General features: G+C 34.5%; 7 protein-coding genes across 15 annotated transcripts in view; 1 reads left to right on the plus strand and 6 right to left on the minus strand.

Annotated features, from left to right (window-relative positions):
- The window catches only part of LOC104890634 (hypothetical protein), a 2,966-nt gene extending 1,493 nt beyond the window's left edge, over window positions 1-1,473 (minus strand). The window contains exons 1-3 of the mRNA XM_010676190.4: window positions 1,343-1,473; window positions 1,188-1,227; window positions 693-937 (exon numbers count right to left, since the gene is read on the minus strand). Of these exons, the coding sequence (XP_010674492.1) occupies window positions 693-937; window positions 1,188-1,227; window positions 1,343-1,363 (306 nt within the window). The 5' untranslated portion in view covers window positions 1,364-1,473. The remainder of the gene's footprint in view (window positions 1-692; window positions 938-1,187; window positions 1,228-1,342) is intronic.
- A 9,648-nt stretch (window positions 1,474-11,121) lies between these two features.
- LOC104890632 (polycomb group protein EMBRYONIC FLOWER 2) lies at window positions 11,122-22,918 on the minus strand. Of its 3 annotated transcripts, none has more exons than XM_010676187.3 (15): window positions 22,756-22,918; window positions 22,089-22,244; window positions 21,493-21,548; window positions 20,512-20,576; window positions 20,385-20,437; window positions 16,412-16,465; window positions 16,276-16,335; window positions 15,756-15,802; window positions 15,532-15,644; window positions 14,031-14,289; window positions 12,938-12,986; window positions 12,193-12,276; window positions 11,940-12,019; window positions 11,707-11,796; window positions 11,122-11,605 (listed from the first exon to the last, which is right to left on the minus strand). In XM_010676187.3, exons 2-15 carry the CDS (start codon window positions 22,212-22,214, stop codon window positions 11,464-11,466), a joined length of 1,278 nt encoding a protein of 425 aa, XP_010674489.1. In that variant the 5' UTR covers window positions 22,215-22,244; window positions 22,756-22,918; the 3' UTR covers window positions 11,122-11,463. The 3 variants fall into 3 exon arrangements, with proteins under 3 accessions (XP_010674489.1, XP_010674490.1, XP_048499287.1); XM_010676188.3 differs by having other exon boundaries at window positions 22,748-22,918; XM_048643330.1 differs by lacking the exon at window positions 22,089-22,244 and having other exon boundaries at window positions 22,748-22,917.
- Window positions 22,919-24,264: 1,346 nt separating this feature from the next.
- On the minus strand, window positions 24,265-24,647 carry LOC104890724 (60S ribosomal protein L27a-3-like; the record flags this gene model as incomplete). The annotated part of the gene is made up of 1 exon (XM_048642339.2): window positions 24,265-24,647. A coding segment is annotated over exon 1 (369 nt), but the record flags the coding sequence as incomplete, so codon positions are not given.
- A 2,352-nt stretch (window positions 24,648-26,999) lies between these two features.
- LOC104890631 (hypothetical protein) lies at window positions 27,000-30,622 on the minus strand. Of its 2 annotated transcripts, XM_057394387.1 has the most exons (5): window positions 29,584-30,621; window positions 28,746-28,830; window positions 27,754-27,865; window positions 27,452-27,646; window positions 27,000-27,340 (listed from the first exon to the last, which is right to left on the minus strand). In XM_057394387.1, the coding sequence occupies exons 1-4, from the start codon at window positions 30,303-30,305 to the stop codon at window positions 27,549-27,551; spliced, it is 1,017 nt and encodes a 338-aa protein (XP_057250370.1). In that variant the 5' UTR covers window positions 30,306-30,621; the 3' UTR covers window positions 27,000-27,340; window positions 27,452-27,548. The 2 variants fall into 2 exon arrangements, with proteins under 2 accessions (XP_057250370.1, XP_057250371.1); XM_057394388.1 differs by lacking the exon at window positions 27,000-27,340 and having other exon boundaries at window positions 28,742-28,830; window positions 29,584-30,622.
- Window positions 30,623-32,174: 1,552 nt separating this feature from the next.
- On the minus strand, window positions 32,175-38,428 carry LOC104890630 (probable L-cysteine desulfhydrase, chloroplastic). Of its 2 annotated transcripts, XR_008969115.1 has the most exons (3): window positions 36,831-38,428; window positions 35,697-35,865; window positions 32,175-32,615 (listed from the first exon to the last, which is right to left on the minus strand). XR_008969115.1 is itself a non-coding variant. In XM_057394389.1 (2 exons), exon 1 carries the CDS (start codon window positions 38,249-38,251, stop codon window positions 36,836-36,838), a length of 1,416 nt encoding a protein of 471 aa, XP_057250372.1. In that variant the 5' UTR covers window positions 38,252-38,427; the 3' UTR covers window positions 32,175-32,615; window positions 36,831-36,835. The 2 variants fall into 2 exon arrangements, 1 of the variants encoding a protein (XP_057250372.1); XM_057394389.1 differs by lacking the exon at window positions 35,697-35,865 and having other exon boundaries at window positions 36,831-38,427.
- A 4,536-nt stretch (window positions 38,429-42,964) lies between these two features.
- LOC104890629 (hypothetical protein) lies at window positions 42,965-45,651 on the minus strand. Of its 4 annotated transcripts, none has more exons than XM_010676182.4 (3): window positions 45,380-45,651; window positions 43,719-43,962; window positions 42,965-43,405 (listed from the first exon to the last, which is right to left on the minus strand). In XM_010676182.4, exons 2-3 carry the CDS (start codon window positions 43,870-43,872, stop codon window positions 43,269-43,271), a joined length of 291 nt encoding a protein of 96 aa, XP_010674484.1. In that variant the 5' UTR covers window positions 43,873-43,962; window positions 45,380-45,651; the 3' UTR covers window positions 42,965-43,268. The 4 variants fall into 4 exon arrangements, with proteins under 4 accessions (XP_010674484.1, XP_010674485.1, XP_010674483.1 ...); XM_010676183.4 differs by lacking the exon at window positions 45,380-45,651 and adding an exon at window positions 44,852-45,073; XM_010676181.4 differs by lacking the exon at window positions 45,380-45,651 and adding an exon at window positions 44,820-45,072.
- A 5,673-nt stretch (window positions 45,652-51,324) lies between these two features.
- LOC104890627 (aspartic proteinase) lies at window positions 51,325-57,309 on the plus strand. Of its 2 annotated transcripts, none has more exons than XM_010676180.4 (13): window positions 51,325-51,485; window positions 52,533-52,898; window positions 52,978-53,038; window positions 53,117-53,324; window positions 53,434-53,602; window positions 53,723-53,762; window positions 54,311-54,375; window positions 54,497-54,610; window positions 54,748-54,800; window positions 56,090-56,237; window positions 56,351-56,470; window positions 56,815-56,903; window positions 57,000-57,309. In XM_010676180.4, exons 2-13 carry the CDS (start codon window positions 52,539-52,541, stop codon window positions 57,082-57,084), a joined length of 1,512 nt encoding a protein of 503 aa, XP_010674482.1. In that variant the 5' UTR covers window positions 51,325-51,485; window positions 52,533-52,538; the 3' UTR covers window positions 57,085-57,309. The 2 variants fall into 2 exon arrangements, with proteins under 2 accessions (XP_010674482.1, XP_019104514.1); XM_019248969.3 differs by having other exon boundaries at window positions 51,345-51,485; window positions 52,598-52,898.
- Window positions 57,310-62,886: the final 5,577 nt, after the last annotated feature.

Consider the following 62,886-nt stretch of genomic DNA (forward strand, 5'->3'; position numbering starts at 1 on the left):
TATACTTGATTCAAACAAGTAAATCACTAAACTTTAGGTATGCAAAGCTATCACTAAAGACCACCAACAAATGACATCCTCAAACTGAAATCTCAATTTCACTTCACTGTATGATCTCAGCTCATTCTGACTTTCAAGTAAGCAAACTATTGCTGAAAAACTGTAGCTAGATTTCGAGATGTGCTTCATCATGATAATAACCATACGACAGCCACTGAGGACAAAAGCCAATCTCATGATAAGAGACGACAATATGATCCTTGGGTGGAGTTGAGCACCTTTTTTTCCAGGTATACTTTGAGCTGGGCTGTGCTTCCCTATCTCAGGGTCATCAACCCGGCACATCAACAGTCCATATAAGCCAATATAGCTAGTAAGTCTCAAAAACTAGTCTGGAATAGGGTTTAAGGATCTATTCTTCCCACCTCAACAAACTTATTTTAGGAAAAATAAGTTAAGAGTCACAAAGGTTTACTCAAGTTCAATTCACTACTACTCCACAATAGTTCTAACAAGTTCAGATAAGTTAAGTTTAGGGCTAATGAGTTCAGATAAGTCAATGTTAAGAAAACTGCAAACTAAATCTTCAAATTGTATTTTTTTTCAGCTGTGTAGTGGCTAAATAGCAAAAACTAAGTTTATTATAGCAGTCAATTACAGACAGTTAAAAGGAACCTAGTAAAACTGAATACCTCAACAGCTGCAAGAATAGATGAAAAATCATCCTTCCTAGCTTTCTCAATGGATTTTCGAATGACGAATCGATTAATCTTTGTTAAATCTTCACACTTTCCCTCTTTCTCAATCTCAGTGTCTTCAACATACAATCTCCTCTCTTCATCATCAACCCCAAGAGTAAAACAGAAATCTTCATTTGTGTCTAATACAGGAGAATTATAAGTGTAGCTTGAAAACCATTTCTTGATGTCAGGAAGCTCTGATATCAACCAATTTTAGGCAAATCAAAGAAAAAAGTCAGCATTTTTTAGTTGATTACTACTCTCACAACAAGAAAAAAAAAGCCCAGAAATTATAACACCCAGATTTTTTCTTCATTTTCTGATAAAAGAATCAAACCCAGAAACTGATTTTTTGCTGAAAACTAATTCAGATAGTTGAGGTCGATTATACCCAAATGATATTTATGCTAGATGAACAATATTTGGGAGAAATATTTTTTAACTAACCAGAAAGTTGTGAGCTTGAGGAGTATGGATAGCCTGAGACCTGGAATAAAGATGCAAGCTTTCATATTTGTATGAAGAATTAAAGCAGAATATTTCGAGGAATTACTTATAAAAGCACAATAAAATGAAGATTTGATAAAGGTTTTGCATAGTACCTGAGATTTGGGATTGTTCATAACATATGAAATTTGCAATTACAATTTTTCTGCGGGATATTCTCTCTCTACAATTTCGATTTTCCAAGTTGTTTTCGTGTTCTGCCATTTCTTTTGTTTCTAACACTGCTTTCTATTCAAGAAGAGGAAATATGAAATTTTCGAATAAGCCCGGTATGATGAGCTAATTGGCGCCATTTCTCGAGTTTTGACCACTCCAAAACACTTTTTTTTTTTTTTAAAAAAAAAAAAACTAGTTTTTTCTAGTTTCATTAATTTTCGAGTTTCTCGGATTAGTTATAATAAACAAATATGTTATTATTTTTATTTTATAATTTATTTTGCTACTTTTTGTATTTTTGACCATTAAGAAATTGAAAAATTCACGTGACGATGGGATAAGTAAAATTTTTTGAAAGCTTTGAGTTTGAAAACAATACCTTAAAAGAGTTGTGGTAAGAGAATATGACATCCATATTCTCTTGTAAGTTATGTAATAAGGTCCGGTTTTCTTCGGCGCGTGCGTACACACAACTTAGCTCATATACTTTTATTTTTGAAGAATACCCAGCTTATGTTCTTAACTATAAAATTTAGGATAATGTTATTAAATACATGTCTTAAAATGGAAATAGTTTATGAATTTATGACAAAATTTCATATCATTTGAATTAATAAATGCTTGATTCAAATTTTTATTTCTATTTTAAGCTTCTTATACATAACCCTAAGAGCTATGTATATCATTTTTAAACGCCTTTATTCTCTCTATATTTGCTAATGCTTAACATTTAATTATTTGCAATTATTCTTGATTGCTCGCGGTCCATCAACTAGTGGTAACAAATGATACTTCTATTGTATTTCTATTGTTTTTGGAGAGTGATTTCCTAGGAGATCATATACTAAGGCTATGTTCAGTTCACCTTATTTTTGCTTATTTCAGATCTAATCAGTTCAGATCAGATCAGATCAGAAAAAATAAGTTCAGATCAGATCAGTTCAGATCATGCTTATATTTAAAAATCATTATATCTTTCATTACATATTAGTAAAAATTATAATAATTGAATATTAATAAAGTACTCATTGAGACGAATCAAACAAGACCCCACATGACTATATTTTTTCTTATATATTGAGAAAAATCTAAAAGATAAGATCTTGTAATCAGAAAAAATAAGTTCAGATCAGATCAGATCAGAAAAAATAAGTTCAGATCAGATCAGATAAGTTCAGATCAGAAAATTTCAGGTGAACTAAACATAGCCTAACTAATAGTAGTACTATAGTCAAGGCCTTGGAACTTTATTTTCTTGTAAACAATTATGATTAATTGGTTCTAGGAAATTAACATTTTAAGACATGTATTTAATGCTTATATGTAGCCCTTAGGGCTACATATAACATTACCCTAAAAATAATGCTTTAATATATTCCTAATCAATGAAAAATCAATAATAAGAGGGTTGTCAACCCTTAGGGTCACTCAATCAATGTCCTGCCCAATAACTCTTCAAATAATCATATTTGTCCTCTATTTCGAATTTTTGCATTTTTCGATTATTATCTAATTTTATACTTTTTTTCCGTCCCAAAAAGTACTCATATTTCCATTGATCATCACGAAAATACAAAAAGGAACATTTAGTAATGATGTCTCGATTGTTGCGATGAGTAAATGAAAATTTATTTGAAATTGTTGAATCATTCAACATTTCAACCGGTTTATTGATACTTGAAATAAAGAAAATCGAATTTTAAATTAACTATGGGTATAAATGTCACTTTATGGTTAAGGTAATTAAAGAGTAATTTGTATTGGTATGTATAAACTGAAAACGCTGGGAATTAAAGAGTAATTTGCATTGGTATGTATTATGTATAAACTGAAAACGCTGGGAATTAAAGATCAAATAAGGGAATGGAATGGAGGCGTGATCTTCTTACATTTAAAAACAAAATAAGTGATAATATCCTCTCAATGCAACTTTTAATGTCATTACTTATTACTCAAGTAAATTTTAATTTCCTTCAAAAAAAAAAAAGTAAATTTTAATTAAAATCCAAATCCACTAAAATTAACCTAAGTGATTAAGATGCCTTTCATAAATGACGAGAATTAACATAGCCTTTTCATCGATGGCACAATCGTCTAAAAACATCCGAAAGTAGGCAAAATCAGCTGCTTATAGCTTTCCACAAAAAAGAGTAGTAAACTAGAAATAGTAATACCCATAAATAAATCCTAGAGAATAACATTATTAATCAACCAGAATCATCATTTTTAACATGTGAGTTTCCATTGATGGTGGTCAATTGCAAGAGCTTACAACCAACTTGGTAGCAAGCAACAGCATCCCTGATGGCGATCTTAACCATTTCCTCGGACAACACCGTCGGAATCCTCAAATCAACTGTAATTTCTGTTCTAGTTCCAGTTGAAGTACCATCATATCGGACTCCAATTTCACGAGCTAAATCAGCCAGAGTTGAATCAATCAGACCTGGTTTCTTCAGAACCATAGCAGCCAATTCGCCTGCTTTAACAGCAAGTGAGCCCGTGCAAGTAATTCCCTCTGCTGTTCCAACACAGCAAATATTGGAATCCTTCAAAGTTTTGCAGAAATTTGCTAGTAAAGGATGCATCGAAATATTATCCAAGTGAACAATGAGGCAGCGGTTACTAGCGTAAAGAACTAATAACGACCCAATTTGTTGCGAATTTCCTGTTTTAGATAATTTCCTTACAATATCAAGCACTACAACTTCGACCTTATTAGTTACGGTGTGGGAATGGAAGTCGGAAATGTGGTTATCGATAAGAGTTGGAGAACTGACGGTGTATACAATGACAGTAACACCATGAATATTGATGTTAGGATAAGTTCCCATATTTTTAAGGTACTTAGCAGGGATGGCATCCATTTCGGCTGTGGCTTTGGGTGTGCAGTCCTAGTATACTTATAGGAGGAAAAAACTTTATCTACCCTAATTCAGTGGATCAACAACTCACTATTAATAGAAATAAATAAATAGTGGAATCCAACTCATCAGTTCTAACCTATAGGAATTGGAGACCGTGTAAAAAAGAAACAAACACTATAATATGGGACGAAAGGAGTAGTTTTTTAATCCAACTCATAGGAGCTGGGGTCCAGGCCCGTCTCGAACTATATAGAGGCCCTGTGCGATCTCGTATTTGAAGAATTCAATAATGTAATAGCTCATCCATACTTCACGTAATCATATTATGAAAAAAAAAGTAGTCCAAATAAGTAGATAAACTTTTTCTTTTTACTACTTAAACTTTCTCTACTTTGGGGCCCTCACAATTAAGAGGTCTGTTCCATGGAACATGTTGAACATGCTAAAAGCCGCCCCTGCTGGGGTCCTTTCGGTTTCAAAATCCAAAGTGTTCGTTGCCAAATAAATTCTCAACCAAAGATGTAGAGTATTTGGAGTATTAATGAACTCAACGTTAATTCTTGTGGCTTTGGGAACTGTCAACTATTACTAACCCTTCGTTTTGTGTGTGTGGCGACCTTTCCTTTTCTTGAGCAAGTTATAGGACATAGGAATCCCAATCTTTTCTCCCACTTTTTGTAAGGTTTTTTTTTGACAGCGAAACAGAATTTTATTTATAAAGGATGGTCAAATGACACTTATAATTAATTTAAATTCAACACAAATATATAATATCTTAGAAGTTAAAATTTGACACATTGCAAATTTGACTAAAAATAGGCTTAATAAGAAACATCATCTGAAGCAATACAATCTGTGAATTTGCTCTGATTCGGCTTAATTTCCGCTATTGGATAGTCGTTTCAGTGAAAATAAGAGATTGTTATTTCCTCTTTCGTTAGACGAACAAAAACAGAAATTGAACACCCTAAAATAAATACCATCTTAAGGATGGAATATACTTATTGGAAGCAATTAAAGGAATTTTTTGGGCTTACCATTTGTACGACCACCAATAGAAGTCCTTACAAAGATTCACAATTGACGTCGAGAAGAAAAAAGATGAAAGAGAAAGAAAGTTAAAGAATAAAGGAAAAAACCTTCAAAAAAAAAAAACCTAGCGATGTAGGCTAGGAAAAATTCTCCCAAGGAGAAACCCAAGAGAGAAAAAAAAAACTCTCCCAAGGAGAAACCCTAATCCACTTTTTTCTAAGGTTAGGTGTCTCACTCAGTTTTATTAGTTTATGAAATAAATAAATAAATAAGGCAAAGAAAAATTAACATCAATTAATAAGATTAAATGGTTCCTTCACATAAAATAAGATTAGATGACATATGTAATGGCACAAATAAGTGGGACGAAATATTTATGGCTATGTTTGTGATAAGTAGTCAATAATTAATTATTAGAATATTAAATAAATAGATTACTTTCATCCAAAATCAATATTTTTCAAAAGTTATATAATTATATTGTTATGCAGATATTTCAATTCAAACACTCTCCAATGGTATAAAATAATATTCTGAATCATATAGCAAAAATTATAGTCAATTTAGAAAGTATAATAATTTAGATTGCAAAGCGTTTTTTGTGCAACACGCCACACGGAACCAAAACCGTGTGGCCACCTCCTTTCCCACCCACTTGGTTTACACACACGGGTCATACACTCAGATCCTCCTTCCACCCCAATTCTCTCTCCTCCCACCCCAATTCTTCTTCGATCCTCCTTCCTCCCACCTCCCTCCTCCTTCCTCCATCCTCCTTCCTCAGATCTGCCATTAAAGCTGCAATGGCGGGTAGACGAAAATGGATTTCGACACAAAAATAACCCCGCCATCCCCGACCACTACTCACTGCGCACTAATTTTCTCTCTCCTCAAACTAAACCCCTATTCCCTCCTTATCTCTCTCTCCTCTCATACATCCTCTCTCCTCCATTTTCATTTGTTTCATTGTTTGTTTCTCTCTAACTTTTGTTATGAGGAAGCAACAAAGGAAAATTATTCACAATTGTGTTTGTCGTTGGAAGATATATGTTGTAGAAAATCATTTTCAGTTGAAAATTATTCTGTCTAACCAAACAAAGCTTAACGAGAGTTTTTTTATCATGTTACGAGCATCAAACTCTCTTCATAGATAACACTAACTGAAATAGAATATGAGGTAAAGGGTTGATAGGCAACAAAGTCCCTGTATGTGTGCTCATTAAAAACAAAGATATACTAAAAGTGATAGGTAGGAGAATGTGATTTAGTTTCCACACAGTACATTGCTCTATTTTTTTTTGAAGGAACAGTACATTTAGAGATGGCAATATCCAGTGGATATCCAGTAACCCGCTCCACCCTGTTTAAATAAAAGGGTGAAAACCCGAAATAAACGGATGAAGAGCGGGTGACGGGTGAATCGGGTGACGGATTCGGGTAGGATCCGGGTGACAATTTCTCACCCACCACCCGATCCACCACCCGATTAATCACCCGACCCATTATCCATCCGTTTATTTTTTATTATAATAAATTTTAAATTAAAATTAAATACTAAATATAAAAACAAAAAACCCTAAACCTAAATTCTAAACCTTTGTCATCCGTTTCTCATTCTTTCCCACAATTGAGAATACCCAGCCTCCCAAGTCCCCCAATAAGGCAACAACCCAAACACTCCAGACTCGCCGGATTCACTCGCCGGAATAGGAGTTAGTATTCCTAATTTCGTTCACTGCAAGATATATATCGACAATTCGACATTGATTTATGCTGTGCAAATATGTTCGCGTTTTTATTGATTGTGGTTAGTTGCTAATTGCTATTCTTTTTAGGATTGTTTATTGTTCATGTACTGTAAATCTGTAATTGCTATTCTTTGTAGGATTGTTTATTGTTCATGTACTGCATTGGTGTAAATGAATATATGATATATATCTATGTTTGAATGGCACTAACTTTCGAGTTCGTAGACTGATATATTTCCTTCTTTGCTTAGCTAATATGAGACCAGATTTGTTTAACAATGTTCGTGATGTTGCTGCCATGATGCTGCTGCCATGATGCTGCTATGTTGCTGCCATGATTCTGCTATAATGCTGCGATTTTGTTGTTCAAATTAAAAACATGTATTTATGATTTAGACTTTGTTAAAGTATTGTTGTCGTTTTGTTGAGATTTTATTATTAACTTCCTAGAATTATATAAATGGATTTTGTTGAAGTATTGTTGTCGTTTTGTCGAGATTTCACCCGTTAATCACCCGATCCATCCGTTTCACCCGGTTACAAATGGATGGATGGATTCGGGTGGAGATGGATGCGGGTGATGGATGGATCGGGTGGAGTGGATGGATGCGGGTGATGGATGCGGGTGACGCTCCACCCGCCCCGAACCCGATCCATTTACATCTCTAAGTACATTGCTCGAAGTTGGTAAAATAGAGAAAGTGCTTTTTTGGAGACACAGGTTTCTTGATTTTTATGATCGTTTGATGTATTGGAATCGATATCGGTCCATTAAGGAGGAGGATAAATGGTTGAATTGTTGTGATTTGTTAATGGAACTACTGAATGTTGTGATTTTTGTGATTGTTTCGATCTTTTGGGTTGATTTTATGCATAATTGAATATTGATACTAGAACATGGATTATTGGGTTGTTAATTTTCAATTCAATTTCAGTTCCGCTAACTATTTACAAAAAGTAACCCCTAATTTCCAAAGTAACCCATTATATTACAAAAAAGTAACCTATACTTTCAGTAAAAGTAACCCCCTTACAGTTACAAAAAGTAACCTATACTTTCAGTAAAAGTAATCCATAGTTGTAGCAAAAGTAACCCCCTTACAATTACAAAAAGTAACCTATACTTTCTGTAAAAGTAACTCCTAGTTATAGTAAAAGTAACCCCTAGTTATAGCAAAAGTAACTTATACTTTCAGTAAAAGTAACCCCTATTTATAGTAAAAGTAACCCCTATTTATAAAAAAAAGTAACTCCCTTATAGTTACAAAAAGTAACCTATACTTTCAGTAAAAGTAACCTCTTAACATTATAAAAAGTAATCCCTAGTGTCTATGGGGTTACTTTTTATGAACTAAGAGGTTACTTGTATATTTATTATGGTTACTTTTTATAAATATTTCAAGCTATTATATAATAATTGGGGTTATTTTTGTGAACATATGATGTCACTCGAACAAATAAATAAGGTTACTCATACATTTAATTAAGGTTACTTTTATTAACTAATGAGGTTACTTTTATAATATGATGGGTCATCTGAAAATATATATGAGGGTTACTTGTAGAATAAATGAGTTACTCGTATGATAAAATAAGGGTACAAATATTAATAGTTACTTATTATGAACTAATGGGTTCCTCGTATCATAAAATATGGAAAAAAAGGGGAAATATGAGGAGAGAGAAAATAGGAAAAAAATAGGGGATATCAGAGGAGAGAGAAAATAAGGCAAAAAAATAGGAAAAATGAGAGACATTAAAGAGAAAAAAAAAAGAAAAAAGAAAGAGTTTTAAAAAAATGAAAGGGGGGGGGCGTGAGAGAAGGGGAGGGGAATTAATGGTAAAGTTCTAGAGGAAATAAGAGGAGAGAGAAAATAGGAAAAAAAATAGGAAAATAAGAGGAGAGAGAAAATGAGGCAAAAAAAAGGACAAAATGAGAGACACATCAAAGAGAAAAAAAAAAGAAAAGAAAAGAAAGAGTTTTTTAAAAAAAATGAGAGAAAAAGGGAAAGGGGGGCGTGCTTGACACATGAGAGAAGGGGAAGGGTTAGTTAGAGGAAGGGGGGTGGCCACACCATTAGTTGAAGGTGTGGCCCGCCTCATGTAAAAGTTTGTTGTGTGTGGCCGGTCACATACACTGTTAGTTAAAATAAGGTTAATTTTTGTATTTTCAGGAAGCTCATTATACAAGGGGTTTTAAGGTTAATTACATATCTCTATTATATAAGGGAATGGGGAAAAATACTGTCCACATAAAATGACCTTCCTACCCTTACTCACACAATAAATCATGTAACTATTAATAAAGAAAAAATTTAAAAGAAAAAAATCAACCATATTCAATAAGTCAATACTCCCTTCGTTTCAAATTATAAGGCATATAAACCACTTTTACGCATATTAAGAATTTAGTTAGATTTGCATAGGTAATAAGAATTGACATTAAATATTGTATTGATAATAGAAAATAACCTATAATCTTATCTTGATAGTATAAAATTGCATTTAATCTTGCAATGGTAATGTATAGTGCCTTATATTTTGAAACAAAATTTTTTAACTAAAATGCCTTATAATTTGAAACAGAGGGAGTAGTTATCTATTTGAAATAATTGCCAATCAATACAAGTTTCAAAAAAATATTCCATTTAACATTGATTCCAAATCTTTGAATAATGAGGAAAGTTGTTATATGAAGAAAAAAGCCCAGACAACTACAATTCAAAAATATTACTCTATACAATATAAACACCATTATTTACTTAAAATTCGAATTTCAATAAAATTAAATTTTTACATAACATACATTCATACATCATACCTATAACAAGTTTGCTCAACTCTGTGCAAATTGCGTATCTAACAACTATTAGACAATTTTAAGTCAAAATACAATCGAAATTGACAATTTATTCCTCTGTACGTATTCCATTTAATCCCTCTTAACATTGTCATTTATAAAATCGCTGTTTTTCTATTACTTACATCCTAAAGATCATGAAAAAATAAATATATTGTAACCCAATGAAATTTTCGTAGTAATAACATTTAGATTTAAAAACTAAAGCACAAAACTTTAAATTCACGCATGCATTACATGCATAAATTGCTAGTTATTACTATAGTAGAGGCTATTTATAATTATTGGGGTTACTTAACTCCCCTATTAAAGTTATTGATCTTAAATGTTGCTTATCAATATAATAGGGGTTACCATTGATATTTAACCACTTTTTTTGTGTAAAAAAGGCATCCGATACCAATTTGATGAGTAGTTTAATATACATATAATTGTTCGATGCATATCCGAACATAATCCCAACTCCCGAGCAAGTAATAAAAGCCTTATATATGAGGGCATTGATCCCAAAAAAAAGTTCTCAAAAGAATTGTTATCCAAACCTCTTCTCAATGACAATATTTTAACGTCAGTATCATTTGAAAAAGATTTAGATACCATTGATTTTCTAACAAAAAAATTGACAGAAATAATCCCAACTATGACCGGTCAGCTCAAAATAATCCGAACTTCGGGTTATTCTGGAATAATCCAAACTATTTAGGATACCTTCCCAAAATAATCCAAACTTTTATTTTAATCTCTTTTTTTTACCACCTTTTTGTGTACAAAATACATGTGGTACCAGTTTCATGAGTAGTTTAATGGATAATGTTATTTGTAGCCCTAAGGGCTACATATAAGCATTAAATACATTTCTTTATATGGAAACGGTTTAAGAATTCAAGACATATTTTCACATCAACTGAGGTATTAAATATTTGATTCAATATTTTATTTCCATTTTAAGGGCTATGTATATCATTTTCCTTGACCTCCTAGGGGGAAACGAAGGAACAAGTTGATCGGCGGCCCCTTGCTCATATATGAAGGCATTGATCCTAGATTGGAAAATTCATAACTAGAGCAATTTCTCTTTAGTATTCGTTAGGAGCGTAGGTAAATCAACATTATTCCAACACTTGGATTTTTGTGATTTCCAATACACTATTTTGACCAGTTATTGTGTTGGAGATACAAGATATTTACATTGTCTCCAAAGTTCCACAAAATTTACACAGAGGAAACTAATAGATTGGATAAATACGAATATCTCAATTGACAGAGCATAAAGAATACACATACCCTGTAAGATAATCAATAGAGTCAATGATCACCACTCCGGCTATGCTGACACTCTCGACTCTTGAGTATTAGTCTAAGCATCTTTGCTAACTCCCTCGCCTATAGGGTGCAAACACCCTTCTTTGAATGTGAATGGTACTAATGAATCTACAAACAAAGGCCAAACAATATATGGCGATCAACATTTTCGCCAAAGGAGACTACAACATAAAGTTTGGATGACAATATTCCCTGGTTTTCGAGTTTGGATGAATATCATCTCCATAGACTCATATTTGTTTCTCTTCAAGCATTTCTCCATTTCTCGAATCTTCATCTCGCTGTTTATCAAGAATCATGCTGCAATTATTCATAGTGCATGCATCAAGAAGACCATGATTCCAGAGTTTGACCATAAAAAACCTCCAACACCTGAGAGGGGGAGAAAGAGATAACAGCAAGGAGAGACTTGGTTTATCAGATACTATCAAATCGAGCAGAATATTTTGAAACTAAAAGCTGAGAAACCTTACCAGAAGAGAGCAGGGGATTGAACCAACAACTTGCCATGGAGTCTCAAAAATGCTTCACATGCCCAGGGAACATGACCATCAGCCAAAACCCTGGTGCACGAAAATGGAAACATTACACAAAGCCAAACAACCACAGGTAAGCGCCATCAAAAATACTTCGGGAGCACACTACGCAAGCATTCACAATGGAGAAAGAAATTAAACAAACGGGACAATTGCATAACAAAGTCTACCTTTGCTTTTTTACAAATGAGTTCCATAGATGCATTAGGTGTTTTTCGTCTTTGCTTACATCCACAAAATCATCAAGCATCTGCAGCACAAGGCAAGGTACCATACACGGTTTAGTTAGCAAAATGCACTCAAGAAAAAGATAACTATTACATTAGAAATTCAAAGACTTGGCTAGAAGCAAGAACCATTACTAGATCAAAAATTGTTAATCACGCAAGCAACTCAAAAAATTTGGAAAATAACCAAACGTACCCTTCTATCTTCAAGAGCAGCAATATCATCATCCACTTCATCCTCACTATCCCTGTCTGACAATACTTGATCCAGAGCCATTGGCTTCGGGTGCAAAGAGGAGTTTTTCAAAATCAGCATCATCAATTGGAAAAATTGAAGAATGATACAAAGACAAAGAGGACTAGAATTTGAAGTCCAAGAGTAGCAGTCAAGGTTGCAGTGAAAGTGGCTTATCTGAATTGACTATTGAGAGAAGCAGAGAACAAACTCTGAAACGACGCCTGCATTTCCATAGAAAAAGTACAACCCGAGACATTTCTATAGATGGCACACAACAATGAACTTGAGAGAGAAAAGGAGAAACACAACGTTAAAATCCTAATCATTTTTGCTACTCGACTTTATCAATTTTCCCCCATTTAGCGCCATATCCTAGTTGAAACTAAAGCGGTGTCATCAGGTACATATAGCAAGTCCAAAACACCTGAGATTATCAAACAAATGCTGAATATTTAAAAGTACCCCTCTGCTTATTAAGTGTTCAAGAACTTGCAAGAAACTATTGATCAGTGTTTCTTATGGTGCTTGAATTACTACTCTTTGTAAATAAAAAATAATGAAAAGATGTTTAAGAATGCTGAAATGTTGTCAAAATTTGATCAACCATCAAGACAACTACTATAGGAAACAAAGAGTCAACAACTGTTATATTATAGGAGTTCAGACATCAGCATAACACGATATGACTTCTGCAGTTGATTACCTGAGCTCTGTGAGAATGGTAAAACTGCCGTTTCTGCAGGAGCATAGAGCTGAAAATTAAAACAAAAGGCACCAAAATTACACTAGACAGGTAAAAAAAAATTATAACCATAGCACATTTGGGGAAAAAATTATCTAACAAAAACAATATCATTTTCCAATACTGACATACTTGAACGTATCAACCATATGCGACTACAAATAACATTGATGCAAGAAAAATCATATGGCAGTCAAAAATTAATGCATTGGCCATGCCACTGGCCAATTGGGGAAGCAAGTGAATGTAAATATTGGTCAAAGACATACATTGTATTGTTCCTAAGGACTCCAACACTGAAATATAGAAATGGCTTCGATGACTATATGAGTCAACTTATTTCAGGAACAGGAACACACAGTGTTCACCTAATCGCTAACGAGTAGTAATTGATGCATGTTTTCACAAGTATCCCCACTATAAAACTGGTCTCACTTTATCCACCACATAACTAACACTCCCTCTATTCATTTAGTTGTTTCACCTGCTTTTTAAAGTCTTCAGTGCACCCCTTTGACCATGAATATCCTTAGCTATGTATTAGAAAACATATACACACTTTATTCAGAAGTACACATCGAAACAAATTTAGCAAGATCCGACAAGATAATATTTTACATATACTTCCTCCGTTTTTTTTTATACTCGCAACATTGAAATGGGCACAAGGACCAAGGAGAGGAGAAATAGTAAAGAATCCCATGTGCTAAGAGAGAGAAAGAGAAAATATATTGCCAAAATAACGTCAACGTTACAAGTAATAGAGAACTCCCTTAAATGGGAAATGTTGCAAGTGTTAGAAAACGAAGGAAGTATATTAGGGAAAAAAGCTTTCCCACTTAAAATAGATTTGATCATGAAAAAGTAGATTACACATCAAGTTGATTTGAAGAAATTGATTATTAGCCCTAAGGCCCCTAACTAAGACGGCCTATATGGACCCAAAAGTCACTAAGCCAAAGCTACATTTTGATAACGATAAACGACATTTCTGCAAATTATAGATTACCAGAAAAGTGGAAAAGTAGCTTGAGTATCACATAATCTTACATACCTTCGAGGCTCTGTCCGCTCAGAGGAGAGCTTTCTCGACTTTGCAGCTGGCGGAAGTGTTAAAGACATATTTTTATCTCCACATGTGCTTTGGACGCAGTCTATGTCTTCTAGGGACTGAGCTCTAGCGACTGGGACCCCTGGATTATCCTCAGCTGCAACAGAATCCAAGCCATTGACATTGCCATTATCAAAGGAATAACATAAATCCCCTATTCTCGGATTATGCGACATTGGATATGCACTGGGATCTTTCTCACCTGCAACACAAATAAAATTGAATCAAGCAGAAGGGACCTTACAGTTGCATCTCCACATTAGCAATAATCCTCAGTCCAAATAATGTCATTCAATATTTGATATTCATAATTTCATATCTAAAGCTTTACATTATTTAGAAGAGCAATGAAATTTATAAAAGGCACCCTAGAAATAGCGGCAGAAGCAATATATAATATATTCACATCTTTCCTGATATTCTTTGCTCTGAGAACTACCAAGGAACTGAGAAAAGTCAACAACTTATTCTCTCAATACCTAGTACATGCAGGCACAGTCAACAATAACAACAGCTGAGTGGATATCCTGCTTCTGGCAGGCCTAGGAAATAGAAAGTTCAAGATACATCCAGTGTAACCCCTTAACAGTAAAGATAGTAAAAGATCTACTCAGAAGGTTGTCAAAAAGGAGATACAATGACCTTGTTCAATAATATCCCAGTTAAAGGAAGTAAGGAGCATGTTCAGTCAAATGTAAAAGAATATTGCGATAACAAGGATAAAGATAGTGGGAGAAAATGAAAACCAGAAAATGTCCTAAAAATTAATCAGTTAAATAAGTATATACATCTCTCGCAAGTAATAAGTGAGTAAGCTTGAGACCTAATGTTGGATATCAGCAAAAAGAAACCTATGAAAAGCAGATGGAAGTAGTTATCTTAGCATGTAATAAATATTTTTCTTCCACTGCTGCTTCAACAAGATTTTTATCCTGAGCCAATCTTCATTCAAATGTCTCACTGGTTCGAAGGGAAGTTTTTTGTTAAAGCACTTCAGACAACTATTTCAAACACTCTTTCAGACAACCACCCCCCCCCCCCAAACCCCCCCCCCCCCCAAAAAAAAAAAAAAAAAAAGCAAAGAGCCAGTCAGCTTATAGTGAAGCTAAAACCAATTATAATCGACACAATCAAATGTCTCACTCAATTCTCAACCCCCGAGTACACATGCTTCTGGCAACTACAGGCATAAGGCACACGTATATCTGACTCCCAAAGCATGCATAAGGTAGCAGCCTCAGGGAACAGTTGACCATTGATAAAAACAGAAAGATGAGTAAATGTAAAGCTGATCTACATACAAAACAGATCCTTCAGCAAGCAATTCACTAACTTATACGTTATGATTATATCTTTAACATAATTTCCCATTTCTAGGCAGTATCAGATCAAAGATTCAAGAAGCAAACAGATCACATCAAGCAGGAATATGAAGGGTACATACCCTCATTACTCTCAGTGGCCAGTGCAGGCAAGGCTGTCTCCAACACATGTGGGTATACATATTTTCCGTTCTCTTCAGGATCTTCAGGGTGTTTGCGCTTTCGAGGCCTTGAGCTGTTTAAAGACAGTAATTTGCTATTAGTCTTGTTAGCAAAAAGTATCTTTAAAAAGCTGCAAGCTGTAGAATAATACTTCACAAAAGCTGCAACCCGCAGCTTAGCTTACCAGAAATCAAATGATTGCAACCGAGACTCAATTCCACCTGCAGTGCTCTGCAGGAATGACATAAAATACTTCAATAGCTATGTATGGGAAAGAGCTGGAGAATGAGAATCGAGCTAAAGCATACTCCAACTGGAATGGAATAAGTATATCCATATGCCTCTCATTCTTATTTAATAGGACTGGAAAGGTGATACAGTTAATGAACATGAGAGTTTCAGCATTTGTTGTACAGTGAACAGTGAACATGCTGTAGGTAAATCAGAATCTACCATGACTTGCAGATTGCAAGGAGGTAGAAGAGCATTATTGAAAAAAGTGCTACGTAAAAATCCTTATCCTACAACTCCTATAATAGCCCAGAAATACTATAATAAAAGAAAAAGAGTCATGTATAATCAGCAGCACACACCTGAAGCTGCTCCACAGTTACATGAAATTTTACTCTAAACTAGTAATTTTCTTTCTAGTGATGCTAAATTAAAAACGTTCTGGAATGAGAGGAAAAAAATAGTTTACTGACCTCTGAATGTAGTCCATCCGTCTTGACAGAGACAGTGATGGCTTTATACTCTTCAGTTGTCTACAAATGAAATGTGATAAGCTCGCAACCATTGAGTTTCAATTGATACATTTTAGTTAAGATTCAAGTAACTAACCCAGAATTCATATCTGAAAAGGTCATGTGATGTGATCAAATGAAAACGAAGACCCTGCAAACAGAATAGCAAAACTTGCAGTTTCCATATTGAAAGTTGGAAAGGGATTGCTTACAGTTGGCAACTTTAATAAACAGCATGCTAGGAAAAAAGTAACAAAAAACTACATGAAGGCCTATGTATACATGTGAACTACATAAAACATACGAAGGCTACAGCACAACCTCATGAACTCTAGTTTACTATATGGTTCTAAGACCTTTACAAAAGAGTCTAAAGCCTCGATGAAGAGAATATAGACATATTATCAACTAACTAAAAGAAAATAATCCGTTGCATGTTTCACTTTCTAACCAACCAGTCAAGTGTCATTTTCCAACAAGACCACATGTGGCAGTGGCGCATCAAGCATTTCTACCAAGTGTCGGACATAAGACAATTAGATAATTACTATATAAAATAAACTATAATACCTTAGTCCAATTTTTGTGACTTACACGCACAATTTTTTTAAAAAAGAAATTCAAACCGTTCATTGTCCAAGTTTCAGACTCTACAATTTACATTAAGCCACTCATACGCTCCAATGAATTAACAAATTACAACTCACAACTAGCTCAAACCTAAGAAATGTTTCAAACAATATATAGTTTATAGTTACAATTCTAAAATTGTATAAGGTACTACAGATTATTAAATCATAAAACAGAAATTGTCAATTGTATAAGTATAAACGATTAATGATCAGAATTCTAGCATAGAAAATTGTCCAATACTCCCTCCGTCCCAATTTATAGTGCTTGTATTCCATTTTGGTTGTCACATGGCCAACATTTAATATTTGTCATTGTAGCCACATTTAATATTTGTACTTACAATGCAAATATTTATCTTTCCAATGCAATTACTTATCTTTCTAATGCAAGTACTATAAATATTTAAAGCCAATGATAAGTTTCTTGATTCCTGAGCAAAATGAGAAACAAGCACTACAAATTGGGACAGAGGGAGCAGTAAAACCCACAAAACCAGAAATTTAAAAGTTCTGATATCAATCAAGAATCAACAAATTTGTAATTGTAGAGCAAAGAAATTTGAATAGGGAACTAAAGTTGCTCATCAATTACTCAATTACCAAAGATAAAGAGGAAACTGAAACAATCATCTTGTTACCTCATCATAATAAATAAATAAAGAAACAAAGATAGGCAAAGAAAATTGAAGAGGAAAGGGAAATGTCGATCTGAAATTAGCTTAATAACGCCCTATGGGTATGGTGGTTTGGACTTAGGAAGTGATGCAGAATTGCAGACAAGCTTAGTACTCTCTCGACCTTATTCCATCACCATTCATCAGTATTCTTAAGAGACACAGTAGAACAAGGAAATATTGGGAATGCAAGACCAACACCAATTAGAGTTAATATTCTCCATCGTTCCAAGCTCTTACAGTTGTCAAAAACCAAGACATACTACCTCCATTTTTTTAGATGACTGGTTTTGACTTTTGACACTATTTACATGTGTAACTTTGACTATCTTTTGTGATTTGTACTTAAGGAAAAATATAGTAATGTGGAGCAGGTTGAAGAGAGCTCTAACAGGCCTTGGATCTTGTTAGATTCGTCTCAAAGTAAATTTCATAATATCAACTTTTTGTAATTTTTGCTTATTGATAATTAGAGATATAAAGGTTTAAATAGTGCATTAGCATGTGTGTCCAAGGAAAACGGGTCAACTAAAAAAACAGAGGTAGTATCGAATAAAGCAACCTCATCAAGGAGAGATAATAGCCACCGTCGTCATCCGGAACTTCTCTATTATAGAATTTACACTAGATCCCAAGCCAATCCTCATTCCCCTTCCCTCCCCGCCAACCAAAGCCTCTCAAGACTTGCTTCACCTTCTCAATGGCACCCACTGTTATTATTAGACTTCTCTAATACAACAATTTCATCAAGCTGAGATTATAGCTACAATTATCACCCATATCTTCTTGATCATTAACTTTACACTAGATCCCATGTTAAAAAGACCCATCCACTCCCCTTCCACCCAACCAAAGTCTCTCAAAAGTCAAAACACTTGCTTCAACTTCTCAATCTCACTCAATATTAATCTTTAAAGATAAAGTCGAATAAAGGAATCTTGGATAGGCAAGAAAGCAAGAATAGATGAAAATGATAAAGCCCTAGAGAAAAAAGAAATTATCTTCCAGTCTTTCAGCCTCACGCCTCCTACAAATTACCCTTGGATTTAGAAACTGACTTGCACATCAGTAGTATCATAGTCCACCGACCTTCAAATTCAAGAAGCAACCACCAATACAGGTGCAGAGAATGAGAGAATGTTCAAAAGCATCTATTACTGGTTCGTGCATATAAAGTAAAACCATGTCAATAATATGACAATGACGCCTGGAATAAACACACTCTCATCTTAAGGAGGATTAAGAAGAAAAGTATGATGCACACACTAAACTAAAAAAAACTACAGATATCAAAGGGTATAGGAACGCATATTTCTCATGACTTTAAATTAACACAAAAGTATGAAGAAAAGTATGAAGAATTTTAACCTACTCCAAATCATCAAGTGGGAAAAAAACAAAGTTGTCCTGAAACCACAAACAGATATAGGATAGGTCATCCTCTACAAACCAATTTACGTGCAAGAAGCTTATCTTCCTTTCTCTCAGTCTCTAGAGAACACATAACCACAGATATGCATCTCAATGCCTTAACCCACCTCAGACCTAACAAGCCCGTTATATGATTCCTCATATCTTCCAAGATATTAATAATGGAAGGGCAAGTGGGCAACTAGAAATTCCATCAACAATTAAATCCCTTCTCACTCCCTTCTAGATTTTCAATCACAAACCTTACTGAAATTCCTCAAGCTAGCAATCCATTTTCTAGATATCCACAAGACCCAAGCTACACCTTGATAAAAGCTTTATCGACCAATCAAGAATTATTATTTTCCATTATCCTCCATAGATAAACATCAACCCTGGAATCACCTTCTGCAAAAAGATTCTCAAAAAGCCAGTCTCGATTCCATCAAAAGCCATCAGAAATTCCCACAAGGTAGTGAACGTACCTGGAAGGTTGGGGAAAAGACTCAATATCCCCGAGGTTCCCAAGGACTTCTCTTGATTGATCATCCTTCGGCATCTTGCCAATAAGTTGATGGGTTCATCATGAATTACATCGAGGTGGCTGGTGGTTTCGGGATCCCGAAGAACTACGTGGGAAAAATGGTGGCAAATTATGGAGCAAGCCATGAAATAGGTATAATAAGAATTTAGAAATCCCGGGATATCTGTTCTTTTAAGAGCTTGACAAGTACTTCAATCGAAGAATTCCTTGATTAGAGATCAACAGGTGATCAATCCTTTCAATCAACTATGGTTTCACGCTCTTTGATGAGCCTAAAATTCATAAACATAACCATAAGATCCTTCATATAACTTCTCCTCCTCATATCATTCAGTCTCTTCTTCCTTAGCCTAATTTCAGCTCTAATACAAGCTTAGTTATTCTTATGTTGAAGTCTTCATATTATATGAGTAGCCCAACTTCTTTTACACATTCAAGCTCTTAAATTTCACTAATGATGCAAAGTAAAAAAAAAAAACTTGGACTAGAACCGTTTCATTTTAATGTTAAGTGTTATTTTATAAAGAAGAATACAAGGTTGGCGACCTTTTTAAGTTCCCTAACTGCACTTCATCCTCCATTCTATCCCGCAAGAATTAACATAAGATATCTTGCAAAACATTGGTATCAGTAATAAGATAATATGAAGAAAAAACAGACTTTTCCCATCTTTAAATATGCACAAAAATCTGCCGTTGTTTATGCAAAACTATAACCCAAGACGCAACATACAAACTTTTAATAAAGTACTGTGAGATGGAATCTTTCAACATTTATTTGAACTGAAATCACGGACAAGTTCATATATACCTTGAAGCTTCCACATCTCATCAGGCAAAAAGGACATGAAAATTGTCTTGTAACTGCATGTTAACAAGGAAACCAAAAATGATCAGACATATAAACAATAAACAATCTAGTTAATCTGAAAGCACACCTTCGGTTTTCTTAAGTAGGCGGCCATGATCTCTATAATTGAAGATCACATTTCCATCCATCATTCTGCATGTCAGAAGGCCCAGAAGTATTCTTAGAAAAGAGAGAAATTGACCATGAAAATTCACATATTATACTCCTCTACTTAGCATCTGATTCAATCTTTTTTCGGCCATGGTCGATAAGGAATTTCTTCTGCAACTTAAATCTTGAGTAGCTTTGTTTTTATCAATCTCCTACTGCACTTCCTTAGCTAATAAATGAATTCAATTCTGTATAAATACTGTTTTTATGAAGGACATGCAGCGTGATGAAATTTGCACTAAAAAAATTCAAAAGGGAAGGCCAATTTAATTTTTATTTTTCTTAAAATAAAAATCCTATTTGCCCTTCTTTGGCTGATCAATAAGTTCTCTTGTTTGCCTCTTTTCTCCTCCCTCTGTAATTTAATCTCCTATTATTCCTATGGTCCTTCAATAGGCTAAAAAAAGGCCAACAAACTATTTTAGCCAACTCGGTGAGAGAATGTTTCTATTTGTTCTCACCATTTCTCCTCCCTCTCAAAGTTTTTTTTTTTTTTTTTGTCTCTCGTCTTTCCTCATGTTTACCTCTTCCCTTCTTCCTACCATTTCCTCTTTTCCCTCATTCTAAGAATTCAATTTCCCTGCCTTTCTCTTTACTCCTCTCTCTCTCTCTCTCTATCTCTCTCTCTCTTCAATCTACATTCTTACTCTTTCTATTCTCCTAAACTGATCATGAATGCAAGCTACTTCTAGTTTCTAAACTACATGCAATCCAACACCCCAACCTTCACCTCTCTTGGATGAGAAACCAGCTAAACATAGTTAAGGCTCTCAAAGGTATGTTCTAGCATCTCAACAGAGTCAACACTCTTATAACAAGCAAATCTCTAAGTTAACCTGACATGGTGGGTGATTGGTGGAAACAATTTGAAGAAGAAAATATCTAAAAGAGATCATACCTTGTTTTCCATTTTGCCTCAATTTTGTAGTTCAAGCATCTAGGAAGATATGAAGGCTGTGTGGCAGTAAAGAACAATCAAGTTAGAGAATAGACAACTTGATGGAGCAAGATCAATGAAACGAGTAGATGAAAAAAAGTTCATGACAAACAAATGGGTTCATACTCTATAAAACCCAGTTACTTCATTTTAAACCATCAAGGCTTAGATATAACTAGTTAAACTGTGAATGGTAGGATCCACAAGAGGTTGTAATTCTATACGATTAATACTAAGAGATGGGTCTTCTACCAGTATATAAACCACCATTGTCTCTGTCATATTAACTACACCAGCACATGTACAATTACTAAGGATACAAAGTGGCACCTTTTTTTATTTTGCTAACATAGGAAGACGACACACTCGTTAGATAACCCAAGTAAATATGTGAAGTGAGAAAGATGGTCCTATGTACCTATGTTATAGGAGAGAGATAGAGAGAACCACTAACTAAACAAGGTATGTTAAGATTATTTTGCAAAAAATCAAATACAAAAGTAGGGAGTAAACATCAAGACTAAGCAAGAAATTAGACCAAAATTTCCTGGCATTACATTATGATGAGCACGGCGTTGCAATATATTATACAATTCAACAGGTTTGCAGTATACTAAGAGGCATTCTTCAGCTGCAACATCATCTTCCACAGTCACAGACGGACAGGAGCTTTGGTGACACATTATAATTTAAGCTTCTAACAACTAAAAAACCTGCACCAGTACAGCATCAAACATAAGAAAATAAACATCTGTGGCGACAAATCGACCGTCATTGAGCAAGAGTGTTGTGTAAGAAAATGTGATTAAATTCATGTAAAGAAAAAGCACATAATTAACCCCAAAACACAAAAATTCACAATAACCTATTTACTACGATCGCAAACCAGTACAGAAATTAATCTCCCCATTTACCTAAACTCCATCAATGCCAACTTAATTTTATCATAAACCAACTCCAAATGCTTCGAACACCTTACATTTATTACCACAATGCAAAAAAAAAAATACAATCACAGTTGATTGATTAGGGAAACACACAAAAAACTTTAAAAAAATCAGACTTGAGAATGAAATCAAAGAACTGAAATCGAAACGCATATAAACGGAATTCACACGTAAAAGCTCAAGAATTAGACATGAAATTGATAAACTAAAGAATTGACGAAATTAAACGAAGAATATCTCGAAATTATAGGAAAAGATAAAAGGAGTACGGAATTACGGCGATTCTTCGCGACTTAATCTATCGCATGCGACGTCGAAAAACGAGGAAGGTGAAGGAGAAGTGAAGCTGAAGAATTTGACTACCATTTACTGAATTTAATTTCCAACGGGTTGGAGAAGAGATGGAAATTTGGTGGTTCGGGTGGGGTCATCTTGGGTCTTGTCGTATTCAATTTTATTTTGTTATGGATATATAGAGTCTATTTGAGCTAGGGAGAAAATCAAGTTTATCATTGACCTTTGGATTTAAGTCAAACACAAATTATTAAAATAGGAGTTTGATTTCAACATCGAATTTGTTATTTGGATCAAACTAACAATTTTTTTAGAATTAATTAAAGTTAATAACTAACGGAGTTAACTGTCGATAGTTATTAAAGCATTTGGATGTAAATTTTAAGAAAGTTAGTGGTATATAGTGAAATCGGAAAAAAGTTAGGAGATATGATGAATAAAAAATTTGTCAAGGGTATTTGGTGATAAAACCTTTAATAAATGAAAATTTAGTTCACTTCAGTTTAGACAAGTTCAGTTCAGTTCAATTGGGTTCTGTAAATTTTAGTTTAGTTTAGTTCAGTTAATTTCCTCTTACAGTTTCATTCACTTCCATTCAGTTCAATTAGGACAAATTAGTTTTAGTTCAATTCAGATAAATTCAGTTTACTTCAGTTCAGTCCCAAAGAACACAACCTTAGACCAACCCAATTCCCTTTTATTTTACTCTAACCCAACATTATCCTTAGACATCTTACCAACATATTCGTCCCTTCTTTTCTCCTTCTTTTGTTTCCCTTTGAATTTCGAAGAACTATCACATATAATTTTTTTTAAAAATAGTCCGACAGCCACACCTATTCAACTAGTCGCTAAATGGCTTAAAGAATAGGATTATTCAAAGGATTAAGTAGGTCACTAATAGATTAAGCTAGTAACTATATTTATAATTCAGAAACGTGGTATGTTCTCATCTTAATATAGAGCTTGTTCATTGCCTAATTTTAAACTAAATGTAGGCGATCCGTTATAAGAGCAATTATAAGTCAAATTGGGTTCATTTGAGTTTGGGTGAAGATCAGGTTTATGGAGTTCAAGTCGTTATTAACACATTGTTATTAAAAATAGAGAACGTATTGTAACGTATTGTGTCGGACTCGTCCGACCATAATCTTGGTCGGACGACTTTCAGGTGGTTCCAATTTTTTTCAGGTAGTCTTCATTTTTTTTCAGGTAGTCTTCTTTGTTTTTCAGTTGGTTTTTGTGCTTCAGTTAGACTTACTTGGGTTTCAGTTGGTCTTTATTCTTTTTCAGGTAGTTTTCATTTTGTTTCAGAGTCTTCATTTTGTTTCAGTTAGTCTTTTTTTTTTTCAGTTAGTCTTCTTTTTGTTCAATTGGTTTTTGTGCTTTAGTTAGACTTACTTGGATTTCAGTTGGTCTTTATTCTTTTTCAGGTGTCTTCATTTTTCTTCAGGTAGTCTTCATTTTGTTTCAGTTAGTCCAACTGAAAGAAGAAAGAAAACAAAGTCCAACTGAAAGAAACAAAAGTCCAACTGAAAGAAAACATAGTCCAACTGAAAGAAAACAAAGTCCAACTGAAAAGAAAACTAGAAGCCTTCTCCTTGACGTCATCAGGTACCATTGACCAAAGCTTATCAAGGTTGACTATGGGGCAATGAAATTTGTTACGAAGCCTATGAAAATAACGCATACCAACTTTACCAAAATACCCTGGATGGTATTTATCGAACATGATTCTATGGTGATGCATACCTCCAGCATTACCTCTACTTCCTGGATGTTTTCTGTGTTTTCCCACACGACCGTGTCCGGCTGACACGTGGCCTCTCTTCTTCCTGTTTTTCTTGAAACGGGTAGTCATGGTGGAAGATTGGGAATTCATGAAACAACTTTTCATGTCATCGTGAATCCTTGGGATCAAAGGTTCAGGTTGTGGTGTTCCAAACCACGGGAAATCGGGTTTCAGGAAGGGAAACTTTGGCTCAGACGATGGGGCGTTTTGTTGGGCGAAGGTTGTGGTGGCGTCGTTGCTGTATATTATAATACTGGGCTCAGCCCGTCTGACGAGAATATTGGGTCAGACGGTCTGACCCAATACTTTCACTTAAAAATAATATAAGATGAGAATTGTTATATTTTTATCTTGAAAATATTACCTTTGTGATAATTCATTCTTTCCAATTACATCTAGACATATATCAATGCGTAAGAGCTAATGAGTGGGATTGCAACAGTTTCTGTGAAGAAAAAGTCAGCACCATTCGAGTTAAATCAATTATGAGTCCGATAATTTTAATTCGAGACCCGTTCAAAGGTGCGTTCTATTTAACTTATTGGCTCTGAACTTATTGGACCTTATCAGAACTGAACTTATTGGAACTTATTAAACCTGATTGAACCTGATTCAACTTATTGGACCTGATTGGAACTTATTGGACCTTATTAGAACTTATTGACCTTATTGAAACTTATTAGACCTTATTGGCCCTGATTGAAACTTATTAGACCTTATTGGACCTGATTGAAACTTATTAGACCTTATTGGACCTGATTGAAACTTATTTGACCTTATTAGACAAAAAAATTGATCATTAATAACATAAATATTACCACTAACGTAAATGCTACCCCTCAAAATTTTTTATGGAGTAATAATTATTATAATTCGTTCTTTAAAAAATAATGATTATTAATTATCTCTTATGATAATTAATCTAACAAAAAAAATTTACTATTTATATATTTGCCTATACATAACTTTCACCACTAATATATCTAATAGTCTTGTTTTGATTTTATAAAACACTAGTAGAAAAGCAAAAATTAATTAACATTTATTGCTAACAAGTTAAAATTGGCACATATAAAAAATTCTCACTTCACTTTCATTAATATGAAGGTAAGTAGATAGCATTAACTTCTTCCTTCATTTCTTCTCCTTTCTTCTCCTTTCATTTATGTGAATGTACTAGAAGATAAAAAGAAAACAAAAAGAAAGAGAAAAAAAATGCTCAAAATCACCGTAGCTTTGCATGACATTGCTTCATTCATTTCTTCTCCTTTCTTCCTTCTGTTTTTTCTTTTTTTTTTCTTTTCTCCAATACTCCATTAGAGACACAAACACGAAGTCACCAATCATAATCACCCATCAATTTTCACTCATCCACCTTCAACACTTCTCGGATTTTTTCGTGCTAAGAGGAAAATAGTGTTCTTTGGGGTTGCGGTTTCGGGTCGAGAACAATTCAAGGAGCGGTTTCGGGTCGAGAACAATTCCCTAAGCAAGTAAGTTATAATCAAAGTCTTACTTTCTCGAGGTTTCACTGTTTTGGAGACATTTATATTATTGTTAACCTTAATTATTTGACCATGATTATAATATTATTTAATAGCAATATGAATAATCAAATAATAGACAATAATACAAGTATAATAATATACATTGTGGTACTTTAATAAAAAATTCTAATAATAACATAATTAGCTAATAGTAATATAAATAATAAAATAATAGACATAATACAAATAAATAATAAAATAATAGACATAATACAAATAAATAATAAAATAATAGACATAATACAAATAAATAATAAAATAATAGACACTAATACAAGTATAATACTATATAATCATTGTGGTACTTTAATTAAAATTCTAATAACATAATCAGCTAATAGTGATATGAAATTATGAATAACAAAATAATGAACAATAATACAAATGTTTATTAAACATTGACTATTTGGACCTTATTAGACCTTATTAGACCTGATTGGAACTTATTGGACCTTATTAGACCTGATTGGAACTTATTGCACCTGATTGGAACTTACTGGACCTTATTAGACCTTATTGGAATTTATTACCCTTATTAGACCTTATTGGAACTTATTACCCTTATTAGACCTTATTGCAACTTATCTGAACTTATTGGACCTGAAACTTAATTTTTTAAGTTGAACAGAACGCACCCCAAGTCCAACTTATTCAAATCAATTCAAGTCGTTTTAGAGTCAACAGTTGTCTTTGCTTTAGAGTCCTAATCAGGTCATAGATAGCACAATTCGAATCGGATCAATTTTGATAGGTCTAGCTCTGGAGTTGAGTCGAGTTGGCTCCATCAAAATCACAATTCACGGCACTGGCTTGAATATTGATCAATGCAGAATATTACCAGTATGTTGCTTAAGCATAAAGCTTATAACTAAATCACCATCATAATCATATCCGAAAAAATATATTCCATTGAAGCACATACTTGAAGGATTATAGAAGTGATTATGGCAGATCATATCCAAGAAGGACCAACCGACCGAAGTACTTTAAGTTTAACCAAATGCTAGGGATTACAATATGCTTTCAAGCTTTAAGCTTAGGTACAACAAGCATCATCAATAACATGAATATATTACAAGGCAGTAGGAGCTATACTTGACTAGTTATACGAGTACGATACATTCTAATCCTAAACCCAACAAAGAAGACTTAAGGTACACACAAATTCTTCATCTTTAGCTCTCCCGCCATGATTACCTGCAACTCGATCTCCAAATCTCCATACTTACCTGTAAAATAGGTTATAAGATATATAACCCACGAGCTAACTTCAAATGCACCACTACAAACTAAACATTTCAACTTTTTAAACATCATTTGTACCAATACTCCAATAGTACCTAAATATGACAATAATCAACTTGTTATTTCATTGATCATTGATGGCTGAAATCCATATAGCATCACTTGTCAACGAGCCTCCCGATGGGTGAGGACCTACAAAGCTAGAGCTGCTTCATCAATCCATGAAGGCTTTTTAGCTTTGTAATAGAAATATGCGATCATTTGGACCAATTCATCCGAGGTTCTCGGCTCTGCATACCAAAAATTGAAACAGTCACATTCAAAGTTTGCAGGATACTAAACCCAGCATTTCCACTGAAACTATGGGAAAGAAAGGAAACGATATTACAGCTCTTACCGCTTTCCCTGTACAAAATTTTGTGTCCACGTAAAAATAGTATTTGCGGGCACTGTCTGACTTTCAGAGCATATGCTAAATCTCTCTCGATATTGATATCCAATTTGACTGCCTGTTTCAAGGAATATATGGTCATGCAGTTAATCAAAATTATTCCAGAACAATGAAATTAGGTCCAAATATTCGAACTGAAAATACTATCATGCTCGATTTGAGTAAAAAGGAATAGATAGGCGCTTCTTGATCCAAGAGGATTGTATTGTCATATTGGTTTGAGATATAACACGAGCATTTTCCCAACTCATGGCTATAAAACTATTGCAGGTAAGATAGCCACTTGCTAGGAAGTTGGAATCGCAGACCCTTAATTGCCTATAGGAGGCTTTGTTGGTTAACAGAATTGGCCAGAATATACCATTAGCTCCAATATCTTGGAGATGATAATCTTTTAGTCAAATGGAGCCAACAACCTCAAAGTTGAAGTGAAGGTTAGATATGTTGTCAACAGAATGTCCACTTCACAATCAATCTCTCCAACCCAACCAAGAGTCATAGGCTCATACCAAGTCAAATAACTTAATATGGAATTATTAGCATCAAAATATCCCTACATAAGGCCATTAACAAAAAAGCCACCCCTGAGCACAAAAAATGGGTAAAGTCAACCTTTAATTCTAAACTTTTATTGTACATTGAAAAGTAATTTAACAAATTTCATTAGTTAACCAATAGATTTCACATAACAATCTACATTTACCCTCAATATATTTCCTTCCTTTCTCCATGTTCCAGATGTTTAAAACTATAAGTCTTCAAAACAATTAATTTATGAAATTCGTTAAAAGGTGTTTACTAGGATAGAAATTACGACCTATTTAAATAGAAGAAACTGAGGCTCAATATGGCATACGGGTGGTTCTCTTTAACTAATGATCCTTTTCTATATTCAAATAAAGAGGAACTATTAACTTTTAAGTAATCAGCTTACATACACGAGGGGGAAGTCGGTCTTTCGCATTCCAATAAACCTTGAGTGCCTTCTCCAACTCTTTAAGAAGTTTCCAGTTATCAGTTGCCCTGTGTTAACAACAAACAGTGAATCAATTTTACAGAGAATTCACAATCTAGTCAAAGCTAAATCTTCAACTTGAGAATACCAAATGAACAAATAAATGAATAGGAGTATAATTATAATAAGCTACATTTCTAGATGCCAATGACACTCATATATGCAAGTTTGAAGGACTAACCATCTCCAAATTAATCAATGAGAATTTAAGATAGCCTATATCTTACCTCCAAGACTTATTTCTTGAAAACATCTGTTATTAGTAGACCACCACTGATGCATCTCTTAAGAACGGACCAAGAATAACCCAACAAGACAGTCTAATGAAAAGCTTCCCACATTGTCTTCAGAACCTACGATTAGAACTCACTATTCGGGTTATGGGTCATGTTTGTGTTTGTATCGATTCAGAATGTTCTTAAAATATACTCAAGGTCCAAGACTATAGGAATAAATTCTAGGGTAATTGCATTGTATGACATATTAATTAGATCAGGTTTAGTTTCAGGTTGTTTTCGTCTTTGTGTCTTGTCCATTTTGTGTTTCTCCCGACCTTCAATTTCGTGTAGAGTCAATATAAGCTGTGTTATCAAGTCATGTCAAAGTTTGCCACCTCTACTTACAAGTTACAATCTACATAAAAGCTACTTTATTCAACCTTTTTTGAACAATAATTGACTTAATACATGATGAAACAAAGATAGGGAACTCCAGTTTCAAGTAACAATTTTAGTATTTAAAAGCTGAAAGCAAACCAATACCTGTTGTATCTTTCAAAAACAAGAACAATCAACGGACTCGGGTGAAAAGCAAAACTCTCCCACTCCAGGCAATTGATTTCTTGTACCCAACTATCATCAATTTCACCTTCCCAATCAATTTCAGCACCATCTTCTCCAACTATGTTTTTAATAGGATACTTTTCAAAATAATCTGATGCACTCGTACCCCATCCAACATCCGCATCCACTGGCCAACTCGGATCATCCTCATCAATAACCATCTCCTCATCTATTTCACTATCATTATCAATATCATCATCATCATCACCATCAACATTTCTAAGAATCTTCTCCTTTTTCACAAAAACATCAGGATTCTGCTCCTGAATTGAAGCAAATGTCTTTTCAAGCGAGCCGCGTACAAAATCCTCAACAGCAACAGCCTCACTCCTACGCCCACGCCTTGGCTTTCTTGGTGGGAGTTTCAAAGCATTGTTTGGTTCAGCTTCTACATCTTTGGTTTTCTTTAAACTAGTTTTTCTCTTAGGTTTCAATTTGGGGTCAGAATCATCATTAGGGTTTGATTTTGCATCAGAGTTTCTCACTACAGCAGCACAATGCTGCAACCGATGACGAACAACAGATAATGAATTGGGTATGCATGAATATTGTGAATGAATTTGTAGGGAATTTTTTGACATACCAAAAGAAACACAATCATGAGGAAATATAAAGAAATTTATGTTCTGACATATTGACATTCTTCCCAGAAATTACAATACAACTAAATGAGGTTTTACACTGAACCCAGAACAGATATGATTCTTCTATCCAAACTATTACTGTTGTTACTTCAAATCAAGTTTATTGAACTAATAATAACCTAGTCCTACAAACAAACTGTTTCGAGTAGTGGCGTATCCAAAATCTAAAGCTTTTGAGCTTACCAGGATAAAAGATTCTGAATTTGTGCTGCAATCCTTTTCTGTCCCTCTTTTATCTGTTTCAGAATGGGGGAAAGTAATTTGATTATGGAAAACCAGGATTGTGTAATAATCCGACAACTTCTTTTGAGGAAATGCGGGAATGGGTGAACATATAGGTCACGTGTTCGGATTCTTTCTCCCATTTTTTGTACTTTGTACTGCTTTCGTGGATCATATGAATAAAAAAAATATAGGTTATGTTTAGAGTAATAAAGTACTCTCATTCTTTTTATGTCATTGTTGCCATTATTATAGAACAGAACAAGTAGTAGTAGCTCCAACTTAAAAGAGGTCGAAATTGAAAAGTTATTAAATTTTAAAATATACTAGTAGCTCAAGTTAACGGATAAGATAGCTAATTGGCACAATAATTACGTTGAAGAATTATATTGATGCTGGAAATTTTATTATATATTTCCTCTATTTTGTAATGCAACATTTAACTTTTTTTTAGGAGAGCAACATTTACGTTTTGGGCATTCATTAACAAACTTTGGCTATATCATCTAACAATTACATTTTAAAAACATATATGATCAAGTATAATCTTGTTAAATTTATCTAAATGCGAGATTTCATAGGTCTAATTTTTTATAATACTCCCCTGTTTCCTTTTATTCTTCCTATTTTGATTTCACGTTTCCTAGTGCACGTTTTTTACCTTAAATATATCTCATTGTGTATTAGTAAAGATTATAATGAATAAATATTAATAAAATACTTATTGAGATGAATCAAACAAGACCCCCACATGACTATATTTTTTTATCATATGTTGAAAATTTTTAGAAGATTATCTTCAATTATAAATAGTGTCAAGATTCTAAATAGGAAGAACAAAAGAGGACGGAAGGAGTATTTTATTATACACACTTTGATATTAATGGTTAAATAAGCGTATTGGAGAAGATATAAAACGAAAAAGTAAGTACCACATCTAACAAATAATAGAGGTATCATAAGTTACTCCCTCTGTTTTTAAGGAAAATGTTTGGATGACCCTGTGGATAGGCAACCCTCATGAGAGAAATAGAGAAACTAATATCCAATTCAATATTTTGGAGAGAGAAAATATCTCTATCACTACTGCATGTATTATACTTTCTCTTATCTCTCTCATGAAGGTTGTCAACCCTTAGATAATTTTATCACTCTTCAGTTACTATAGATATACATTTTTTAATGAAAATAAAGTGCATGAGTATATTTTAAGTGAGCTAGAGGGCAAGAAAGAGAGAGGAATGTAATTTAAAAATGATTAAATTATTGTAAATCTTTTGCGAAATGAAAAATAATACGTAGTGAACAGAAATTTAAGAAATGGATGAAAAAAAAAAAAGCAAGTAGAGCTTTATAAATAGATAAAGTATAATGCTAATATCTTTAATTATATATTAATTAACATTATAAAAATAGGTAAACAAAACCCCCACATATTAAAATAAAATATGGATGAGAGTTTCTTTGGGAATGAGGAACAATATTAACCATGATTTTTAAATACGATCAATCATAACCGATTTAGTTTTCAACTGTTTCCGGTAAGACACGAAACCTTGACAAGTTGAAGGAATAAAGTAAAAGTGTTTAGTTTTCTCATGCGGTCTTGCTAATTGCTCCAATGCCAAATTAAGCTCCTCGACATTAAAATTGTAAAGGCTGCTATCTCTAACTAACATTAGCTGAAAATTGTTACAGATGATGAAAAATTCATACAGCAGTTAGCCTGATTATTGTTAGGCCAGACTTGATGAACTGGTCTACTCTAAACTAGTAGACTATTAGACTAACATATCCAGAAAAATATAAGTGTCCTACAACGCAAGTAATTTACAACACTCAGCACAATCCTTACATGAGTCACTAGCAGGCCATCTCTGAATTAAACAGGGCCAAAGAAACCCCTTCAAAGTTCAAACTTCAAAGCACTATACAATCAGATTCATTGCTAGTTCAGCAGCTTGAGCACCTTTAGCAACTTCAATCGGACCAAATCCATATCCTGGGATAGCCAGCAGCAGGTTGAAAGGTTTGACATGGAACGAATACGTTCATGAATGCTTATTAATAGTCTTCACTATTCACCTACACAGAATTAACAGCCAAGAAGGTTAAAAACAAATGAACAATAAAGTAGAGCTCACAGCTAATTCATAGAGTGACACGAGCAAGATAGTTGAACATTTTACATTGCAGAGGGGATAATTTTCCTCATCAATCACAAATACGAATAGTCTTTACACTTATCCAAGATGTTCTACAATATAAACTATCCTTTAACCAATTAAATTTTTGTATCTATGCCATAGAAAGTAATCTTTCATTGGGATTTTTACCAAAGGAGAACATGGGAGATTTTTAAATCAACTTACTGACTACTGTGTTAAGAAGGTGGTGAGCTATTATTTTGTTAAATTGAAATAGAAATGCAATCCGTTACTTTGGGGCGTATGGAGTCTTTGGCATCAACATTATCTGATGATCAACCAACAAAGGATATAGATAGGCCAAGTAAACACGAATAAAGATAGGACCTAAACAAGGAAGCTCAGGCAGTCAGGCACTACATTATTCTTGATGTTGGAGATGGCAACCACAGTAGTCATTCAACATGTCAATTGGTAACCACACTAGTCACTCAACATGTCAATTGTCAACCAACAGTATTCAGGAAAATAGCTAATAAAATTGATAAAAACGGATAGCAGCAGAGAGAGGCTACATAAGAGGCCCCCAAAAGATCACCATGTATCCTAACAACTGTATCTAACAAGGAATTAGAATTAGAAGCCACTAAAATTTACACACAGTACAATGTCATTCATCCCCTAAAAGTTCTGGCAGTAAGGTGTAACCTAAGCAATAGTCGTGAAGAAATGGTGGTGGAAATTTGAGTGGTGGTGCAACAAGCATTTTGATAGTGTCTATGGAAGCAACAAGGGATAATCAAAATCAGATAGAAGTGACCCCAACAATAATATTAATTGTTTAAGTGCTTCTAGGGACACATAATCTTATAAAGTACTTCATTTATCCTCTAATTCATGTAGCTAATCATGTACCATTTCATTGCCCTACTTGTTGGCTATCACCTTCAACAGCAGGTTGAATACTATTTTCTAGTAGATGAGAGTGACAAGGACCAACCCACGCATATTTAGGAAAAAAGTTTGCATGACTCATGTATAATAAGTTTCCCAGATCCATAGTAGGGTGCGCAAAAAACCAGTGCAGCTATGCAGGTCAAATTTGCACCTGTCAGCAAACGACCCAAGCCAAACCAGGCTATTAGACATGTAGAATACTAAAGCCCAAGCCAACAAACTCATTCAAGAGCTGAGATTCAACCCATTATCTTGTTTTTGTATTTTCTTAGCAAAAAGGTATTGTTTAATTTGAAATCTTAACATCAGATTAGACGCCGAATACAAAAGGCACACGATTCTTGAAAATATAAGGCTCATATAACTGAAGCATTTCCTAACACTTTTGGGCCGTTTTTCAGATATAATCTACCCTGTATGCAAAAGGACAGATTCTAGTAAGATGTTTCAGGAGTCGTATCCTAACGTAGCCTAACCCATTTAATTCTAAGTTGATAGTACCTGGTAATTAAATGGGTTTAAGTTCTTCAATCCTAACCCCCAAATTTTGTGCGTGTCAGGTTGCATGTTAGGTAAGTATTTACCGGCTGTCAATGCATTGCCGATTCTAAATGAGTTCACGCCATACCTACAGTCCTACACTACAAGAAAACTGAGAGGTGGGTCATGGGTGATAGTCTGATAGACAAGCCAAAATATTATTAGAAGTCACATTAGCAACCTAGCCTAATGTACTTATGGCTATTACAACATGAAGCATTAAAAAAATCAGGGGCACGATTGCCAATATATGGAGATGCAAGGATTTTTTTTTAAAAAAAATAGGAACAATGATTTAGAAGAGACAGACAAATAAGATCCAAAATATGACAGCAATGTAAACTACTTCTATAAGAATGAATGTGAAAGGAGACACTAACTCCTACTGAGTCAATCCAATATATCCTAAACCAAGGGAGGATCCAGGATTCTGGATGAGGGGTAGCGTAACGTTAGGATAGTATAGAATAAAAAAAAAAAAAAACTAAAATTCTGAGCTATAAAATCCAAATGAAGTCTCTAAAGAATTTAATAGGAGAAAATTGCAATAGTTCAAATAGAGTTTACAAAATACATTTCACCATTTGAAAAAAATTATTTGAGGGAAAACTCAGCAAGCCAAAGTAATGATTCTGTCATTTAGATGAACTATTTTTTGGCTGAGAAGAATTTTTTTGGCTTAGTTGAGCTGGAGGAAGATTTGGATTACAATTATCTCCATTTGATTGAAAATCCCTTTTGGATTTTTTTTATAGCTCGTATAATTTCTCTTTGTGATCTTAAGAAGTATTTATGCACATAACATAATACCCAATTAATCAATTACACAAGAAATCACGCTAATCAACTCAACTAGTAATTTCTTACTCCCATTATAACTCAAGAGTAGAACATGAGATAAACAACAAATCAAAATTAACAACATACTCCCTCCGTTTCTTTTTAATTTACTCACTTCACTTTGAGGGAGAACCAAGGAGAAAGTACAAAAGTATGAGAAAGAAACTGAAAAGGTGAAGAGAGAAACTAAAAAGTGAGAGAGAGAAACAAAAAAATGGGTTAAAATATTAAAAAGTGAATAACATGGGTGGAAAAAGAGAAGAAAGTAGATGTGATATGTTACCAAAAATAGAAAAAGCAACGGTGTGTAGATTAAAAAGAGACGGACTAAAAAGGAAAGTGAGTAGATCAAAAAAGAAATGGAGGGAGTATATCGAATCTCACGGCAATAACATAGCACACAAACCTTTTTAGTCTATTATTAGAATTTCCTTATCACAAATATTAAATTCACAAATCCATAAATCCACACATCATACATTTACAAACAATTGACAGAACATTTGAATTCTTCAATACTTGTAAAAATCAAGATGGGAAACAAAAAAGCAAAACAAACAAACCTTTCAAGAAGAACATAACAGCAACACAACACCACATTGTGAACCATAATCATATTTGATAATGAATATCTAATATTTTAGTTAAAGCATTGAAAACTCAAAAAAAATGTTTGACATACAGTGGTTGAGCATGACTGCATGAGATAGGCGGGTGAGGCAACTGCAAGTCTGCAAGGACTAGTGAGGAGAGAGTAAAGGGGAAGAGAAAGTAACAGGGCTTTTAGGATTTTTGCTTTTGGCACTGGCACAACCTACTGGGCTACAAGCTGCCTTTTCTTTTCTGTTTTTCTGAAAAAGGAAAACTCAATTTTTAAAACAAATTTACAATGTGGCTCCGCCCTGTCCTAAACAACAAACTCCTACTGAGTTAATCCAATGTACGTAAATTGACAAGTCTTTAAGACCCAAGACAATTAGCTACCATAATAACTTTCAATCACCTCATACATAAACTACAATGCAAGAACTTCTCTGTCAGTAAACTCAGGAGTTGAGACATCAAGACTCCATAGTCCATATACCTACATTGCTATATATATAAATATATATGATACATCTACACTTCAAGGACACGAAGAAAGCATAAGGTCAACTTCTACATGTGCATCTTAAAACTTTCCTATAATCTCACCTTCTTCTTCATCATTGGATACAATTATGCTTTTTAATAAAACTACCCACCGCCCCCTCTTCAGCGATCCACTATTTTCAACAGCTATCTAGGAAAATAACACTGCTCCACTCTATTCAAGATAATATGTCAATAAACTATCCTCGACATCAAAGCCTTTCCAATCAACAAATTTTCGCATTTCCTAATTGCAATATTGTGCATACATGACCCATCTCCACAGGAAGCATTCAGGTAATTCACTACAAGATATTGCAGCAACAATTCAGGTTCATCAACAATCATACTGGCCACTTAGCCTAGTCTAGAATGGTAACTTGAATACAACTTAGAGCTCCAAATTGAAGTCAAAAGATGTCCATAACAACAGGTCTAAGAGTGAGAGGAGGAGGGGGGTTATCATTTTTATTTTTGCACCAACAGCCAGTTTCACAACTCAGACACGTAGGATAGGCTTTTTTACGAGCATATGAAGTATAATATAGGGGAAGGGGTAGAGCGAATTAGACTACTCGTTAAAGAATTGAATAGCCAATCAATCAATTCAGAGCACATGGCTATTGATACGCACAATTATAATTTGTAAGATGAAGAAGCTAGTAGTAGAATTTAAGAAACACACCTTGTCTAACTGTTGAGCTTCGCACAGGTAAACCCATCTCGCACCATTTGATTAACAGCATCCCTAAGCTTAATATAATCATCAGCAGTGTTATAAATCTGATGAGAAATCCGAGCATATCCAGTTAAACATCCGACTTCCCCATCCTTAGGCGGCCTAAAATGAATCGGAACCTCCACACCAAATTTCTCCCTAAAATGAGTCCTCAACTTTAAAGCATCCTCATCACTTTGAATCCCCAAACAAAGAGGCAACCCCACCATGGCCAAACTAGCACACATTTTAGGGGAACACCCTAGATGAGTCCCCCAAGCTTCCACCAACATCTCTCCCATCTCAATAACTTTCTCATGATTCCTCCTCATAATCCCATCAATCCCTCCCTCGAACCGACCAAGAAACTCCAAAACCTCCGGCACCACAAGCTGGGAGCTATAATCACGCGTCCCAATCCACGCGCTCTCAACTGGCAATCCATTCCCATACTCATGAGAAACCACAGGATGATGCACATCATCATCATCCTCTTCCACCACCCCTTCCTTCTTCCTCCTCTTCCTGCAATACAAGAACGCAACCGAAGGAGGACAAAACAACCACTTATGCAAATTACTGGTATAAAAATCAGCCCCAATCTCCTCCATATCAACCTTTAAACAGCCGATAGCGTGTGCCCCATCGATAAAAACATGATCAACACCTTCCTCCCTACAAATCCTAACCAAATCTTTAACAGGCAAAACAACACAAGGCATAGAAGTAATATGATCAATAACAGCCAACCTAACCCTACGATTCTCCAATTTCGCAACATTCAACGCATTTCTAAACTCCCTAACAATATCACCCTCATCATAAACAGGAAAAGGTAAAGGTACCTCAATGACATGTCCTCCAACGCGAGTGACGTAAGCATGAACAGACTTCTTGACAGACCCATAAGCGTAGTGAAGCATAACGGCGGCATCACCGGCGGAGAAACGGCGTTCGGAAAAAGCGCGAGAGACGTACTGAAGAACGACGGCGGTGGCGGTGGTGGCGTTATCGACGAGGGAGATTTCGTCGAGGTTAGAGGCGTTGATTAAAGGAAGAAGATGACGACGAGAGGAGTCGATAGCTGGACGGAGGAGAGAGAAGTAGAAATGATCGGGTTGACGGAGGAAGAGGAGTTGATGGCGGCGTTGTGCGGCGAGGATTGTGGAGGGGCAGCAACCGAAACTACCGTTGTTGATGCGAGAGATTGTTGGGTCGTGGTGGGAGAATTCCGCGGCGATTTCTGCGGCGGTAATTAGGGTTTTTTCTTGTTCTTGTTCTTGATGAGATTGTTGTTGGTGGTGGTGGGGGAAAGAAAGGTGGTTGAGTTTGGGTTTTTTAGAGGAGTGGTCGCCATTAGAGGAGGAGGTGAGAGAGTTGGAAGCCATGGGAGAAAGGAGGAGAGAGAAAATTGGAGGAGATTAAAGAGGAGGAAGAGTGAGAGTGGAAGCCATGAAAGAGACAGAGGGAAGGAGATGATAAGATTTGAGAGAGTGGACACGTTAGTAGAGGGGGGAGAGTGGCCGGCGGGGAGTGGAGAGAGAAAATGATTGTTGCAATTTTTTAAAGGTAGTGATACTAAAAGAAAAAAAAAATGATACTATCTCTCTTATTATACTATCTCTGTTTTTATTTAGACCTTCACCTTTTTGCAAAAACTTTAAGAATTAAGAAAAGAGAGTATAATTGACCCACTTGCCCCTGTTACTAGTACTGATCAGGTTCAAAAGAGTAGGTGAAGTAAGGGTAATATAGTCAAATTATCCTAGCTTCAATCCGTCTTGCATGGACCCGGTTCACACTAAAAATAGTGTGGACCAGGCCAGGCACATGACCGGTTAAGAAGTACTCACTTATACACTATATCAAAAATAGATACGCTATATCAAAAATAGATACATTATATGATACATAGGTACACTATATATATATATATATCAAAAATAGATACAATATATCATAACTACGTACACTATATCATACAGATGTATACTATATCATAACTAGGTACGCTATATCCTATAGGTACACTATATCCTATAGGAAAATATTTACTTCAACGCATTACAGAAACATACACTATATCAAAAATAGATACACTATATAAAAAATAGATACACTATATCAAAAATAGATATACTATATTATACATAGGTACACTATATCATTTTAACATATACTATATCATTTTAACATACACTAAATCATATCAATATACACTTTCCTAAACTCACGTGATATGGATCGAGTGCACGCTAATTAGTGTGCACCGGGTTCATATTAGTTTTTTTATTCCTAAAAAGGAAAATGTTGCAACTAATAAAAACAACTAAAAGTAAAAATTGCTGCAACTAAATAAAACAGAAGTAGTACAAGTCAAGGGAGGAGGTGTTGTGTCCTCTTTTGAAGTGACTAAAATACCCTCTTATAATTTAAAACAATGTTTTTCTTTTTATAAAAAATTGAAAAATGAGAATATGCAATATCATTAATAACTTGACAAACTAGATTGACACAATCAATTCACGAAATTAATTAAAATCTTCAACCAAAAAAAGTTAGCAACATATCGTAATAACATAATATTTCATATTTACAAAGTTCAAACAATATGGTTTATTAACATATATAATTGTTAAAGAACTATACTAAAGTCTCTAAAAAGAAAATTATTAAATCATCTACCAAATTTTATAGTGATGGTATTGAACAGTTAAAAATCATTCACCTTTAATTTAAAAAGATGATAACATCTACTAAAGAACCTCAATAATTTACATCACTACCAAAATAATGTTATATATTAAGCCAAGGGGAGCTATGGTGTCCTCCTTTGAAAAGACTTTTTAACCCTTTATTCAATAAAAAATATTACCTATTAAGATTTTGAGATTTTCCTCAATCATAGCCCTTCCTAATTTAAAACATGTATATCAAAGGAAGTTCAAAGTAGCTAAATAAACTTTCATAAAAATATGTGTATTGAAAGAAAAAGTTTATGATTGAAGAACAAAATAACATAACTAAAACAGGTTTTTAAATCAATTACAAAACCAAAGACATAAACTTATAATTTTACCTAAACTTTGAAATACAATAACAATATACCAACATCCATTAGCAAGTAATAAAATTACCTATAAAAAACATCTTCTTCATCAAGTAATTTTTATATTTTGTATTTACACCACATGATATTTAATTAGAATTAATAATGATTGTAAATTACATCCTTCAAAATTACTTTTAGATGAAATTTAATAATATTTGCCAAAATAATTCACACACGCATCGCGTGCAAAGAAAGCTAGTACAAATATATCAAAAGGCGTTTTGAAGAAGGTATACACGCCACGTGATACTAATTATTTAGTTGTTTTTCATTTCATGTCATTAACATACATTACTTTACCTTAAGTTAATATGGGAAAGTTCTAACCAATGAACTATATAACATTATATACTCTCTTTTAACCTGAAAATATTAATAACACGGGGTATCAACCGGGCCTAATAACTAGTTTTAGAGTTAAAAGCTGAATTGGATTTACACTATTTTTCTTTTTTTTTGTAAAGAATTTACGCTAATTTTAATACAAAACGGATATATAAGATTTAAGCCCTTTTTTATTGGGACGAATTGAACTGGAGTGGAATTGTGAGAGAAGTATAATTGAACTGAAATTGTGTTGATGAGAATAGGGTCTTATCAAATCTAAAGTTTCTTCCATTGGGAAAAATGTAAAGTAATTCTTCTTTTATGATTGTTACAACTTTTCCTTAATCTTTTATCTCAACTGGTTTTGTGATTTCGATGTTTTTGGATTCAATGGATAAGATGTTGTTCTTTCTTGTACGCATTGAAACATGAGTATGGAAAAATCTGGTGGTTTTGTCACCATGTTTGAGCCACTGAACCCTTGAATTTTGTTCCCGAAATAGTTGTTTTCTTCTAAGCCAATCCCAAATATCACATTATGCATCTTTTCTGGATTATTGATTCTGAAAAGACAGCTTGTAAGAATCATAATTCTAGCATGATCGAATCTTGAGTACTCGACGGATAGGACTTTGCCATATACACACCCTATATTGAAAAAAATTCAAAACTCCAAGAAGATAAAGGGACCCCATAGATAGATAATGTTTCAAGCTATAGAGACGCTGAAGAGGTATTTACGTCTCTTATTTCCAGGAACCAAGTCAATAACCACTCACTTTTTAGCACGACATCCTTATCTTTGGTAGATTTAAAAGTGGTGAGGTGGAGTATACCATCCATGGGGCTGATCTTTAAACATGTACACCATCAACAAGGATGTGGTTCAGAATTATCTCATATGATAAAGAAGAAGAAGTTATCCCAATGGCGCTTCTTTGAAAAAATTCTTCTTCATCCCCTGATTGGGTCCCTTTTAGTACCGGTAGGTTGTCACATTCCTCCAGTGAGATACTCTTCCTTATTAATATTACTTCTTCTCCGAGGATTTTTGAACTCGCAATTCTATGTTTACTCATCTCATTTACAAAGAAATCTAGTTGGGGTTCAAGGGGGAAAGAAGGAGTGATGATGGGGTGAATGGATCTTTCGTTTTTTCTATGGGGGGTGGGGGGGGGGGGGGGGGAGAATGGGAAGCGTGGAGGGTCTCGTTGATGGGGATAAAGTTGGAGTTCGGATACGATGCTTCTTTATATGTTCGATGGTCTCTCAAACCAGGGTTGAATTTTGGAGGGGGTTGATGGAGTTTTGGTGCAGTCGTAGTTTTGTGGGGGAGAGGATTAGGATGGGATTGGTTGGGCTTATTGTACTTGGCTGGATGTACTCTCAATCTATTCTTCCCAATTTCCAACCATTCTCCACTTTGATGGCCTTAAGCATGGCGCTAGTGGCGAAAAATTTGATGAAAGCGTAGTGGTGTTTGGGTTTGGTGTGAGGTTTTGTGAGGGTGAAGAAAGAGTCAATATCGTCATGAACTCTAAAAATTTCGATGATGGAGGCAGGAAGAAGGTTGATAGGAATGAAGTCGACGAAAATGGTCTTGGATGCAGAAGAGGGTTGAGATGTGGATGTTTTTTCCTACTCACTGTCTTCCAAATATCGTTGTTCATCTTTCTAAGCTCCAGAGCTCCCTCTCTCACCCTAGACGCCATTTTATCTCTTCTTCAAGTTGGAAGCATTTGGTTTAATTTTTTCTTGATTTATGAAGTTTTAAACGAAATAATCAAGAGATTTTAATTGACTGAAAATATCCCAACCAAGTTGATCATGCAATAATAAAAACTTTGCATTGGATGCTTGGACAATCCACCGAATTGACATAATATAAAAAGGAATAGTTCTAAAATCAATTAAATATTACGAATAATTAATTGGGCTGTCAAATTCGATATTATTTTAAATAAACTTTAAAACATATTTCGGAATCAAGAAAGTTTTGGACAAGGCTTTCAATTGGTGTGCCCCTAAATCTAAAATCATGGCTTCACTACTTATATTTAATATTTTTCACGTGAATATAAATATATGATATAATAAACCATAGTTCTTAAATAAAGTTATTAAGTTAATAATTAAGGTTAAATTTTAAAGGAATTGGGAGAGAATTGAAAGTGAAACAGGTAAGGAAAAGAAGGAAGAAAGAGAAATAAAATGGGAAATTCAAGGGGTTTTGGCTGATTTTTTGCTACAATATTCTGACTTTAGGTGTGATATTAACCCAGAAAGTTCAATCTAAATAATACAAGCGGCAACTTAGTTTGATTTAGCGGAAAAGTTACGTATTTCCCCTCATAATGTCATGACTCGTGAATTCAAGTCTAGCAACAATTACTTCTATAAATTGTTAATGGCTAGTGCAAAAAAAGAACTGTTTTTAATTTGTATGGCATCTGTGACATGTGTGGCTAGCAGTATTGCTAACACTTTAAATATTTTTTTCCGTTTTTTTTTAAATGCAACAAATGGGTATTCTTTGTGAGATATAAAATATTCCTTTATTACATTTAAAATGAAGGAGGTAGTTGATATGTAATTAAAAGTAGATGAAAAGATTAAGTACTTAATAAGGAAGTGTACAATTATAATCAAAAGGACATCAGTGTAATGAAAAATAACTAGTGGATCTATTTTCAATTTATTCATCCATATATTAAAAAGCAATGTCTTGCCATCATCTATCATGTGATGCTTTCATCTATAAAAAACCCTAACTAACCCTAACTTCATGTCAACCTCTCATTTAAATTAATTAAAATGATGTAACACTAAACAACTCTCAACACATGGCATCCACACTTTAGGAGCTATGGTAAAACCATATAGAAGTAATTCCTAGTAAAACCAAATATCTCATCACATGACTCCAGTTTCAGTAAACCTATTAGTTCTGTTCTCATCTTTTGTTGTCATAACTCATAAGCAATTATGTTCTGGGGTTCACATTCAGGACTGAAAAGTCGAACCAGAAGAGCTGTGGTTGAGCTAACAGAAACAGCTCCACAGGCTGCCCATCTAAGACTTCTAGGAATTGTGACTCTTGGTCCTGCCAGCCAAAAAAAAACCACACTAATGAACAGAGAAAAATAACCAAAAACAACAAACAAGTCATAGGAAATTTCTGGGAATTACAAAGGTGTATGCTTAGAAATCTAAGGACAAATTGAGCAATATGTTGCATGTAAGCAACTATAACAAGTTCCTAATCGACGAGTAATATAATCATTGTATCTATAATAGTGCACTAAACTTCTGATTCACATTTCCTTTCTTAACTAACGAGTAACGACTTGTTTGATAGGCGATAATAAATGACAACAATGGTAATGATGTAAACAAGATTGTTAGAAGAAAAGTACCATAGTGATAGTGCAGTCTACACAAGATCCAGAAACCAAGTGCTCCACCAACTGTAAAAATCCCAGCTGTTTGTCTCATTAATCTTGAGCATGGCTTCGCGTCTGATCGCATGAGCTCGCCATCAGACCAACCAAGTGCTCGTCTCAATGCCATCAATCGATTAAATCTCTCAAACCCAACTTGTTGCTCGATCTGTTCTCAAATTTTTAAGAAAGGTCACTGCTGAAATTTATAGTGAGGTACCTGATCAATTGCACATTCTCTAATTAGTTCATGTTCAATTCCAATTTAACTAAATGAAGACAAACATCATACTGATTCAAACACTAGCCACCAATTCAAACTAAACTGTTAACCACTATCTAGGGTCAGATACATGACTTTACCAAATCTGTTGTGCGCACTAACATACTCCCTCTGCTTTTATTTATTTGCTACATTTTCCAAAAAAAGGGTTGTTTTTTTATTTGCTACATTTCGTTATTAGGAGACTTGGCCCACCAAAAAGTAATACTAGTATTATATTTGTTTCCCCTCTTCTTCTACCAAAAAGTATTACTTTTTCCCTTTTCCCACATTATTTACTGCTAAAAAGTTCAAAAAGTACACCAAAAAAAGAATGAAAGGGACATCTCCTAAATTCTTGTGTAAACAATAATGTAGCAAATAAATAAAAGCGCAGGGACAGGGAGTAGTACTTAATACTGCATTGAATAAATATTGCTATTAGAAGTAACAACTACTAAAAGAAGACAACATTCATTTTCACTGAAGTGTAATTTTCTCTGAGACATTTCATCGAACATTTGTTATGCATCTTTCGGAAACCCCATTTTTCATCCATCCAAGTTACAACCACTTTTTTCAAAAACCTCCATATTGGGCATATCCTATGTCTGATTTGTTTCCTTCCTCCCTAAACTCAAAATTGCCCCTTTTTTCTAATTGATTTCTATGAATTGTTAAACAAACACACTGAAAAGTACCATTTCTATCTTCTGGCATTAATACAGATTGTTAAGACAAGAAGATTTGGCCTAAAAGTGACTGAAATTCAGAATGCAACAAAAAAAGTTTCGATTAGCAAGAAGAAGACATACTTTACGAAATTTGAAATGAAAAGAAGCTCTACCCTCCAACGTTCTTAAATAGACAACCAGAACATGTTGCTGCGGAGACTACATATGGTGAATTTAGAATCATAAAAAATTATTAATATAATAATATGTTAACATTGGTTAGTTAATTACATTTGTATAGTTATTTATTATTAACTTAAAAATATCGATATTGCATATCAGGTGCTTGAAAATTTGTGCAAAATGAAAGGAAATCACCATCCCAAACACTCCACTTGACAAAACAAACTGAAGACCTAAGTAAAGCTCAGATATAAATGTAACAAGTCAAATGTACATGAATAACAAATCAAATGAGCATATATATATGGATAATAAGTTAAACGAACATATATACATATCTGTTAGTACATGTTCATTAGCATCGATCTTTATGTTTATAATTTAGTATTTGATGTTCATTTTGCGTATGGTGTTTCATGCTACAGACGTGTATATATAAGTATTTGGGAAATACATGATAAGTTACTATTCGACACTATAAAATTTCCTACTAAAACCCTAAATAAATATTTTTATACCATATTTGTATATTATCCTTCTATCCTTCGCTTTCCCTCCTTCCACACCACTATGGATTGTGCCACTGGAGCCATCACCACCACCAGTTTTTTGGCAAGCATCACCCCTCCAACAAAAACATCATCTCCTTCGGTGAGTTTTGAGATTATCGTCGAAAACCCAAAAAAAATCTAGTAAATTGTATACTTGTGCATGACATGGAATACAGATTCACACACTTTATTATTGAATATTTGAATAACATAAACTCAAATGTGTGACTTCAAGTATGTATAGACTATAGAAGTGACCTCACCAAGTTGTTACAACCTTATTGCTTCTCATGTCAAGAGTAAAAGTTATTCTTTTTTGTCCGAGGGTTTGATATTTGGTGGTAATTGAGTGTGTATATTATTATGATTCAAATGCATTATATGGATATAATAACTTATTTTCTTGATTTTACTAGTCTTTCCACCCCATAATGTATTTCTCGTTTTTTAGGTGTCTAAAAAGTTCCTATTTCAAATCTTTCTACTTTTTATATATACTACATATCGACTATTTTTGTCCATCTAGGTTAATTTTTAATTGGTTGATCAACTCAATTTGTCGAAAGCCTTTGATTAATGGTGTTTTGTTTAGAAAAAAGGGTAAATCATATACTTTTGGATACAAGTACAACATTAAAAGCACATATCATGATTGAGGTGGCGAAGTAATAGTGACATCACTTCCCTCTCGTGTCCCTAAGGTATAGGGATCAATCCTCATGGGACTCATTTGACAAATTTCCTTTACCATCACAAGTGAACCCTCTTCAACTTACCTTAAAAAGTAAAAAAATACTTATTGTAGGCCGTCACGTGTCACCTTAATACCTCATACACTAACATGACGCTATTTCGTCATTGACATGACATTCCCCCTTACAATCATTAGTGCTTGTCTAGGCCTCTCATCGTGAGAGGCTAAAATGGCCTCTTACAGGGGAACACTTGACATTTCGTGCAAAAAGACATAAAACAGACGCTAAATTTTGGTACCAACTTATACCAAAGTTTGGTAAAATTGGTACCAATACCTACATAACTCTCATTTTGGTACCTAGCGTAAGTGAAGTTTGGTATCAACTTTGAATTTTGGTACCAATTATACTTACATTGACACCAATTATACTTGTTTTGGCACCAATTATACTTACTTTGATATCAACTTTAAACTTTAGTATCACTAATACCTCCTTTGGTATAGTAATTTGGTATCAACTTTAAATTTTGATATCACTAATACCTTATTTAGTACAATAACTCTTACTTTGGTACTTATTGGTACCTATGAGAGGTCATTTTGGCCTCATATGATAAGATGCCAAGTGTTTCTCCAATTATTGTGTGTATCTTGATACCTTGACCTCTGACTTCATAAAGTCGTTATCTTATTACCAAGTTACATCCTTTATATTCCCTCTATTAAATCCTTATGCCTCCTCGGATTTCCCCCTCAAACACTTATATGGCGCCATGTCACTTGCGACTTGATATTTATTTGGAACATTATCAACATAAATAAGACAAAATTGACCTCAACACTACAAATTATGGGTCGGGTGCACCCAGCCCCCAAACTTTGACTAGTAGCCAAAGATGCAGAAGGTACCTTTTCGCGATACCCCTTAACCTTTCAGGAATGGTTTTCAGATTTCTTTGTGAAAAAGAAGAGTTCTAAAGAGAGAAAACTTGATATTGACTACTAGTCACTGGCGAAAAAAGGTACTTCTAGCGTCATCCATGCATACTTTGTGGCATTTTGGCTACTAGTCAAAGTTTGTGGTCTTGGGCGCACCTAAATCATAGTTTATGGTATTCTTGATGCCAATTTTGCCTATAAATAATGATGTCATATATCTTCAATCAAAATAGAGGTGATCATGGGCTGGATTGGTCCAAAATTTTGTACTCAAAGCCCGCTATTTCAGGCAAAGAATAGTGGGTTTTTCAGACCAAAAAGAGCGGATTTTTCGGGTCAAAATCGAATCGTGTCAAAAATTAGACTGAAAAGTTAATTTTGGCTTAACCCAAAGCCCATCGCAAAGCAAAAAAAATGGATCGGACCTAACCCCGGGCCAAAAGTTTCTTCCCAAACCCGTCCAAATCTCGGGTGGGGGTTGATTTGATCAGCTCTACATTCAAGCCAACCTTAAATTTTTATGTTTTAAATGCATATTATCAATAAAATAACTTATCTTCATTTTTTTTACTAGGATGACATTCCTCTTGAAAAAAATCAAAGGATTTGCATAGAAGGTTTAGAATCTTTGTGACCTTTATTGCAGATGACATGATCTTATCAATAAACTGCATCTCTTATAGGAAACCATATATCAATTCAACTACGAAATAACCTATTCACGTTATATTAAGACTATTTAAAAAAGAAATTCTCACTAGTATCATCTAACTATCAACTTTTCTCAATGGTAGACATTATTTTATTATCTTCCCAATAATACCACTATATTTATGACTTTTTATTTAAAGTGTTTTATTATTAACAGAAATTAGGCTAAACTGTAAATGTAACTAATAAATATTAAAAAAAAGAATATTTACCCTAATCTAATTTGGCTGTCATATATACGCACTACCCAACACCAGAAATTCATCCTCATCAAAATCGGACCTCCCTCTGTTTAAAAAAAAAGCCTCAACACCACCTTCCTCTGTAAAACACTCATCATCTTCCCTCACCCTTCTCGTCGTGTGTGTTGCAAACCAAATGAAACCCCCAATATCTTGCTTTGTTATACTTCACACGTAAATCGTCGCGAATTTTGCAACTATTTTGCGAGGAAATATCTGCAAAAGTTATGTGATGGCCGGCAACATTAGGCTGTTGTTAAGGAAGCTTTATGTTGGTTTGTTCAAAGTTCAATAATGTTAAAAAGTCAATGTATCGTTTGATTGCAACAATCTAATCATATATAGTCATTATTAATTGTGATATTAGAAAATTGTGAAAATATCCAATCTACAGGTTGGTGATTGTATATGTCGGGCACTTGTGCATCTAAGTTATTAACGAGGTGTTAGAACTTTTATCCAAAAAGAAAAAAAAAGGGTAATTGGAATGTGATGAATTGTTGGGATGTTGAATTATAGGAGGGAAAGTTAAGATAATGGGTAGGATTGTATTTCTACTTTATAGCCATTAATAATTTTAACCTAGTTTTAATAAAATAATTAATTTAACTAAGAAGTCATAAGCATAGTGGTACCATTGGGAAGGTAAAAGAATAATGCCCACCATTGAGAAAAGTCGATAGTTGAATGGTACCATTGAAAATTTCCCTTTAAAAAATGACTTGAGAATTGAGATGTTATCCATGCCCGAACACTATTTTATAAGTTATTACATAATAACTTGTAAATTAGTGTTATATGCCTAATAGGTTCGGTATACGGTATATATTTAACTTCCATATATACATTAATCAGTCGCTAAAGGTGGTACACGCAACATACTTGTACTCTTGTAGTAATAAGACTAACTAGGAAGTCGAAGTATGAAAGTTCCACGTATCTTCCAAGTGTTTGTAGTTAGTAACTTTACTTAATATGGGCTCTGGAGTATGGACCATTGACACTGACCCTCGTGAATCTCACCCTCGTGAACCTCGTTGATTGGCTTTTGTGTAAATTTGTTGTCCCCTCATTTTTTTTGCTTTCTTTTTCTTAGGGGGATGAGATGACAACACTTCTATAGTTCTATTATCTGGTGTTAGAATGTTTCATATAAGTATTACACTTTTTCTTCCATCTATATATGCTTTTCTTTTGAAGTTAAACACTTACGAACTCCTTAGAATGATGAATAATACACTAATTTAGAAATGGCTAAGAATATGTCACAAGAACATTTGACTAAATACATTGAAGAAAATGACATATTGGTTTGTTAAACTATTTAAAGTACTACTGTACTAGTATACTAATCCTAAGTCCTAATCACTAGTCTTTTGTAGTTAAACCTAAATACCTAATAGTACTTGCCAAGTCTAATGGTTATTACAAAAAGGAACATTTCAAAATCAAGTCCTTCATAGTATGATAGTTCCCTAATTTTTTTTTTTAGGTAAGGAGAAAACTTGACAAGTTCACAGAGTAAAGGAGATCCTAACTTGTTAATGATGAACATGATCCTAATACCTCTTGAAACCGGAAGAGTTGCTCCAACCGCATAGTTATTCCTCACTCTCAATTCCCTTAACTTCTTTTACTTCTATACGATCTACTAAACTAAGTTTCATATATGCATGTTGTTGGGCATTTGTCAAAATGGGGCTCAAGGTGGTGTATGGGTATGGAGATCAGGTTTCGTGGAAGAAAGGCGTCAAAGTGTTGTACGAGGGCTTCGCCTGATCAGGTCCGAGACGAGCGTATAACAGGGGCAGTTTGTAGAAGCTCTCGATCGGAAGAAGGAGAGAACTACGACCGGGTGTTCCTCGCCCGATCGGGCCGCGTTGAATTTGGTTTAGCAAATTGGCTGCCCGACTCGATCGGCCGGCGGCTTATTTCGAAGCGAAAACACATTTTTCGAGTGGGGTATAAATAGGCTTACCCTAATACGTTTAAAATTGTATTATTCATTATTATTCTCATATTCACGAGAGAAAAAGCTAGAGAGAGTTCTTGAAGTGCTTTTGTAATCTTTTCTTAAACGTTCATCGATTCCTAGTGTAGATTCATGATTTTTCTCCCAGTTCTTGGGTTTCCACATAAAAGTTCTCTTGTGTCTTTTATTGTTTTGTTTTTCGTTGTTTGTTATTACTTACTAAATTGATAATCAATAAAGTGAAAGTATTGGGTCAGACCGTCTGACCCAACACTTTCCATCGGACGGACAGACTTTTTTAACTTCTTCTCCACTTCTTCTCCACTTCGACAGGCAATAGTTTTTCCATGAAACTTAACTGCAAGTTCTGATGGAAATCGTCCCTCGAGTCTCCACCGCAACTCGAACTCGAACTCAGGTCTTGTTGGATTCATTGTGCCGGTTGAAAAATTTTGATGTTTTTGATCCTAGGTTGCAGCGAGGTGTTCTGGGAATTCCTCCACTATGGTTTCAGCTAAAATTGAAGTGGCATTCTTTGAGGGGGAATTACTGAACAATATTTCTGTTGTAATAACACCTAAACTTTAATTGTCTTAGAAACATTTTGAGTAGAGACAGGTGCATTGGAAAATTAAGTGGCAAGAGAAGGAGGAGGCAGAATTAGCATCATCATCATCTGAATCTGATTCTGATATATGAGTTGGAGGATGAGATGAGCTTAATGTCATTAGAAGGGAGAGAAAAAGAGATATATATTATGGACTACATTCAGGCTGAAAAGAAGGAGAGTGCAATACCCAAGTGTTGGTTCTATAGGAAGAAGCTTGGATTGGTCATCAGATTTCAGATTTACTATATACTTTCATTTAGAGCGAGGTAAGTTACTTTAAGTTAGACCTAAGTTACTTTCATTTAGAGGTAACTTACTTTAGACTAACTGAAAAAAATGAAGACTAACTGAAAATAAATTCAGACTAACTGAAAAAAAATGAAGACTAACTGAATTTTTTTTGAAACCAACTGAAAAAAATTTGGAACCACCTGAAAGTCGTCCGACCAAAGATTATGGTCGGACGAGTCCGACACAATACGTTCTCATCAATAAAACTTACACGTGCGAGCAAAAATCACTCATAGTTAGTTAATACTAACAAGATTATCGTTAAGATAACCTTGAATAATTATATACTCAACTTTTTTCTTCAATATTGATAAATTTTATTACTAGTATTTGATATTTGACTAGCTAAGACTTAAGAGACTAAGCTAAGGTGTCAAATGACAAATTAACATATGTATTTCTTCTCCATGATTTCAGATAAAATAACAAATGGAAATTTCGCAGGTGGGACCAAGATATTTATCTGCTCTTTTATCTGCTCTTTTTAAGACAGAATAAGAAGAAAGACAAAGCATATCAATATCTCTTCTTCTTCCCATTGTGTTGGATATTCCACAAGAAAAGAGAGAGCAGTGTGGGAAGCTTTGCTGCAAGGTGACTAGCTGAGAAAGGTAATTATTCCTGCACATCCCTTTTTAGTGTTACTTTTTTTTCCTTTCATAATTTTTTGTTAATTTGTAACTTTACTGCAATCATATTCATGGATTAGGATCATGAGTGTCAGTTTTGAGTATATTGCTTTTTATGCAATCATTTTTCTTCTGAATCTATAATAAGCTTTTCATTTCTTTCTTACACATCAATATTTGCCTTTTTGTGTGTGGATATATGTATAAAGCTTCTATCTTTGAATAATTTTGTTTTTTTGGGGGTGAGGGTTTCATACTTTCATTTCATATGAACTGTGTCAATTTTATTTTTTGAAGAATTAATTGATATAGGGATTTGTTGTAGTACTCTTTGTGGTTTTTTAGGCAGTTAATACTTGTAAGAAAATTGTTCACTTCATTGACTTTTCCATTATACAGTTAGTTTATTATCTCAAAATTGTGTTCTTGAATTTTTTTCTAAAACTTTTTTTTGGGTATCATTTTTTTGGTGTTGATTTTAATGAACCCTCAAAGGTCAAATAAAAATTTCTTGATCTAGTCTTCTTTTTGTTACTTGGACCCCTTTGTTGGCTATTCAGTGAAAAGTGATCAGGAAAGGTTCATGAGGGCAATTGTTCAATTTGAAGGTTTCAGTGAGTGGGATGATTCAATTGTATTGATTTCTTCCTAGTTTATGATTTATTTGTTGAATTTTTTCACCACAAAGATTTCTTGTATTGCCAATTTTCCGCGCTTCTGTATTTTTTTTTACTAATCCGCGGAGCTTAAACAACATTAGAGTGAAAACCAGAACAAAGATCACAAAAACATGTATACGACAGGGTTTAGTCGTCCATAGCTACAAAACGATCACCCCCGTTGGAATATTGACTTTTATGTGATTTGAGGGGACTAGCATGTTGTATACAATAAACCTGGTGTACACAAGAGCTACTTAACAGAGATCATGTAAAGCTTAGGTTATACATCTGGCGCATTGTAACATATTTCAGACATTTGTTATGGTTTGGTTTACTCTGAGTTGAATTTTTTCCCCATGGTTTGTAGGAGTTTATGCCAACAATGGGTCTCAATAATGTACTAGTACTTGTTTTTGTTGTGGCTTTTATTAGCCCCTACCTCTTTCCACCCAGTGAAGCCTTGGTCAGAATGGCTCTAAAGAGGCGTCCTCTTGATCGTGATACTTTAAATGCTATGAGAATTGCTAGAAAGTTGGAAATGGATCGAGAAGCTAGGAATGCTCTTCAATCTAATTATGGCAGTCCTGATGCTGACATTGTTTATTTGAAGGATTACTTGGGTGCGCAATACTATGGAGAGATTAGTATTGGCACACCTCCACAAACATTTTCTGTTATATTTGATACTGGAAGTTCTAACCTTTGGGTTCCATCATCAAAATGCTTGTTCTCCGTAAGTAATAACTACTGCTAATACTACTATGCTTCCGACCTTTGACATGATCCTCCAACTCATCACTACTTTCGTGCAGATTCCTTGCTACTTCCATTCCAAGTATGTTGCGAGAAAGTCCAGCACATACACTGCCAACGGTAAAACTGATGTTCAGTGATGTCTGAGTTTGTCTAATAATGTGTTTGAATCATATGTCTGATATAATTTCATTTTAGGAAAATCTTGTCATATAAAGTATGGCTCGGGTTCTATCTCTGGTTTCTTCAGTCAAGATAATGTAGAAATTGGAGACCTTGTTGTCAAAGATCAGGTCTTCATAGAAGCAACCAGAGAAGGAAGTATCAGTTTCCTGCTTGCTAAATTTGATGGTATTTTTGGACTTGGGTTTCAAGAAATTTCAGTTGGAAATGCTACTCCTGTATGGTAAGCAAATCTCAAGTAGAGTACGACTTGATTTCCAATCTTATTTTGTAAATCCTCCAAATTCTGGTTATTGTTTCTGTACTGAACGTGGCGATTATATATGATGTAGGTATAACATGGTGGAACAAGAACTTGTAAAAGAAGAGGTCTTCTCATTCTGGCTCAATAGAAACACATCAGCTGAAGTTGGAGGAGAGTTAGTTTTTGGAGGAGTTGATGAGAAACATTACAAGGGAAAGCATACTTATGTCCCACTAACTGAGAAAGGTTATTGGCAGGTTAGCGAGTGAAAGATAACTCAGATAAATTATAGAAGCATATTTCCTTTAGTTAATACCCTGTGTTATCGGTACTTACTCAACTGTCTTTATTGTGTCTGCTCTCATTTCCCTTTACAGTTTAATATGGGAGATTTCTTGATCAACAACTACTCAACAGGTAAGCTCAAATCATGCTATGAACCATAGGATATCTTACATGTTTTACATATTGTTAAAATTTTGAACGAGTATGAAATTGGGCATGGGCTAGTGCCTAGTGGGCTAACCGTAAATGAGGAAAGGTGAAAAGCTTCGAAGCCCTAAAAAGTAAAAAATTTCCATCCCAAAACCAATTGATGATGGAAGAACTCTGTGGAATTGAGGAGGATATTTTCTCTCTGCTTTTCAATGTAGGCCAATTCACATGTGAGCAACAAGCACAAGGGTTATCATATATCATTACATATAATTATATGAGAAGGGGAAAAAAGAACACATTACATACTTCTATTCCATATGTAGTATATAATGTTTTTAGATTTTCTTGGTGGTGGTGGTGGTGTTTGGGGGGGGGGGATAGGGAACTCTTCACAAGAAAATGTTCTCCGAAATATTATTGTTTCTGCAATTTCTACTGAAAAAACTGCAATCACTGGACCACATACCTCGAAAACTTTGCTTAATATCTTTAACAATGCGGTAAACTTTATTGCTTGATTTCTTCAGGTTTCTGTGTTGGGGGTTGTGCTGCTATTGTAGACTCAGGGACATCATTACTTGCAGGCCCAACGGTAAGAGTATAGCATGGATAATTGAATCAATTGTCTCTTACTCCCTTAGATTTGTGGTTAAACTTTTGTAGCTGCAATGATGTTGCTTGATCAATTGTCCTCACGAGTCTCTTAATTTCAGCATGTTATTACTGAAATCAACCACGCAATTGGTGCTGAAGGTGTTATAAGCAACGAATGCAAAGATATTGTTACTCAGTATGGAGATATGATTTGGGAGCTTTTGGTGGATGGGGTGTGTTGTTTCCTTCCCTTTTCTTTGCCTTGGATTGCGTCATGACTCATGCGTGCTAATTGAGAAACAAGAAATGATATATTCATGACGTTTTTTGACTTTGACAAACATTCCTGATCGGAGTTTATGATGTGCAGGTAGATCCAAGTAAAGTGTGCACTCAGCTTAACTTGTGCTCAGTATATGGAAGGTTTGGAAATTCTAACATTTTCATAAATTTTATGTGTAATAGGCTATCACCTTAAAGTTAGTTATTTGTTGTTTTTGCTACGCACTTCTGAGTGCTTTCTGTAGGACAGCCAGTACTGGCTGTGCAACCTAAACAAAAGGAAATTTGTCACAATAAACCTTTTTATGTCACTTTTTGCTAGAAACAACCTTTTAATTTTTTTCTAGCAACTTCAGACCTTATAAAGGAAATCTTTTGCGAGAAACAACCTTAGGCCACTTTTAGATATATTAGCCAAGCCTTTTTAAGACAATGAATACAGAAATGAGGAAAGTTTTCACTACATAAATTTAAGATCAATAATGAATGTAAACTGCTTAAGATGGTTGTTGTTCATCGAATTTCTTCACTTCGATGATGCCTAAAAGTGGCCTAAACTTGTTTTTCACAAACCGATTTTTTTAAGGTCTTAAGTTGCCAAAAAAATTTAAAAGGTTGTGTATCACAAAAAGTGACATATAAAAGGTTTGTTGTGACAAATTTTCATAATAGTTTATTAGTTTTCTAGGCTCTGGAATTGTTGTTACTAGGTGATACTTCATTTCACCTTTAGAGAGTGTTTGGTTGCGAAGAAAACATTTTACTAGGAAAAATGGTTTTCCCATTTTCCTTTGTAATGTGAGGAAAATAGTTTCACAGGGATGGAAGTACCCTAAAAGCTCAAGGATGGAGAACATTTCTCTTTCCGGAGGAAGCATACCACATGTTCCTCCATAGTCCTTACCTAGTTACTTTCTCCATCTATTATCTTCCGTCCATTGTCATTTTCCTTTGTAAGTGCTCTTGTAAGGAACCAAATAAGGGAACCCGTTGGAGAAAGAACATTTTCCGTTGATTAGGTTTCCATCCAACCAAAATGCCTAAGTACACTCGTTTCGGGTACTTGGCACTTTTTTTTTTTTGATAATGGCCTAGTTTCAAACTTTTATGTACTACTTGTTTCTGACACTTGCAATTACCATCAGAAAGTGATTTCACAATGATATGTCTTTTATTTTCCTATTTCCAATTTGGATTAGCCAACCCCAAGAAAGACATCCAATGAACACCCATGTAAATGATTGATTGATTGGTACTCTTAAATTTGCTTGTCTCTGCAAATATTCCCCATCACATCCTCAGTGTCCACATACTGAAGTCCTTTTAAGGTATAGAAACTTGGAAAATTAATAATAATTTTTCGAGTTAGAATGTGAAACTCTTTTGATTGATCAGAAGGAGCCTTCATTTTGAAGCATTTTTGTTTGCAGTGCTGGTATCGAGTCAGTTGTAGAAAGAGAGAGCAAGGCTCATGCAGATCCCTTATTCTGCACTGTCTGTCAGATGACTGTGATTTGGATTCAGAATCAATTGAAACAAGCACAAACCAAGGAGTATGTCCTAGACTATGTGAACAAGGTAATGTGTTCCGGAATACTCGTTTCTTGTGGATTATTTGCCTTGCTAATATCTAATGGCTAATGCTACCATTAATGAAGCTTGAGTCTAAACCTAGATGTTGCCTTGTGCAGCTCTGCAATAGCCTACCAAGTCCAAATCAAGAATCAATTATCGACTGTGATAGCATCCCCAACTTGCCAAATGTGACATTCACAATTGCTGATAAACCTTTCACCCTAACGCCTGAACAGGTTTGGTTTCTTTGGACGATTAGAAAGCAAATGAAAATATAATAGCATATATTTCTATAAAAATATAGAACATATGCTATTATTTTTTGGGGGTACCTCACACAAAACAACTCCTTTTTTTTTTTTTGAGGGGAAAACAACTCGTATTTTTAGATTACTTTTAACCAATCATATAGAAATATATGCTATTGGAAATTTGGAATATGTAGTGAAAAATAAGGGGTTGTTTTGTGTAAATTGACCTGAAGAAGGTTCTTTGAGGTAAAAGTTTCAAGATAAGTGTAATATATTCACTCCTAACAAGTCGTAACACCATCGCTGACAATTGTGTTCTGAACTCACAGTACATTATGAAAACTGGAGAAGGCTTTGCAACCGTCTGCCTTAGCGGGTTTATGGCATTTGATGTGCCTCCTCCTCGGGGTCCCCTTTGGTACAATATCTCTATATGAGGCATAACATTATCATGTAATTACGGCATGGGATTCTATCCTTCTTTTCTTACAATTGTCTGCTTGCTCTTTTACAGGATCCTTGGAGATATTTTCATGGGAGCTTATCACACTGTCTTTGACTATGGTGATCTTCAGCTGGGTTTCGCAAAATCTGCTTAATTAGCTTCATCAAACTCCAACTTGTGCCATGTAATTATAGCTGTATAATAGTGTTGGTGGCTGCTTAGATGTCTTAGACTTAGATTTGGTAGATGGATGCATGTTCTTGAAGTTCATCCATGTCCATGAATAAATCTGTAAGTTGAACATGTTTTTGTGCCTGCTAAGTGCTGATGTTCTGTACCTTTAATTATATAAACCAATAATGCATCTTTTCAAGCTTAAGCAAGTCCACACCAATTGACACATTACTTCTCGCCTACTTTTAGGAGCAAAGATGGTTGATTTTTCTCAAAGTCAGCTTTAACCCTTGAAAGTAGCGGATACTATCAATTGCATGCTTCGTCGATTTCTAAATAAATGCAAACATGGTGCATATAGAGCTAGTATGTTTTCATAGTAACAAAGAAATAATTATATTTTATAATCATGCATATTTATGTTATATAGCCTGTTGTTACCTTGATCTAGACTCAAAGCCCATCAAAATTAAAAATAAGTTAAAATATTATTGTCGTACTATTATTACAAAACTAAAATTGACTCGTTTATAATTTATATCAAATATTAAAAGAGAAATTTATGTTATAAGACAAATAACAAAGATTTCACAGTCAAGGGGCTACATATTAAAAGTTGTATAATTAGAATGCACTCGTCTAGGTAGCAATGACAAATCGCAAAGATTACATTGTGAAGATGTTTTTAAAGATTATCTCTCATGTTATACTTTGTGAAAATTTATTTAAATTAAATAATCTAGATATATCACAAACAAAATATTTGTATAATATATTCTATTTAAGTTAGTATGCCATATATAAAAAGGTGTGTGATTCTTTGTAATCTCATCAAAATTCTCAGTCTATCTTCTCCTTCCCTTCAAATGCCTAAAGCAAACACGTCACATAATTCAAATTTCAAACAACAACGTCTTCCTACTCCACACTTTCAAGTAAACCAGAGAGAAAGAGAGAAGAAGAACACTGAAACTCAAAAAACCCCAAAATCAAAAATCCTAAAATCCAACGTAATTCATAATCAATGGAGAACGACGAAGAAACAAGTTCGCACTCCACAGTAAACCAGAGAGAAAGAGAGAAGAAGAACAATATTGAAACTCAAAAAAATCCCCAAAAACAAAATCAAAAACCCCAAAATCCAACCTAATTCATAATCAATGGAGAAAAACGAAGAAACAAGTTCGCACTCCACACTTTCAGTAACCCAGAGAGGAAGAGGAGAGAGAAAGAGAGAAGAACAACACTGAAACTCAAAACCCCCAAAATCAAAACCCCTAAAATCCAACCTAATTCATAATCAATGGAGAACGACGAAGAAACAAGGTCGCGTAAGATGATGGATGAGATCTAAGCCAACGGTGACGAAAAGCAGGGTCACAGACCAATCATAAGCGGCGAACAACTTGATTGTGTAAAGACCCTTTCACTTAGCCGTGACTCCTTCGCCTTCGCCATCTCCCCGTGTCTACGCCATTGTTGTGTAAAGACCCTCAAGGTTAGTTTTGACTTTTATTGAGTCGTTTTATTGTTTCTTGCGTTTTGGTGGATGATTCCCTTGGAAATGATTTCCCTTCACTTAAGGTTAATTAGTTTTTGTTGTAGTTGACTTTGTTTTACAAAGTAGATGGGCAAGTTTGGGATAAACCTTTCAAATATAATATTTTCGTAGTAAATTCAAACGAATTACTTGTAACAACAATCGATTAATTCTATGCATAGATTATTTATATTGATAGTACTTAAATAATTAACGAAATCCACTGTTATCCATATCATCGTAAAATATCTATCTATACGATTATACTCCCTCTGTTTTTTTTTTTTTTATCATTCCTACTTTGACTTTGCACGTTTGCCAATGCACGTTTTAAAACTTAAATATCTTTCATTATATATATTAGTAAAAATTATAACGATTGAATTTTAATAAAGTACTAATTGAGACGAATCAAACAAGACCCCCACATGACTATGTTTTTCTTATAAATTGAGAATATTTGAGAAGATTCTCTCTATGCATGAATAGTGTCAAGATTCTAAGTGAGAAAGATAAAAAAAAAACAGAGGGAGTATATCTGAAAAAATTGTACATGGTTAGTCAAGTTAAATATTTTCTGATTATACTATTTATAGATTGTTTTATACTATTAACGTGTACTCTTTCAATATTAATTGGGATACTAGCTTGGCATTACATGATTACAATTAATTTGCAGGCTAGTGTGAAGTGTCAGTTATGGTGTGGATTCTTCATGGAAACTTGAGAATGAAGTTAATGCTTATAGGGTAATGATGTGCTTCTGTCTTCAATTCTTTGTTCTTTCCGTCGTCGAATTTTTCGTGTTTTGCTGGAATTATGTGTTCATAAAGGGTATGACAATTAACATGGTTATTGGAAAAGTTATCAATTAGGAATGAAAAAGATGGAAGAAATTATGGAAGAACATTTTGATTCTATGTGGTGGTATATGCTTTTGTGGTGGATGACATGGTTATTTGGAAAATTTATGAATGAGGGATGGAGGGATATTTTGATACTATGTGGGAGGTAAAAGAAAATACAGTCTTAGGTAGCTAGGGCCGTAGGGCGGTGGTGGATCGTGGTGGTACCGTTATTGGGTAGGGTGGAATGATTATGATTGTGATGGTTTATATACTTTGTGGTAGATGGGATGTTTATTGGAAATCTTATGAGGGATGGAAAACATGAAGTAATTATTGGAGGAATGTTTTGATTCTATGTGGGAGGCATGGAAAATCCATTCTTAGGTAGATAGGGCGGCGATGGTGAATCTTGGTGGTACTGTTGTTGGGTAGGGTGGAATGCTTATGAGTTGTGATAGTATATGCTTTGTGGTGGATGTGATGTGCAATGTTTAGTGAGCCGTGGAAGGAGCCTATATTACTTGTCTAGCAAAATGGTTTCTGAATGTTAGGAAGAAGAGGGTTTATATTAGGGCCTTATTTTTGAGAGGTTGGAATATAGGATTTTAGAGATGGTTAGGCAGGTGCAGTTTTTTGTCAATGGATGCTAGGTACTCGTATGGTGGTTAGATTTTTTTTTCAATCTTTTTAGTTCTTACACAATGTTGGTGAATTATGTTGGTAAGAGACTCAGAAGGAGATCTTATTGATGCTATCAAGTTATAGATTAATATTTTTGAACGTATAGTTGTACCTTTCCTTTTAGTTATATTGGTTGTTGGACTTTATCATGATTAGTACTAATAGTTGCTAGTTGGATTCAAAAAGCCCCCACTCCTGAGGTCTTTGATTAATATAAGCTTGATGTTTCTGTATGTAATTTGCAATAACACATCAGATGTGCCGTCTGCTCATAGTATTTTTGAAGGATGAATGGAGATATTATTAAAGATGTGATTCGTAAGATATGATCTAGGTGATTTAAAATAGAAGAGCATGACCGTAGTGTACGTCTAAGGTTAATTGGAAAATTTATGAAATGACTGTTAGACCAACTTTATTGTATATGAGTCGTAGTGTTGGACTTTTTAGTAAGGATCACACTATTAAGATCGAGTAGCTGATTTGCTTACGTTAAGATGGATGGACGAGAACACTTTCAGAATTAAAATCCGAAATGGAGATATATACAGAAGAAGGTTTGAATAGTGGATATTGAAGATAATGTAAGAGAGAACACTTAGCAATTAGTAATTTGCACTTTGTAATTAGTAGTTTGCACTTAACAATTTGTATTTTGCATTTACTAGAGTGCACTTAGCAAATATAATTTGTACTTAATATAGTGCACTTACTAATTATAGTTTACCCTTAGTAGAGTATACTTAGCAATTAGTAGTTTGCACTTGGCATTTAGTATTTTGCATTTGACAATAGTAGTTTGAATTTAATAGTTTACACTTAGTAATTAATAATTTGTACTTAACAATTAATAATTTACACTTAGCATTTTTCAATTAGCAATTAATAGTTTTCACTTAGTTGAGTGCACTTAGCAATTTAGTGGAGTGCACCTAACAATTATAGTTTGTGGGGGGGGGGGGGTAGGTGAGGGGTAGAGAGGTAAGGAGGGGTAGGGGTAGGAGGGGGGAAAGAAGGGGTAGAGGGGTAGGGTAGGAGGGGGGAAAGAAGGGGTAGAGGGGTAGGATAGGAGGGGGTTAGGGAGTAGGAGAGGGAGGGGGTAGAGGGGTAAAGGAGGGGGTAAGGGGTAGGAGAGGGAGGGGGTAGATGGGGGTAGAGGGTAGGGTAGGAGGGGTTCGAAAGGTAAGGGGAAGGAGAGGGAAGGGGTAGGGGCAGTGCCGTTTCTGACATTTTTGGGGCCATAGGCGCAAAACAAAAAATGGGCCCCAAAATATAGATTTTTTTTCTTCATATATCTGCTTTTAGATATTATTTTTGAAGTTGTGTCTCGAACCTATGCAAAAACAAATAGCATTTGTCTTTTAGAAATATGGTGGTATTAGTACACTTTAGTTTATTTCTTCAATAACTTATTTTCTTAAAAGAATTTCTTAAGTATTGAACTCCATCATCATTGAATAATCTAAAAGTCTTTCTCATCGTAGGTTATCATTTATCACCAAAAAGAGAAAACTATATCTATCCATAAAAAATACCCAAACACCCATATGAAAAATAAAAATTTGGAAAGGAAGAAAATTGTTCAAAAAAAATCAAAATATTAGAAAAAAAATTAATAGAATGTGTAAAGATATTATTACGAAACAACGACATTTGAAAATAAAATCAAGAAGAAATCAAATATCAAAATTAATACACAGACTTATATTTGACGGTCTATCCATGAGTACATGGTTATGTTTAAAATAAAATGGTAATGTTTGTTCATAAAGGTTCAAAGTTTTAAAATTTTAACACTTATGCTTTTAAGTAAAAACCTCAACGATTATAAGATTATGAGCTAAAACCTTTTTATTTCAAATTAAAACCTTTTGGTTTTATGGTCTATCCCAAGACTTACTCAGTATAGATAATAGTTTTTCAATTGATTTTCAAAGCTCCTTGTTGAGAAAACTTTTTAGTAAAATTGTTTTAGATGATTGAAACTCATATGAATTGGAGTGTGGTACCATACAAATTATAGATGATAATTCTTTATCACTATTCAATGGGAATATTGGACAAAATTTGCTATTAATTGTTGAACTTTTGGGGAAAATAATGTTTTACATTTGAATTAAAGGTGGGATGATTGGGAAAATACGAAGAAGTTCATGAGATTGGCAAAATATTAGAACTAGGAGGTGAAAGTTTAGGAAAAAAGATAGTAATAAAGGTCCTTAAAATATTCTCTTTCTTTTTTTCTTGTTCGGTATTTTTCGAGTATCCCCGCACAGAAGCAATTACTTTTTTTTTTAACTACTTCATATTACATATTTTCTAATTTGGGCCCTTAATGAGCTGGGCCCTAGGCGGTTGCACTCGAGGCCTACCCTCAGAACCGGCCCTAGGTAGGGGGTAGAGAGGTAAGGAGGGGCTAGAGGGGTGGGGTAGGAGGGAGGGGGTAGGGGTAGAGGGGTAGGGGATAGGACAGGGTAAGGGTAAGAGGGGGTTAGGGGATAGAGGGTGGAGGGGTAGGAGGGGGTAGGAGGGGTAGAGGGCGAGGGGGTAGAGGGGTAGGCAGGTAGGAAGGGTAGGAAGGTGGAGGGGTAGGAGGGTAGGAGGTAGGGGGTAGGAGGGGTAGGATGGGTAGGGGGTAAGGGTAGGAGGTAGAGGGTAAAGGGGTAGGAGGGTAGGAGTAGGAAGGTAAGAGGGGTAGGGGGTAGGGGGTAGA

This window comes from Beta vulgaris, chromosome 4 (assembly GCF_026745355.1).
Source record: "Beta vulgaris subsp. vulgaris cultivar EL10 chromosome 4, EL10.2, whole genome shotgun sequence".
Classification (NCBI taxonomy): Eukaryota; Viridiplantae; Streptophyta; class Magnoliopsida; order Caryophyllales; family Amaranthaceae; genus Beta; species Beta vulgaris.

Bases quoted from the DNA above. Each gene is read 5' to 3' on its own strand.
- LOC104890632 (XM_010676187.3), bottom strand. From the start codon at position 22,214: ATGTGTCACCAAAGCTCCTGTCCGTCTGTGACTGTGGAAGATGATGTT. The intron at 21,549-22,088 runs GTAATGCCAGGA...ACTGCCACACAG, and splicing joins AACGCCGTGCTCATCATAAT to CCTTCATATCTTCCTAGATG. The intron at 15,645-15,755 runs GTAAGCTAAGCT...GTCTTTAAACAG, and splicing joins TTGCAATCATTTGATTTCTG to CTCAAGGCCTCGAAAGCGCA.
- LOC104890631 (XM_057394387.1), bottom strand. From the start codon at position 30,305: ATGTCAATATGTCAGAACATAAATTTCTTTATATTTCCTCATGATTGT. The intron at 28,831-29,583 runs GTATTGGTTTGC...TTGTTAACACAG, and splicing joins GTTTTTGAAAGATACAACAG to GGCAACTGATAACTGGAAAC. The intron at 27,647-27,753 runs GTAAGAGCTGTA...TTTGGTATGCAG, and splicing joins AATTTTGTACAGGGAAAGCG to AGCCGAGAACCTCGGATGAA.
- LOC104890630 (XM_057394389.1), bottom strand. From the start codon at position 38,251: ATGGCTTCCAACTCTCTCACCTCCTCCTCTAATGGCGACCACTCCTCT.
- LOC104890629 (XM_010676182.4), bottom strand. From the start codon at position 43,872: ATGGCATTGAGACGAGCACTTGGTTGGTCTGATGGCGAGCTCATGCGA. The intron at 43,406-43,718 runs GTACTTTTCTTC...TTTGGCTGGCAG, and splicing joins TAGACTGCACTATCACTATG to GACCAAGAGTCACAATTCCT.
- LOC104890627 (XM_010676180.4), top strand. From the start codon at position 52,539: ATGCCAACAATGGGTCTCAATAATGTACTAGTACTTGTTTTTGTTGTG. The intron at 53,603-53,722 runs GTTAGCGAGTGA...TTCCCTTTACAG, and splicing joins CTGAGAAAGGTTATTGGCAG to TTTAATATGGGAGATTTCTT. The intron at 54,801-56,089 runs GTTTGGAAATTC...TTTTGTTTGCAG, and splicing joins TTGTGCTCAGTATATGGAAG to TGCTGGTATCGAGTCAGTTG.